We start from the raw sequence: 72,089 nt of genomic DNA, 5'->3' as shown, positions 1-72,089 counted from the left end.
TGTCCTACCCCCCCATTTGTGTGTACCCCGAGTCCAAGGGTACCAGACTTGAGTCTCTAGCACATAGGGTTCCGGAGTTATGAGCATTTGAAGTTCCCCCATATAAGTGAGTTGGGAGAGTCAAAATTTTCCTAAGTGTGAAATGCCAAAAGTGTTCCCCCAGAAAGTGTCTAGGAGCACGTTTCAGAGCCTTAGGAGTGGTTTGGACCCCCCTTTTTGTGGTACTTTTTGTCAAGGTGAAGTTGGTGTTTAGGGTTGTCAAGAGTGTACAGGGCTTGGACTTTTAATCAGGGTCAGTTTTGACCGATCCTCAGGGGGGTAAGATAGAGACATGGGACCTTGTCCTACCCCCTCATTTGTGTGTACCCCGAGTCCAACGGTACCAGCCTTGAGTCTCTAGCACATAGGGTTCCGGAGTTATGAGCATTTGAAGTTCCCCCATATAAGTGAGTTGGGAGAGTCAAAATCTGGGGTTTTAACCAGGGTCCGTTTTGACCGATCCTCAGGGGAGTAAGATAGAGACATGGGACCTTGTCCTACCCCCCATTTGTGTGTACCCCGAGTCCAACGGTACCAGCCTTGAGTCTCTAGCACATAGGGTTCCGGAGTTATGAGCATTTGAAGTTCCCCCATATAAGTGAGTTGGGAGAGTCAAAATCTGGGGTTTTAACCAGGGTCCGTTTTGACCGATCCTCGGGGGTAAGATAGAGACATGGGACCTTGTCCTACCCCCCCATTTGTGTGTACCCCGAGTCCAACGGTACCACCCTTGAGTCTCTAGCACATAGGGTTCCGGAGTTATGAGCATTTGAAGTTCCCCCATATAAGTGAGTTGGGAGAGTCAATATTTGGGGTTTTAACAAGGGTCAGTTTTGACCCATCCTCAGGGAGCAAGGTAGAGACATGAGACCTTGTCCTACCCCCCCATTTGTGGGTACCCCGAGTCCAACGGTCCCACCCTTAAGTCTCTAGGACTTAGGGTTCCAGAGTTATGAGCATTTGAAGTTCCCCCATATAAGTGAGTTGGGAGAGTCAAAATTTTCCTAAGTGTGAAATGCCAAAAGTGTTCCCCCAGAAAGTGTCTAGGAGCACGTTTCAGAGCCTTAGGAGTGGTTTGGACCCCCCTTTTTGTGGTACTTTTTGTCAAGGTGAAGTTGGTGTTTAGGGTTGTCAAGAGTGTACAGGGCTTGGACTTTTAATCAGGGTCAGTTTTGACCGATCCTCAGGGGGGTAAGATAGAGACATGGGACCTTGTCCTAGCCCCCCATTTGTGTGTACCCCGAGTCCAACGGTACCAGCCTTGAGTCTCTAGCACATAGGGTTCCGGAGTTATGAGCATTTGAAGTTCCCCCATATAAGTGAGTTGGGAGAGTCAAAATCTGGGGTTTTAACCAGGGTCCGTTTTGACCGATCCTCAGGGGGGTAAGATAGAGACATGGGACCTTGTCCTACCCCCCCATTTGTGTGTACCCCGAGTCCAAGGGTACCAGACTTGAGTCTCTAGCACATAGGGTTCCGGAGTTATGAGCATTTGAAGTTCCCCCATATAAGTGAGTTGGGAGAGTCAAAATCTGGGGTTTTAACCAGGGTCTGTTTTGACCGATCCTCAGGGGGGTAAGATAGAGACATGGGACCTTGTCCTACCCCCCATTTGTGTGTACCCCGAGTCCAACGGTACCAGCCTTGAGTCTCTAGCACATAGGGTTCCGGAGTTATGAGCATTTGAAGTTCCCCCATATAAGTGAGTTGGGAGAGTCAAAATCTGGGGTTTTAACCAGGGTCCGTTTTGACCGATCCTCGGGGGTAAGATAGAGACATGGGACCTTGTCCTACCCCCCCATTTGTGTGTACCCCGAGTCCAACGGTACCACCCTTGAGTCTCTAGCACATAGGGTTCCGGAGTTATGAGCATTTGAAGTTCCCCCATATAAGTGAGTTGGGAGAGTCAATATTTGGGGTTTTAACAAGGGTCAGTTTTGACCCATCCTCAGGGAGCAAGGTAGAGACACGAGACCTTGTCCTACCCCCCCATTTGTGGGTACCCCGAGTCCAACGGTCCCACCCTTAAGTCTCTAGGACTTAGGGTTCCAGAGTTATGAGCATTTGAAGTTCCCCCATATAAGTGAGTTGGGAGAGTCAAAATATTCCTAAGTGTGAAATGCCAAAAGTGTTCCCCCAGAAAGTGTCTAGGAGCACGTTTCAGAGCCTTAGGAGTGGTTTGGACCCCCCTTTTTGTGGTACTTTTTCTCAAGGTGAAGTTGGTGTTTAGGGTTGTCAAGAGTGTACAGGGCTTGGACTTTTAATCAGGGTCAGTTTTGACCGATCCTCAGGGGGGTAAGATAGAGACATGGGAACTTGTCCTAGCCCCCCGTTTGTGTGTACCCCGAGTCCAACGGTACCAGCCTTGAGTCTCTAGCACATAGGGTTCCGGAGTTATGAGCATTTGAAGTTCCCCCATATAAGTGAGTTGGGAGAGTCAAAATCTGGGGTTTTAATGAGGGTCCGTTTTGACCGATCCTCAGGGGGGTAAGATAGAGACATGGGACCTTGTCCTACCCCCCCATTTGTGTGTACTCCGAGTCCAAGGGTACCAGACTTGAGTCTCTAGCACATAGGGTTCTGGAGTTATGAGCATTTGAAGTTCCCCCATATAAGTGAGTTGGGAGAGTCAAAATCTGGGGTTTTAACCAGGGTCCGTTTTGACCGATCCTCAGGGGGGTAAGATAGAGACATGGGACCTTGTCCTACCCCCCATTTGTGTGTACCCCGAGTCCAACGGTACCAGCCTTGAGTCTCTAGCACATAGGGTTCCGGAGTTATGAGCATTTGAAGTTCCCCCATATAAGTGAGTTGGGAGAGTCAAAATCTGGGGTTTTAACCAGGGTCCGTTTTGACCGATCCTCGGGGGTAAGATAGAGACATGGGACCTTGTCCTACCCCCCCATTTGTGTGTACCCCGAGTCCAACGGTACCACCCTTGAGTCTCTAGCACATAGGGTTCCGGAGTTATGAGCATTTGAAGTTCCCCCATATAAGTGAGTTGGGAGAGTCAATATTTGGGGTTTTAACAAGGGTCAGTTTTGACCCATCCTCAGGGAGCAAGGTAGAGACATGAGACCTTGTCCTACCCCCCCATTTGTGGGTACCCCGAGTCCAACGGTCCCACCCTTAAGTCTCTAGGACTTAGGGTTCCAGAGTTATGAGCATTTGAAGTTCCCCCATATAAGTGAGTTGGGAGAGTCAAAATTTTCCTAAGTGTGAAATGCCAAAAGTGTTCCCCCAGAAAGTGTCTAGGAGCACGTTTCAGAGCCTTAGGAGTGGTTTGGACCCCCCTTTTTGTGGTACTTTTTGTCAAGGTGAAGTTGGTGTTTAGGGTTGTCAAGAGTGTACAGGGCTTGGAGTTTTAATCAGGGTCAGTTTTGACCGATCCTCAGGGGGGTAAGATAGAGACATGGGACCTTGTCCTACCCCCCCATTTGTGTGTACCCCGAGTCCAACGGTACCAGCCTTGAGTCTCTAGCACATAGGGTTCCGGAGTTATGAGCATTTGAAGTTCCCCCATATAAGTGAGTTTGGAGAGTCAAAATCTGGGGTTTTAACCAGGGTCCGTTTTGACCGATCCTCAGGGGGGTAAGATAGAGACATGGGACCTTGTCCTACCCCCCCCATTTGTGTGTACCCCGAGTCCAAGGGTACCAGACTTGAGTCTCTAGCACATAGGGTTCCGGAGTTATGAGCATTTGAAGTTCCCCCATATAAGTGAGTTGGGAGAGTCAAAATCTGGGGTTTTAACCAGGGTCCGTTTTGACCGATCCTCGGGGGTAAGATAGAGACATGGGACCTTGTCCTACCCCCCCATTTGTGTGTACCCCGAGTCCAACGGTACCACCCTTGAGTCTCTAGCACATAGGGTTCCGGAGTTATGAGCATTTGAAGTTCCCCCATATAAGTGAGTTGGGAGAGTCAATATTTGGGGTTTTAACAAGGGTCAGTTTTGACCCATCCTCAGGGAGCAAGGTAGAGACATGAGACCTTGTCCTACCCCCCCATTTGTGGGTACCCCGAGTCCAACGGTCCCACCCTTAAGTCTCTAGGACTTAGGGTTCCAGAGTTATGAGCATTTGAAGTTCCCCCATATAAGTGAGTTGGGAGAGTCAAAATTTTCCTAAGTGTGAAATGCCAAAAGTGTTCCCCCAGAAAGTGTCTAGGAGCAAGTTTCAGAGCCTTAGGAGTGGTTTGGACCCCCCTTTTTGTGGTACTTTTTGTCAAGGTGAAGTTGGTGTTTAGGGTTGTCAAGAGTGTACAGGGCTTGGACTTTTAATCAGGGTCAGTTTTGACCGATCCTCAGGGGGGTAAGATAGAGACATGGGACCTTGTCCTAGCCCCCCATTTGTGTGTACCCCGAGTCCAACGGTACCAGCCTTGAGTCTCTAGCACATAGGGTTCCGGAGTTATGAGCATTTGAAGTTCCCCCATATAAGTGAGTTGGGAGAGTCAAAATCTGGGGTTTTAACGAGGGTCCGTTTTGACCGATCCTCAGGGGGGTAAGATAGAGACATGGGACCTTGTCCTACCCCCCCATTTGTGTGTACCCCGAGTCCAACGGTACCAGTCTTGAGTCTCTAGCACATAGGGTTCCGGAGTTATGAGCATTTGAAGTTCCCCCATATAAGTGAGTTTGGAGAGTCAAAATCTGGGGTTTTAACCAGGGTCCGTTTTGACCGATCCTCAGGGGGGTAAGATAGAGACATGGGACCTTGTCCTACCCCCCATTTGTGTGAACCCCGAGTCCAACGGTGCCAGCCTTGAGTCTCTAGCACATAGGGTTCTGGAGTTATGAGCATTTGAAGTTCCCCCATATAAGTGAGTTGGGAGAGTCAAAATCTGGGGTTTTAACCAGGGTCCGTTTTGACCGATCCTCAGGGGGGTAAGATAGAGACATGGGACCTTGTCCTACCCCCCATTTGTGTGAACCCCGAGTCCAACGGTGCCAGCCTTGAGTCTCTAGCACATAGGGTTCTGGAGTTATGAGCATTTGAAGTTCCCCCATATAAGTGAGTTGGGAGAGTCAAAATCTGGGGTTTTAACCAGGGTCCGTTTTGACCGATCCTCAGGGGGGTAAGATAGAGACATGGGACCTTGTCCTACCCCCCCCCATTTGTGTGTGCCCCGAGTCCAACGGTACCAGCCTTGAGTCTCTAGTACATAGGGTTCCGGAGTTATGAGCATTTGAAGTTCCCCCATATAAGTGAGTTGGGAGAGTCAAAATCTGGGGTTTTAACCAGGGTCCGTTTTGACCGATCCTCAGGGGGGTAAGATAGAGACATGGGACCTTGTCCTACCCCCCCATTTGTGTGTACCCCGAGTCCATGGGTACCAGACTTGAGTCTCTAGCACATAGGGTTCCGGAGTTATGAGCATTTGAAGTTCCCCCATATAAGTGAGTTGGGAGAGTCAAAATCTGGGGTTTTAACCAGGGTCCGTTTTGACCGATCCTCGGGGGTAAGATAGAGACATGGGACCTTGTCCTACCCCCCCATTTGTGTGTACCCCGAGTCCAACGGTACCACCCTTGAGTCTCTAGCACATAGGGTTCCGGAGTTATGAGCATTTGAAGTTCCCCCATATAAGTGAGTTGGGAGAGTCAAAATTTTCCTAAGTGTGAAATGCCAAAAGTGTTCCCCCAGAAAGTGTCTAGGAGCACGTTTCAGAGCCTTAGGAGTGGTTTGGACCCCCCTTTTTGTGGTACTTTTTGTCAAGGTGAAGTTGGTGTTTAGGGTTGTCAAGAGTGTACAGGGCTTGGAGTTTTAATCAGGGTCAGTTTTGACCGATCCTCAGGGGGGTAAGATAGAGACATGGGACCTTGTCCTACCCCCCCCATTTGTGTGTACCCCGAGTCCAACGGTACCACCCTTGAGTCTCTAGCACATAGGGTTCCGGAGTTATGAGCATTTGAAGTTCCCCCATATAAGTGAGTTGGGAGAGTCAATATTTGGGGTTTTAGCAAGGGTCAGTTTTGACCCATCCTCAGGGAGCAAGGTAGAGACATGAGACCTTGTCCTACCCCCCCATTTGTGGGTACCCCGAGTCCAACGGTCCCACCCTTAAGTCTCTAGGACTTAGGGTTCCAGAGTTATGAGCATTTGAAGTTCCCCCATATAAGTGAGTTGGGAGAGTCAAAATTTGAGGTTTTAACAAGGGTCAGTTTTGACCCATCCTCAGGGAGCAAGATAGAGACATGAGACCTTGTCCTACCCCCCCCCATTTGTGGGTACCCCGAGTCCAACGGTACCACCCTTGAGTCTCTAGCACATAGGGTTCCGGAGTTATGAGCATTTGAAGTTCCCCCATATAAGTGAGTTGGGAGAGTCAAAATTTGGGGTTTTAACAAGGGTCAGTTTTGACCGATCCTCAGGGAGCAAGATAGAGACATGAGACCTTGTCCTATCCCCCCATTTGTGGGTACCCCGAGTCCAACGGTCCCACCCTTAAGTCTCTAGGACTTAGGGTTCCAGAGTTATGAGCATTTGAAGTTCCCCCATATAAGTGAGTTGGGAGAGTCAAAATTTTCCTAAGTGTGAGATGCCAAAAGTGTTCCCCCAGAAAGTGTCTAGGAGCACGTTTCAGAACCTTAGGAGTGGTTTGGACCCCCCTTTTTGTGGTACTTTTTGTCAAGGTGAAGTTGGTGTTTAGGGTTGTCAAGAGTGTACAGGGCTTGGACTTTTAATCAGGGTCAGTTTTGACCGATCCTCAGGGGGGTAAGATAGAGACATAGGACCTTGTCCTACCCCCCCATTTGTGTGTACCCCGAGTCCAACGGTACCAGCCTTGAGTCTCTAGCACATAGGGTTCCGGAGTTATGAGCATTTGAAGTTCCCCCATATAAGTGAGTTGGGAGAGTCAAAATCTGGGGTTTTAACGAGGGTCCGTTTTGACCGATCCTCAGGGGGGTAAGATAGAGACATGGGACCTTGTCCTACCCCCCCATTTGTGTGTACCCCGAGACCAAGGGTACCAGACTTGAGTCTCTAGCACATAGGGTTCCGGAGTTATGAGCATTTGAAGTTCCCCCATATAAGTGAGTTGGGAGAGTCAAAATCTGGGGTTTTAACCAGGGTCCGTTTTGACCGATCCTCGGGGGTAAGATAGAGACATGGGACCTTGTCCTACCCCCCCATTTGTGGGTACCCCGAGTCCAACGGTCCCACCCTTAAGTCTCTAGGACTTAGGGTTCCAGAGTTATGAGCATTTGAAGTTCCCCCATATAAGTGAGTTGGGAGAGTCAAAATTTTCCTGAGTGTGAAATGCCAAAAGTGTTCCCCCAGAAAGTGTCTAGGAGCACGTTTCAGAGCCTTAGGAGTGGTTTGGACCCCCCTTTTTGTGGTACTTTTTGTCAAGGTGAAGTTGGTGTTTAGGGTTGTCAAGAGTGTACAGGGCTTGGAGTTTTAATCAGGGTCAGTTTTGACCGATCCTCAGGGGGGTAAGATAGAGACATGGGACCTTGTCCTACCCCCCCATTTGTGTGTACCCCGAGTCCAACGGTACCACCCTTGAGTCTCTAGCACATAGGGTTCCGGAGTTATGAGCATTTGAAGTTCCCCCATATAAGTGAGTTGGGAGAGTCAAAATCTGGGGTTTTAACGAGGGTCCGTTTTGACCGATCCTCAGGGGGGTAAGATAGAGACATGGGACCTTGTCCTACCCCCCCATTTGTGTGTACCCCGAGACCAAGGGTACCAGACTTGAGTCTCTAGCACATAGGGTTCCGGAGTTATGAGCATTTGAAGTTCCCCCATATAAGTGAGTTGGGAGAGTCAAAATCTGGGGTTTTAACCAGGGTCCGTTTTGACCGATCCTCGGGGGTAAGATAGAGACATGGGACCTTGTCCTACCCCCCCATTTGTGGGTACCCCGAGTCCAACGGTCCCACCCTTAAGTCTCTAGGACTTAGGGTTCCAGAGTTATGAGCATTTGAAGTTCCCCCATATAAGTGAGTTGGGAGAGTCAAAATTTTCCTGAGTGTGAAATGCCAAAAGTGTTCCCCCAGAAAGTGTCTAGGAGCACGTTTCAGAGCCTTAGGAGTGGTTTGGACCCCCCTTTTTGTGGTACTTTTTGTCAAGGTGAAGTTGGTGTTTAGGGTTGTCAAGAGTGTACAGGGCTTGGAGTTTTAATCAGGGTCAGTTTTGACCGATCCTCAGGGGGGTAAGATAGAGACATGGGACCTTGTCCTACCCCCCCATTTGTGTGTACCCCGAGTCCAACGGTACCACCCTTGAGTCTCTAGCACATAGGGTTCCGGAGTTATGAGCATTTGAAGTTCCCCCATATAAGTGAGTTGGGAGAGTCAATATTTGGGGTTTTAGCAAGGGTCAGTTTTGACCCATCCTCAGGGAGCAAGGTAGAGACATGAGACCTTGTCCTACCCCCCCATTTGTGGGTACCCCGAGTCCAACGGTCCCACCCTTAAGTCTCTAGGACTTAGGGTTCCAGAGTTATGAGCATTTGAAGTTCCCCCATATAAGTGAGTTGGGAGAGTCAAAATTTGAGGTTTTAACAAGGGTCAGTTTTGACCCATCCTCAGGGAGCAAGATAGAGACATGAGACCTTGTCCTACCCCCCCCATTTGTGGGTACCCCGAGTCCAACGGTACCACCCTTAAGTCTCTAGCACATAGGGTTCCGGAGTTATGAGCATTTGAAGTTCCCCCATATAAGTGAGTTGGGAGAGTCAAAATTTGGGGTTTTAACAAGGGTCAGTTTTGACCGATCCTCAGGGAGCAAGATAGAGACATGAGACCTTGTCCTATCCCCCCATTTGTGGGTACCCCGAGTCCAACGGTCCCACCCTTAAGTCTCTAGGACTTAGGGTTCCAGAGTTATGAGCATTTGAAGTTCCCCCATATAAGTGAGTTGGGAGAGTCAAAATTTTCCTAAGTGTGAGATGCCAAAAGTGTTCCCCCAGAAAGTGTCTAGGAGCACGTTTCAGAACCTTAGGAGTGGTTTGGACCCCCCTTTTTGTGGTACTTTTTTTCAAGGTGAAGTTGGTGTTTAGGGTTGTCAAGAGTGTACAGGGCTTGAAGTTTTAATCAGGGTCAGTTTTGACCGATCCTCAGGGGGGTAAGATAGAGACATGGGACCTTGTACTACCCCCCCCATTTGTGTTTACCCCGAGTCCAACGGTACCACCCTTGAGTCTCTAGCACATAGGGTTCCGGAGTTATGAGCATTTGAAGTTCCCCCATATAAGTGAGTTGGGAGAGTGAAAATTTTCCTAAGTGTGAGATGCCAAAAGTGTTCCCCCAGAAAGTGTCTTGGAGCACGTTTCAGAGCCTTAGGAGTGGTTTGGACCCCCCTTTTTGTGGTACTTTTTGTCAAGGTGAAGTTGGTGTTTAGGGTTGTCAAGAGTGTACAGGGCTTGGAGTTTTAATCAGGGTCAGTTTTCACCTTTCCATAGGGGGGTAAGATAGAGACATGGGACCTTGTCCTACCCCCCCCATTCGTGTGTACCCCGAGTCCAACGGTACCAGCCTTGAGTCTCTAGCACATAGGGTTCCGGAGTTATGAGCATTTGAAGTTCCCCCATATAAGTGAATTGGGAGAGTCAAAATCTGGGGTTTTAACCAGGGTCCGTTTTGACCGATCCTCAGGGGGGTAAGATAGAGACATGGGACCTTGTCCTACCCCCCTATTTGTGTGTACCCCGAGTCCAACGGTACCAGCCTTGAGTCTCTAGCACATAGGGTTCCGGAGTTATGAGCATTTGAAGTTCCCCCATATAAGTGAGTTGGGAGAGTCAAAATTTGAGGTTTTAACAAGGGTCAGTTTTGACCCATCCTCAGGGAGCAAGATAGAGACATGAGACCTTGTCCTACACCCCCATTTGTGGGTACCCCGAGTCCAACGGTCCCACCCTTAAGTCTCTAGGACTTAGGGTTCCAGAGTTATGAGCATTTGAAGTTCCCCCATATAAGTGAGTTGGGAGAGTGAAAATTTTCCTAAGTGTGAAATGCCAAAAGTGTTCCCCCAGAAAGTGTCTAGGAGCACGTTTCAGAGCCTTAGGAGTGGTTTGGACCCCCCTTTTTGTGGTACTTTTTGTCAAGGTGAAGTTGGTGTTTAGGGTTGTCAAGAGTGTACAGGGCTTGGAGTTTTAAACAGGGTCAGTTTTGACCGATCCTCAGGGGGGTAAGATAGAGACATGGGACCTTGTCCTACCCCCCCCCCCCATTTGTGTTTACCCCGAGTCCAACGGTACCACCCTTGAGTCTCTAGCACATAGGGTTCCGGAGTTATGAGCATTTGAAGTTCCCCCATATAAGTGAGTTGGGAGAGTCAAAATTTGGGGTTTTAACAAGGGTCAGTTTTGACCCATCCTCAGGGAGCAATATAGAGACATGAGACCTTGTCCTACACCCCCATTTGTGGGTACCCCGAGTCCAACGGTCCCACCCTTAAGTCTCTAGGACTTAGGGTTCCAGAGTTATCAGCATTTGAAGTTCCCCCATATAAGTGAGTTGGGAGAGTGAAAATTTTCCTGTGAGATGCCAAAAGTGTTCCCCCAGAAAGTGTCTAGGAGCACGTTTCAGAGCCTTAGGAGTGGTTTGGACCCCCCTTTTTCTGGTACTTTTTGTCAAGGTGAAGTTGGTGTTTAGGGTTGTCAAGAGTGTACAGGGCTTGGAGTTTTAATCAGGGTCAGTTTTCACCTATCCATAGGGGGGTAAGATAGAGACATGGGACCTTGTCCTACCCCCCCATTCGTGTGTACCCCGAGTCCAACGGTACCAGCCTTGAGTCTCTAGCACATAGGGTTCCGGAGTTATGAGCATTTGAAGTTCCCCCATATAAGTGAGTTGGGAGAGTCAAAATTTGAGGTTTTAACAAGGGTCAGTTTTGACCCATCCTCAGGGAGCAAGATAGAGACATGAGACCTTGTCCTACACCCCCATTTGTGGGTACCCCGGGTCCAACGGTCCCACCCTTAAGTCTCTAGGACTTAGGGTTCCAGAGTTATGAGCATTTGAAGTTCCCCCATATAAGTGAGTTGGGAGAGTGAAAATTTTCCTGTGAAATGCCAAAAGTGTTCCCCCAGAAAGTGTCTAGGAGCACGTTTCAGAGCCTTACGAGTGGTTTGGACCCCCTTTTTGTGGTACTTTTTTTCAAGGTTAAGTAGGTGTTTAGGGTTGTCAAGAGTGTACAGGGCTTGGAGTTTTAACCAGGGTCAGTTTTGACCAATCCTCAGGGGGGTAAGATAGAGACATGAGACCTTGTCCTACCCCACCATTTGTGTGTACCCCGAGTCCAACGGTACCAGCCTGGAGTCTCTAGCACATAGGGTTCCAGAGTTATGAGCATTTGAAGTTCCCCCACATAAGTGAGTTGGGAGAGTCAAAATTTGAGGTTTTAACAAGGGTCAGTTTTAACTGAGTTATGAGCATTTTAAGTTCCCCCATATAAGTGAGTTGGGAGAGTGAAAATTTTCCTGTGTGAAATGCCAAAAGTGTTCCCCCAGAAAGTGTCTAGGAGCACGTTTCAGAGCCTTAGGAGTGGTTTGGACCCCCTTTTTGTGGTACTTTTTTTCAAGGTTAAGTAGGTGTTTAGGGTTGTCAAGAGTGTACAGGGCTTGGAGTTTTAACCAGGGTCAGTTTTGACCGATCCTCAGGGGGGTAAGATAGAGACATGGGACCTTGTCCTACCCCCCCATTTGTGTGTACCCCGAGTCCAACGGTACCAGCCTTGAGTCTCTAGCACATAGGGTTCCAGAGTTATGAGCATTTGAAGTTCCCCCATATAAGTGAGTTGGGAGAGTCAAAATTTGAGGTTTTAACAAGGGTCAGTTTTGACCCATCCTCAGGGAGCAAGATAGAGACATGAGACCTTGTCCTACACCCCCATTTGTGGGTACCCCGAGTCCAACGGTCCCACCCTTGAGTCTCTAGGACTTAGGGTTCCAGAGTTATGAGCATTTGAAGTTCCCCCATATAAGTGAGTTGGGAGAGTGAAAATTTTCCTAAGTGTGAAATGCCAAAAGTGTTCCCCCAGAAAGTGTCTAGGAGCACGTTTCAGAGCCTTAGGAGTGGTTTGGATCCCCCTTTTTGTGGTACTTTTTGTCAAGGTGAAGTTGGTGTTTAGGGTTGTCAAGAGTGTACAGGGCTTGGAGTTTTAATCAGGGTCAGTTTTCACCGATCCATAGGGGGGTAAGATAGAGACATGGGACCTTGTCCTACCCCCCCATTCGTGTGTACCCCGAGTCCAACGGTACCAGCCTTGAGTCTCTAGCACATAGGGTTCCGGAGTTATGAGCATTTGAAGTTCCCCCATATAAGTGAATTGGGAGAGTCAAAATCTGGGGTTTTAACCAGGGTCCGTTTTGACCGATCCTCAGGGGGGTAAGATAGAGACATGGGACCTTGTCCTACCCCCCTATTTGTGTGTACCCCGAGTCCAACGGTACCAGCCTTAAGTCTCTAGCACATAGGGTTCCGGAGTTATGAGCATTTGAAGTTCCCCCATATAAGTGAGTTGGGAGAGTCAAAATTTGAGGTTTTAACAAGGGTCAGTTTTGACCCATCCTCAGGGAGCAAGATAGAGACATGAGACCTTGTCCTACACCCCCATTTGTGGGTACCCCGAGTCCAACGGTCCCACCCTTAAGTCTCTAGGACTTAGGGTTCCAGAGTTATGAGCATTTGAAGTTCCCCCATATAAGTGAGTTGGGAGAGTCAAAATTTGAGGTTTTAACAAGGGTCAGTTTTGACCCATCCTCAGGGCGCAAGATAGAGACATGAGACCTTGTCCTACCCCCCCATTTGTGGGTACCCCGAGTCCAACAGTACCACCCTTGAGTCTCTAGCACATAGGGTTCCGGAGTTATGAGCATTTGAAGTTCCCCCATATAAGTGAGTTGGGAGAGTCAAAATTTGGGGTTTTAACAAGGGTCAGTTTTGACCCATCCTCAGGGAGCAAGATAGAGACATGAGACCTTGTCCTATCCCCCCATTTGTGGGTACCCCGAGTCCAACGGTCCCACCCTTAAGTCTCTAGGACTTAGGGTTCCAGAGTTATGAGCATTTGAAGTTCCCCCATATAAGTGAGTTGGGAGAGTCAAAATTTTCCTAAGTGTGAGATGCCAAAAGTGTTCCCCCAGAAAGTGTCTAGGAGCACGTTTCAGAACCTTAGGAGTGGTTTGGACCCCCCTTTTTGTGGTACTTTTTTTCAAGGTGAAGTTGGTGTTTAGGGTTGTCAAGAGTGTACAGGGCTTGAAGTTTTAATCAGGGTCAGTTTTGACCGATCCTCAGGGGGGTAAGATAGAGACATGGGACCTTGTCCTACCCCCCCATTTGTGTTTACCCCGAGTCCAACGGTACCACCCTTGAGTCTCTAGCACATAGGGTTCCGGAGTTATGAGCATTTGAAGTTCCCCCATATAAGTGAGTTGGGAGAGTCAAAATTTGGGGTTTTAACAAGGGTCAGTTTTGACCCATCCTCAGGGAGCAAGATAGAGACATGAGACCTTGTCCTACCCCCCCCCCCCCCCCCATTTGTGTGTACCCCGAGTCCAATGGTACCACCCTTAAGTCTCTAGGACTTACGGTTCCAGAGTTATGAGCATTTGAAGTTCCCCCATATAAGTGAGTTGGGAGAGTGGTACTTTTGTTTAGGGTTGTCAAGGATCTGTATGAGAGACTTATATGCAAATCATCTGACAACTATAGTTACATATATGTGTGGTAGCATGAGAGTGCTGGGATGTTTCCTGACAAATCCGGAAGTCGGAAAGTGCTGCATGAACGGCTGTCAGTCCCCAAAATGTGTTTTCCCTATATGGGTCCAAAATGCTGATGAGCAACAACATCACCCTCAGCAAAAAAAAAAAAAACTTCTTCAGTTTATTCAGCTAATTAAAAAATTAGCTATACACTATTTGGGCTCACTTGTTGATGAATTGTTATAGTATACAGTACAGTAAAGACTTACAATATACAACATACAATATATACATACACAGCACAGCAGCTATACAATATGTATGATATTAAAGGATGCAATAAATACTTATCAATTTAAAAGGAGCATAATGTTAGACCTACCACCACCAGAGCAAGTTCCTAACTCAGTAATCAGCATGTGGCTGATTCAGGTCATTCCCACTGGCATCCCCCCTTTGAGGTGTGTGTGTTTCCTCATTGACGTTGTGGGACTCATCTGAGCGTCTTATTCGCTGTGGGCACAGCTGAACAGGCAGCAGGAGCTCAGCTCTATTGAATAGTGAAGATCAGCAGCAGAGCTCTTTTTAACCTGCTCATTGATCTGTATGTTTTCTTCTTCTCCCTGGACAGACTTGGCTGAGTTTGTATTCCTGGGCCTGTTTCTGGCAGAGATGTCCATGAAAATGTACGGCCTCGGACCCCAGAACTACTTCCACTCCTCGTTCAACTGTTTTGACTTTGGGGTGAGTCTTCCTGTTCGGCTGGGAGTTCAATCAATGCATGAGCATGTGTAGTGTAATTCATGTAATTCAGGGCTGCTGCTGCTTCAGAAGAAAAATGTGTTTGATTATTGGCAGAGTAAAGTGTTTGGGATAAAGTGCTTGCCAGCTGTATTTATCAGAATGTGTTCACAGGTGATTATTGGCAGTATTTTTGAGGTGATCTGGGCTGCCATCAAACCTGGGGCCTCATTTGGGATTAGTGTCCTGCGAGCTCTGAGACTGCTCAGGATCTTCAAAGTCACCAAGTGAGTCAGCGCATATATCTGTTTATGTGCTGGGGATCACTGATTACGTCATATATGTTCATACAGTGTATCTCCGTGTGTGTAGGTACTGGAACTCTTTGAGGAACCTGGTGGTATCTCTGCTCAACTCCATGAAGTCTATCATCAGCCTGTTGTTCCTCCTCTTCCTCTTCATCGTGGTCTTCGCTCTGCTGGGCATGCAGCTGTTTGGTGGCCAGTGAGTAATTTATTTCTAATGTTGCTGCTGCTCGTAGTGAAGAAATAAAACACAGCCATCTTGAGGGACTTTACACTGACTCCATACAGAATGACTCTGGTAAAACAAGGCTTAATGGATTTGATTTGAATGGATCGTGAGTTTCTCGTCCTTCCATCCTTTGACAGTGTAACAGCATCTGGCTACTTATCTGTTAGCATCATCTGTGACAGCTGTACTTCTTGGCTGTTTGACAGATTCTCTCACTCGTTAGCCCACTTTAACTCCTGCAGGTTAAAGTGGGCTAACAAAACAAAAAAAAAAGCAACGTTATAACTACAAACTCAAAAAAAAAAACTCAGCAAAAACAGCCCAGAGGTCAAAGGGTTAAAGAAGAATATAATATTTTGTCACTTATTCTAGAAACATGGACAGAGCATCATGATTCAGCCCTCAGCTGCTGTCAGCATCTCTCTGCACTTTGAAATAATGGGACATATACACAAGTTAGAAATTAAGTCTTAAAATATAACAGTGAATACTTGAATCTTAAAAAGAATCTTGGAATAATTAAAGGAGTAAAAACTCCCAGCAGAATATGATGAAAATAAAAACACATTTCAGAGCAGGCCTCTGGAACAAATGCAGTTTTCCCTCTCTCCTCTCTGTGGCTGTCTTTTAATGAGACTCAGACAGAAAGAAGCTTTCTCAGATTTTCAGAAGGCACAAGACAGATTCTGCTGCCATCCCAGCCTTCTCTGTTTGCATCCCTCGGTTTTGGGGGGAGATGTAATTAGGTCCCAGTAGACAGACAGAGATACAAAATGTCAGCATTAGCACAAACTCATCCATTTGAGAAGAATAAACACTCAGACATCATCCATAAGGTCACACAGACCAGGCACTCAGATGACACAAATGTAATGGGCATATATTGCACTGGAATAATGTGCAACAGGCTAATGGAGAGGATAATAAAGTGCCCGATCCAGCTGTAGGTGGAGGAGTGAATGTGACTGTGTCATGGCTTTGGAGTTTGATTACATTCAGAGACTGTTCATTTTCTCCCTGCAGGTTTAATTTTGAAGACGAAACGCCGACAACTAACTTTGACACGTTCCCAGCAGCCATTCTCACCGTCTTCCAGGTAAAGGTCAACTCCATCATGCATGTTTTTTTTTTTTTTCATCCTGCTCTGCTTGTTCCTCTGAGCTAGACTCAGAAACCAGCCCTGTGTCTCTCCTGCAGATCCTAACTGGGGAAGACTGGAACGCAGTCATGTACCACGGCATCGAGTCGCAGGGGGGCGTTCATGGGGGAATGTTCTCCTCCATTTATTTCATCGTTCTCACTCTCTTTGGAAACTGTATCCTGCCCCATTGATCGATCCAGATCGACTGGGCCTTGTGGCTGTCAGGCAGCCTTATAGCACAGTGAACGAATTTATCATTGATTTGAAGAACAGCTGCAATTATAAACGCTGCTTCTGTGTTTATCAGACATTTATAATCTTTTCCTGAACCCACAAATAACCAGACACACTCCTCAACGTGTTCTTGGCCATCGCTGTTGATAACCTTGCAAATGCCCAGGAGCTCACTAAGGTACAGTGATTCTTTATGGCTTTATAGGGGTTTGGGATGAGGCAGTAGCACTGTCTTACCCAACAGCAGCCGTCAGCAGAAGTCATATAGCTTAAATCATATCCCACAGTTACTTGCTTTTTTTATCCCCTTTCTTTACAACATAGTAAATATTCATAGGATATGAGGGTAACTTGGGTAACTGGTTTCGCAAGACTGTTCCCTTTGGAGGTGTGTGTGTGTGTGTGTGTGTGTGTGTGTGGTGGGGGGGGGGGGGCTACTGTAGTATGACTGATGTAATGCTGCCTCTGTAACTCAACATAATCGGCAGCTGTTAACACCTCACACTGAGGAAGAAGCTGTTATCCACTGTGTCACTGACTTCTTAAGAGGCTGTAGTCTTATTGATTAATCCTGCAGCATCTCTGTGTACACGTCGTGTCCAGTTACAAATCATACTGAGTAAGAACAAATCAGATCTTATTCATAAAAACGGAAGAAAATCAATGAAATGACTCCATAAAAGTGGCTCCTAAAATAATGACAGTCTGGAATTGTAGGCCAGTAGTGATAAAGACCGGTGGTTGTTCAGGGCTGGGTGAAAAACTGGGGGGAGGGTTGTAGAATCACCTGTTCTATAATAATTCACAATAATTTTAGTATAATTAACATTTATTTCAGCACTAATTGCATCATATAACATCAGAGTCATGCCATTCTCAGCCCTCTGCTGCTCTCACTTTCTGTGCTCTAATAAAAATATTGTTTTTAATCACTCACTCATTTCACTTCTTTCTTTCTTTTTAAATTGATTGCTGTTCAGCTGCTCTCCGTGAAACTTTCCACAGGTTTTTAACATTAAAAAGCACCAGGAAAGGGTAAAACTAGGTCCACTGACCAGCTGTCAGACTCTAAGACTCTTGTTCTGATGTGAAACTGCATGAATCTGTGCAGTGTTGAGTTTCACTGACAGTAGTTTAACAGCCTTCCAAACAGGAAAGTGGAAGCGAGTAGGTGAAATGAGTGAATCGAAAACGTATATACTATTATACTGAATTGATCAAAATAGCAGGTAAACTTGTGCTATTTGTACTGTATGTATGGTATGTATGTATTTTGCCAATACTGTCCAGGATGAGGAAGAGCAGGAGGAGGCCATCAATAAGAAACTCACCCTCCAGAAGGCCAAGGAGGTAAAGGAGGTCAGCCCCATGTCAGCCGCTAACATTTCCATCACAGCGTAAGTCAACCTCTGTTATCTAATGTTCGTTCCAGCCTTTCTGAAATCTCTGTTCTTCTCTTTTATTGCTCAGCTCTCACCCACAAAAAAAAAAAAAAAAAAAAAAAGACACATGGGAATTCTGGGAATTTTAGTTCTACAGCTACCCATGCTAAAGAGCAGTTCACCAATATGTCAGCACTCATGACTCTGCAGGGCACACGTCCATCCTGCTCGGTGATTCAATTCTCAGGTTAGCGTTTAGCTTAGGGCACAAACCCTTAACCCTAGCCTAAAAAATGGGAGCAAAAAATAAAGATGAAAGGCAAAAATATAAAACAGCTATGTATACAGAATCCTCCAATAATTCAGTATAAATATAGCAGAATGTTAACATCTCTGGGTCGTTATTTTTCCTGTTTATTTCAGGGAAGCAGAATATTTAGACAAACAGACAGCATAGTCAGAATTTTCTTTTGATATCTTCGTACTTGGTCCCTGTTTGATTTAGCTCTCGGGGCTGCTTTTCCCAGATGACAGCCACATGTTGAAGCATGATGTTGATTAACATTCTCAGAGTCAATGTCCCAGTGAAAGTCAGTGCTACTCTGCTCACCCACACAGTCTTTTCTTCACAAAGCAGATCCCCCGCTCTCTGCCTCCCAAATGGCCTCTGCTGTAGAGTTCTGCAGGGTCCCGGAGAAGAATCATAACATCAGCAGACAAAATACTACTCACAAGTGAAATGAGAAATGTTTTACACTCTTAAACAACCAGTACGCCCATGAGATCCCATTATATTTCTGACAACCAACCATGGGCACAGACATACAGCATATATGATACTGGGATGGACAGATATTTAACAAAAAGCTTTTCAGAGGAAGCAAAGATACTGAAGCTGTTGTGCAATTTTAATTATAACCATTCACAAGGCTAATTATGGACTAACTGTAGATTCTCCAGGCAGTACATGATGCGTATTATAATGTTAAGTGATATTTCATACATTTATTGGTGTAGTCATTGTATTGTTTTAGTTCTTGTCAGTTTAATTTATCCTTGTTTCATTATTTTGGTTTACAGCAGTCAACATAAGATGTACAGAAGCATTTACATTGCATTGTTGTGAACTGTCCATTCTTCTTAAGATACTGTTGTGTTTCTGTAGAAGAATGACAACATAGTCTGTGCACTGCTCTGTATTCTGTAACAAACTGTTATTATTGCATTAGCTGTTAAGGCTCATTTGTGAACATAAAGGTTGTGTAACACAAACATAAGATTGCTGCTCCTCAGGCATAAATAATTTCACTGGTGGAGCTGAACCTCAAACAGAATTCTTGAGCTTTTTTTTTTTTTTGGAGAACATGGCAGCTGTCCTGAGTTCTCCACGGCAACGAAGAAGGTTTGGGAAAAGGAACAGTACACCTTTAATCTGGAAGCACTGTCTGCTGGATGTGTAAATAAGCCACTGCTCCATGTTCACCATAACAATTTTACAAGGGGATAATATATCAGATAGTATATCAACAACAAAAAGCAGCTTTGAGACTGTAGGTCCTGACTCCAAACCTAATGCAAGGGCTACTTGAGAACTGGTTTGGAAAACAGACTGTGTCAGTGTGAGTGGAGGTTCTGGCCCACAACTGAAACCAGATGCATTTTCAGTGTGCCCAGTTAAATGAAATCTTATTTACAGAAACACAGTGAGACATTGGCATCAGTTATGAATTTAATACTAATGTCAGAATTTTTGTTAAATAAAGAATTTTTTTTTTTCAGCTCCACCCATGAAATTATTCCTGTATCCACACCACTCTGTGTCTACACATCTATAATTCAATTCAGTTTGCCTTTGCACCACTCAGTGAAATTGTGCGTGTTTATAGATTTCAGTGTAACTCCACTCTGTCATGACTGGGCTGTACAAGTATTTCCCTTCCTCATTGTAGCATATAAGTCAAAATGTCCCTGATGGCCCATTTGTGTGACATTTCCTTTCTGGTTCAGTCTCAGTTTTGTGTTTCTGAGCTTTGACTGTTCATTACATTGAAATGTGATGGGAGGGGCTAACGGACAAGCAGAGAAATGTCGAATGGTGTCTGGCTGTTTCCCTGACTTCATCCTAAATGATGTCCCCTCCCCCCTCCCCCATTTTTGTTTTGTGCATGTGCAGTTTTCTAACACGCAGTCGAGGTAACGCGCATTCTAGCAGCTCATCCATCTGCAGCGTTAACTCACTGTGAGTTATTACCTCTCTGATACACTTTTTAAAGTCCTCTCATGATCCTTCTCTCATTCCTTCTCTTCTGCTGCTAAACCCTTTCTTCTTCTGGTGTCATCATGTCTTTCTTCTGTGTGAGTTGTCCAAAAGAACGTGGCAGCTCTTCTGTGCTCACAGAGCTGTGTGTGTGTGTGTGTTTCAGTATTTCCATGCACGTGTTGTGTTTTCATTATTTCCCTGTGGACAACAAGGGTCACAAGTGTCTTTGTCAGTGATGGTAGTATCTGACTGTCTGTGATCCACATCCTTCTGTCTCAGAGCGATTTCTCACTGACTGCACTTCTTCTTCTGTAAATCTCAAGATGCTACATATCACTGTTCATTCTGTATGTGATATGATTCATTTCCCAAGCTGGTTGTAAATATGTGTTGTACGTTATAACTGCAGTGTCAGCTGTATGCTTGTGTTTTACAGATAAAGAATGGGACTGCTCAGTAGAAACACAGCAGCTTTTGATAGCAGTTACTATCATTCTTATTTGTACAGTGATTTGTGGTGAGTCAGAACGATGTGGGACTTTGACGGCTGACAGTGACACTAGTGGACTCACGCTGCTGGGGAAATTTTATAGAATTTTCATATTGTCAACAATTCCCATGAAAATGAATGGAGAGTATTTATGTAGCACTTCTCTTGTCTTGTTTGATCTTATCGACCACTCAGAGCACTTTACTCTACAGGCCACATTCACCCGGTCACACACACATTCATACGAATGTTTTTATTTTGTCTCAATCCCACATGCACCATCCTGCTGCCTCGGATACAGATTAGTGCACCAAAACAGTCTCCAACAAATGAACTATTGAGTAACGTTTGCTAAAAACCACAGTGACCAGCTATTTGAGGAAATTACTGAAACTTTTTAAAAAATGAAATTATATATTTGTGAGGTGTGAGGTTTAAAGGTTTACGTCTTCAGTAAGCAATGAGCTAGAGGCTTAAAGCCACCGAGACAAGCTAGCATACTGTTGGTTTTAATCTTTTCATTGGATTTGTTGACAATAAGAAAACAATTTTTAAAAAATTGAGTTGTTTCCCATATTCTGTATTGTTAAATGCAACAATCTTCAAAGCAACAAAAGCACTAAATGAAACCTCATTAACCTTATAACCATGAAGATTTGGTAGAAAGCTCTCAAGTGACCTTTCACTTGGCCATCAACTAAGGTGTCTTTACGCCTACTGTGGTCATGTGTAAATACATAGATTACACTGTAACAATAATTCGTTACTAGATTGCATACACTTTACCAGACTATCTCCAAAATTGTTGTAGCACTTTCAGTAAGTGATACTGAGATAAGCAACTAAGAGTTTCCTTCTTTAGGCTGCAGATTCTGTGATATCCAATATTTGTTGCCAGCAAGCAAGAAAGGGTTTGCCCCCCTAATCTCAGATCAGATCACACATCTTCACTCTGTAATTATAAAGCAGCTTTAGGTCTGGCAGATACTGAGGGTCTAACAGCTGAAAGACAGAATTAGTGTTGTAATTGGCCATAAAACTGTCATTTTTGTACTATTTTCAGTATTTGTTTGTTCTGTAATTTCATTTGTATAAATAATGACAGCTAGTAGCACATATATACACATTCTTCAGTTACTTGTGCAACCCTGGTTCTATGAGTAGTTTGAGTGCGATGTCTCAGTGTGGGATATGCTCTCATGCACCTCTTGCATTGCGACAAAGACTATGCAAAACTATAGTTTACTTCAGTGCAATGGAGGCAGATCCCATAGTGAAATAATGCTATGAACGGTCAATCAGATCAGTCAAGCCAAACATTACACAGCTCTTTTCCACTGTAACGGCACAAGTTTGCATTCAGAGTTCAGTATTTTTTATCTCCTGCCCCCCATTATTACCCTGCTCCCTCTCAGCACAAACAATTTCTGTTGGAGTTTTTGTATAATTTTGCATCTCTACTGTACACGTTTCTCCCCTCGTCAGATTCCTGAAGCTTATTTGCTCCCTCTGTGCTTTTGTCTGTAACTTGTTTCTGTCCCTTTGAAATTCCTTCTCTCCCTCTGTTTGTTTCAATGTTGCTCCCTTTATGTGTTTGTAGGAGTTATGTCTGCACCCCAGTCCATCACTTCCTGAGGTAAACCCAGCCGCCTGCTAGCAAGGTGGTGGATGATGGTGATGATGATGATGATGATTACATACGTAAAAACATACATAATCATTTTCTCATTATTTACATCCTTTGAAAGCAAGACCACATAAATAAAACAGACCTGCCCTGCATTGCTGTCATACACACCATGTTACGGGCTTTCCCGTTCATTCAGTGAGTCCAGTCCCATGTTGTCCATCTACGCTCTTAGCAGGATCACAGTGCAGTGTGTTACATAGTTTTACATATGTAGAAGGTGAGTATGAAGAATGTAAGGGCAGGATGATGGAGCATTGAAAGCATGGACTAAAGTTACATTCTGTCCTTATAATCTGACTTATTTGACCCAATGCCACGTTCGGAGATGGCATGGTTACATGTCATTTTCCAACTGTAAAATAATGTGAAGAGATAGCACTGTTAAAAGTTCACACAGAGTCAACAGTGCATGCATTCAGCCATTTCACAGTGCTGTATTACACAGACATTGACAGAAAAAAAAAGGTGCTGCATGTCACAGCATGGTTATGTGGCCATGCTTGGCCTTTGTTCAGACATATCCATGGATGAGCCCTCTCCACAGTACAACTGTGATAAGTGAACGCAGTGGTTTGCTGTGTTGAAAGCTCCATTGCACCTTGTTCATACTGTAAATCATTCAAGCATGTAGGGACTATGTGTGCCATCGTGGGATGTAAAATGAAATATACTGCAGGTTTTATGTGCCATGAAGTATAAAGTACATACATACTGAATGTGTCACAACTCAATAGAAAACCGTGCCTGCCAGTGTATCCATTGGAAATGCTTAAATCCTTTGTAGAAAAGACAAGTGTTGTGAAAAAACTCTGTCACCGATATCAAAGTAGAGGGATTGGTAAATAATTTGCATGGGATTTTGTATTGTGGTGTCAATGTTTTCAGTGGTTGTGATTTGTCTGTTTCTTCTGCCCCTCCCTTAGTAAGGAGCAGCAGAAGTCAATGAAGACAATGTCGGTGTGGGAGCAGAGGGCCAACCAGCTGAGGAGGCAGAACCGGGCGAGCTGTGAGGCCCTGTACAGTGAACTGGAGCCTGAGGAGCGCCTCCGTCTGTCCTCGGCCCCCCACAAGACCCACCACGACCGGCCACTGCTTGTCGAGCCCTGCGACGGGCCTATGCTGGGCGGCCACCAGCACCACCATCATAAGCCCTGCATGCCAGAGGAGGGTGAAACTGCCGCCGACCCTCCTGTGCCTCACCAGCCTCGCCGCCACCACCGCCACAGAGACAGGGACCGCACCAGAAATAAAGAGGAGACAAATGATAACGGTGACACTGGTGGGAGACACCACGTCCATCACAGTCGCTCCAAAGATTATGATGGCAGTCGGGGCAAAGAGGGGAAGAGCGAGAGGTCCCGCAGCCGAGAGGGAGGCAGGAGGCATCACCATCAGAGCTCGGTGGATGACAGCGGAGGTGGAGGAGTCACGAGCGAGAGAGAGCATCGCCATCATCATTCACACCGGCAGTCCCGAGGGGGCAACGGGACAGTGAACAGTGGAGGGAGGGGAGAGCGAAGATCCCGGCACAAAGATGGACGTTCTTCTCACAGGGATGGGGACAGGAGTTCCAGGGGAGACAGCGGCGCCAATGGAGAGAGGAGGAGACATCGGACTCATGGATCCAGGGGCCAATCCACAGTTGAGGGAGAGGAGTCCAACGAAAGAGAGAAGACTCATGGTCACAGGTAAAAAGGATTGAAAAATCAAAGCTGCCGCACAGTCAGCACTCTTTCCTCTGAACAGACTTTGGGACTTTGAGGGCTCTAAGCTCATTTAAGCCAGTTGTAGTTTCTGTCATGCTGTAGCTGATTAGTGGTGAAGAATTCATTCAATATTCATTTAATATCTGTTTTTGTTTTGTTTTTTTTCTTTGGTAACAGTCACGGACCACGCCCACATGCACCACACAACATGTTACTCCTGATTTTTGTTACTACCTGTCCTCCAGGTTTTGAGATACATGTTTTTGGTATCTGTGGCGTCCACTATCAGTGAGGCTCAGGATGCTTTGGTAGGCCTACTCCCAAATCCAGTCTGAAAATATCTACCAAGATTTATGATGATTGGACAGATCGTGAATGAGTTATGGACAATTTCCAGCCAAGTGCACAACACAGGGAGGAGAGGAGACTGGAGCGGAATAGAAGAGTATTTATTGCAGGGTTAAAGGGATGGGATTTGAGCCAGAGGGGATGGCTGGGAGCGTGTGGGACTGGGCTGGTGGCTTAGGGGAAAAGCCAGGGCTGAACCCACCAGAGTGTCCAGACAATGGGAAGCTGGGCCGCTGGAGACAGGGGCAGACAGGACTGCAGGAAGAGGAGAACAGATTAAGCAACAAGGCAACAAGGCAACAAGCAAAATATATATTAGAGTGGTACCATGGTGGTAGTGGCAGAGCTGGGTCTTTGTGGAAGTCTTGATTGCAGGATGGGATGCAGCTGGTGGTGGGTTCTGCTCTGAGTCCAGCAGACCTGTCTCCACTCAGACTCTCACACAGACATACAGGGAAAGGGAGACTGCAGGCTTGGCGGGGGGGGGGTGACAAAATGGTGTTGCTCCTGCTCTGTAAATGTTTATCCAGATCCAACAGCTTTTATTCAGCCAAACTAAATGTCACTGACAGTGGTGACAAGTAGCACAGTCATTTCTTCCCTGAAGGGACTTAAGAATGGGATGTTATTTGAGAATATTCTGTATATTAATATCTAAACTCCTGTCTCTGTTCTAGGGACAGGTTTGGTGACTCAGAGGGGGAGTCCCTAGCCATCTCCCCTCAGCAGGACTCTAAGGGGGCCAACTGGCCTCCTGACGGACCAGAGGACTCAGACAACCAGCGGAATGTCCAACGAACTGGCCGAAGCTCCATCCAAATTCCTCCTGTGACTATCACCTCCCCACCTGGAGAGACCACCCTCATACAAAGTCAGTATCAAGCCGCACATATAATGTGACTCAGAATACTCGAAGGTTTATTCATAGCCACAGTTAAAACAAGAACAGTTCACAGAGAATTCAAATACAGATTAGACAGATGTAGATATTCATCAGGTCTTTTCCCTTTCATAGAGATTGAATAGGGATTGAATATTTGGCCTTAGGAAATTATTTTTTCTGATTTCTATCGAATCAATTCAAGTTTTAAAGACATGAGAAATAAAATGGGAAAAGAAAATTGCAAAAAAAGAAAAACAAAAAGAAATACTCCTCTGAGCCAAAGGAACACCATGTCGGGGATACCAGCATGCTGAGACCAAACAGAGGGCTTAATTACTCATGTGTTTGTAGACCTGGGAAGGTTGAGACGCCCTCATGCAGCTCACACACTGACAGGATCTGCTCCAGCCTCGGACTGTAACAGACCTGGAGTTGGTGTCTGCGCCAAAACTATCCTCAATAAATCATATTGCATTGCCATTCAGGTGTTAAACTGTGTGGTGTACAGCTCTCTGTACACTGAAATCCTAAAAGGCAAAAATAAAAATGTATATGGCGAGTTGACAAAAAAGATTAAATGAATAAAACTAGTATAGTAATAATAGTAAAATTAAATTGGACTGGAAATAAACCACAAAAAGTTGAGTTTATCCATTTCAGATGACCAGTTTCTTGCTTATATGAAAAATGGTCCCCATAGAAAAGAATAGGATCTTTATATTAAATACATTTTTATAAGTCAGTATAGAGATAGCAGGAAATGAGGGAAAGAAAAATGGGGAGCAACATGCAACACAGGACTGGATGTGAACTGGGAACATTATTGTCTGTGGTTGGCACCTTGATCCTGATACATGACCAAAACATGTGACAGCAGGTCACTGGAGACTGACAACTCCCATCGCAAAGAATTTTGATTTGCTCATGTATCTGTGACAGCCTGTGTTTGGTTAAATGTTAATGGTAAAGAGTCTACGGGCTGTGTACGGGCTCTTGAAGAGGACAAAGAAGAGATCTAATTTCTGTTCCACTCTGTTCAAAACCACCATGTTCTCAGATTGTTGCTGCAATTGAACTGTCTGTCTTCCCAGTGAACAGTATTGACTGTGAGACAATGCCCATGAATGAGAAGACCCTGGAGGACCTCGGTCAAAGTGGACCCAAACCCATCCTGCCTTACAGTTCTATGTTCATCTTTGGACAGACCAATCCGTGAGTCCCCTCAGCCTTGTTTGTCCACTCACTTTTTGTTGTAGAACCTCCAGTATGTGATGGAAGTCGGATCCTTCAGAGACTGGGCAGCTCTTTTATTTCATATCTATAAACTTGCTCTCTGCTGATTTAGATGACCTTTATTTATGAAGTCAGATGAGAGGTTATATTCATGGCTGTGGCCTCTTGTAAGCCAGTGTTTCAATAAATTTCATTCATACAGTATTGTTGAAACATTTAAATGATTAATCTGCATCATGATTTCCATCGTATATTCCTCCAGTGCTTGTGTATAGTAAATATCCTGGTATTTCTTCACTTGTTTGACAAGTGAATGAAAAAGCAAGGATGTGCTCAGTTTGGTGTCATTATGAGAACTTGGTTTTGTCTTTGTTAAACATTTTCCTTGATGAAGTGACTGAGATCCTGGCTTTATTTAAAGCCTAAGATTTAGACTTAATAACTTTAGACTTTAATAATAAATGGTGAGGAAACAGAAGCTGCTGCCACAGTTCAACCTTTGTTAAATCTGTGTCTCCTGTTGACTGGTCGTCTCCCTGTCTCCCGTCTGTCTTTCCCTGCCTTCTTCTCCGCAGGGTGAGGCGGTTGTGTCACTACATTGTGACCCTGCGTTATTTTGAGATGTCCATCCTGGTTGTCATAGCTATGAGCAGCATCGCTTTAGCAGCAGAGGACCCTGTCTGGACAAATGCCCCTCGCAACAATGTGAGACACAGTGCACATAAACATACACTCAAATACACACTACATGCATATTATACACTTGATTATTCCACACCTATACATATGTACATATACATTATGCAGTGCTAATGCAGTCTCTGTTTGTGCAGGTGCTCAAATATCTGGACTACGCCTTCACTGGTGTTTTCACTTTTGAAATGGTGATAAAGGTAAGCATGTACATGCACCATTAAAAGAGAAATAACCTCAGTGTCTCTTTGTCTTTCACTGCACTTTTCTTCGTCTTGAGTTAAACTGTCTACAGACTGAAGTGATGAATGAGGAGAGGACGGGGAGGCAGTCAGTGCCAGGACCTTACCTCACTGTGACAATTATAGTGCACTCAGGGGATCAGGATGCATTACCTTTTTTTATTGATAATCCACTGTATTTTCATCTAAAATCATCATCATTTACTGTGTGTCACTGATTACTCTAACACAGTGGTGTTTAAACCCATTGGTAGTTCAAAATGAACACTTTATAAATGTTAAATGTTTCTCTCCTTTAACCCCAGTACATCTCCCTGCCACCCCCCTGCTGATACCCACGGTGTTTCCTGGGCCCCTACTCCTATGCTTCTGCCTGAGCTACACCCAAAAGCTGCCCTTCACGGCCTCTTCCGCCAGATCTTGAATAGCTTGTCAGTGCTTTTTCCCTGTCACTCCCATTTCACTGAGAACTCTAGATGTTGAGAAGTTGACAAATCCCAGCATCCCGCCTCCTCAGGGTGAAGGAAGGCCCAACATCCAGTCTCTCTACACTCGGTTGCCAGGCCAGAGTACTTTGAGTGCTTTCGCTCATCGGCAGCCTCTAACCCCTCCTCCCATGGTATCATGACTTCTGTGTTGGGCCAGTTGTCTCCCTCAGGAACTGGAGCTGCTTTCCCAGGTGTGAGGAGTCTTGCTGATTCTCTTAGGCAGAGGCCTTTGGCACTCTCAGCAGACCTGATGAACTGAATGAGATGCTTGGCTGAAGAGGAAGGTCTGCTGTTTGGTTCTGCCTGCATGTCTCAATCACTTCAGCCATTTTCCTCAACATACTGCCGTCATACAACCTGACAGGATGTGCTGGAGACAGCTGGGCTGTCCATCATTCCTCACAGCATCCTCCAACCTCCTTGACCTCTTTCATTTTAAAATGAAATGCACATTGAATTGGTAACACCATACTTTATACTTGCCAGGGTGCTGGCTCTGGTTGATACTTGAAAGGCCATCTGAAATCTGTCTCTGAGCTACTCTCCCCGTCTCCCTGTCCGAGAATCTCTTCCCCACCTGCAAAATATGTCATCTCTTCTGATCCCTTTTCGGATAAACAGACTTTGCGTCTTGAAGGGCTTGATCTTCTTTCCAGCGCATCACAAGCTTATCTAGCCTCTTCAGCAGTCATGATGTGCATCCTGATTTCTGGAGTACGCTTGTGATGTTGTCCATATAGCGTCTCAGTGGCAGAAGCCTTTGTCCTGATGGTAGTTTCGCTCCTCCAACAATCTGTCTGTGATGCCTACTTCTGGCTGTGGCCAGCTTGTGGTGGAATCTTGGAGGGAACAGCACATTCAAACATCCTTGAAGCATTTCACTACCAGGCCTCTGATTCAAACAGGCATGTCGAAAAATTCCAGAGCAACGTTGCTGGGGAACAGAGCCATATGCATTTAAAATTAAAAATTAAAAAAATTAAAATTAAAATCCAGCCACACAACATGCAGCTCGCCTTTCTCTCTCTTGGCCCTCTGGATCTGTTCATCCCCTTGGCCATAATAGAAAAGAAAATTTTCCCCTCTACGTTCATCCATTCTGATGACCTCTGTCACCTCACAGGAACCAGCTGGGTGATCCTAATGGGACTGCCTTTGCTGTACGGCACTTTGAGTTGTTCAAGCTCGGCTTCGGGTAATTTCCAGCTTCCCACACCTCTTGTCCTCCAGTGTGCTTGAAAGGATTCTCACAAGGAAAGTTGCTCCTTTCGTTCTCCCTCTGCACCTGTTCTCTGCCCTCTGCAGGCTGACAGCCTCTGCTTCACCCCGTCCCACAGCACCTTTAGGCCTAGCTTCTTCCACTCCCTTTACTTTAATTACAGCAGACTTTAAAAGTCTGATGTGATTAATTTTAAAATGCTTTATAATAACATAATAACATATCAGAATGTAACATATCATATAGTTCCATATCAGAATTAAGGTGATTTAAATCATTTGAACTTTAATCCTATTAAACATCCTAAAATAAAATGAATTAAACAATGAATAAAACGACATAACAGTGGTGTTTTTGGTTTAGATGGTGGACTTGGGCCTGCTGCTTCATCCTGGATCCTACTTCAGAGACCTGTGGAACATTCTGGACTTCATAGTGGTCAGTGGGGCGCTGGTGGCTTTTGCATTTTCGTAAGTTCAAAAACTCCTACCTTTTTGTCATAAAATGAGTCGTCTCCAGTTTGTAAGTTGTTAATCCTGATTATCAGATGTGCTGGATCTGGTTTGTCAGGTATGATATACAATTTAAACCAAACCTCAGTGAGAAATATTGGAGTATGTTTGGACGGTGGGGGGCGGGGGGGGGGGGGCAGAAACCTGTGGTGCAGCTTTTAGTCTGCCACATGTTCAATAGAGGAAAAAGGACCAGTGTGTTTAAACTGTAAACCAGAAGGTAATTAAACAGTAGAGGAAGGTGAGCTCATCTTTTGGCAAAGCCCTGCTACAGAGCAAAAGCTTGTTCAAAGTGATTATGTCTTACAAGTCAAGTTCTGTAAACATGTGGGACCCTGTCCGTCTGCTACCCTGCCAGTTCAGCCAGATGCTGAACGTAAGTGGATCCAGTAATTAGTGAACATCCCTTTTTTATGAGAGTCATATTGATGGACTCATCCCAGGTTGGATGGCTGAGCTTGCATTATGTAAACGTCATCGTATGGATCCACAAGGCTGACACTGTCAACCCACAGAGCCCAGTCAGAAGACTAAAATATAATCATCAGTATGGTGTTTTTAGGTGACAGTCTTTTATGTGACAGTTCTATTGTTGCGTTATATTTGTGAGTCAGTAGTGTCTATGTGTGTGTGTTGTGGTGTTGTGCTGTGCTGTGTGTTTATTGACATGATCCTCTCCCTGTTTCTGTGCTGGGATCGTTGTGAAGGAGCTTCATGGGGTAATGCCTCCTCTATCTCTCTCACCTTGCTCGTCTGTGTCATTCTCTGTGTGTATGTATGTGCGAGAGAAAACATACATGACTCCCACTGCAAAAACAAGTCATTTCCTCACATATTCAGTCTTACATCTTTCACAGAAAAGAGTAAAAAACATTTAAAAAAAAACAGAGTTTGTTTCAGAAAAGTAAATATGAATTGGTTTAGTTCAACCTGAACCGAAAGCATTACAAGATGCATCACTATCAGCTGTGGTGTCCAGCAGGTGTATTTTCCCTTGAAACGACTGTAAGACAATGCAGTATGTGGAGTGAAATTGCTTGTGTGGACGGGTGTGTATTTTGCAGTGTTCACGGGTTGCGCCTGGGACACATTCCCATCTCGTCGTCCACCTAAGACCTTCCTGTACTTGACCCTCATGTGCTTGGCTAAAGGTCCTTCCTCCATGCTCTCCTCTGTTATAGAGGGGCATGTGACCTGCGCGTTCATCATCCTTATCTTCCTCGAGCCTCTGATGGGAAGTATTTTCATCAGCACTTTGCCTCGACACGGCTCTGCTTAGGCTGGAATGATACCATCAATTTCACATTCCCTGTTATTAATTCACCCGAGGCTGCTGTCGCAGGGCATGAGTACGACTCAGGGAGTATCAGCCTTCTCTGTGATCTTAGCATGCACATCAGATGGACTTATGACATGTATGCTGTTAGCTGTAGGTTTTTAATGACCGCCCTATGACCATATTGCCCCGTCATTTCCATTTCCATTCAGTTTATTCTATACTTTCCTACTTAGCCTGTATCCGAGTGACTCAACATCCTGCTGCAGATGGAGATATATTCATATGGTTTGGATCCAAACCTGTGCTGAATAGCATTTGTGAATACTTTTTTTTTTCATATACAGAACTTTTCAGGGACTGACAGTCTGTCTAAGTGTTCAGTATTAAATAAATAAGACCTTATGAAATGATGCTAACTTCTTAACTATCTACATGGTAACCTAGCATTAGTTACAGGGAAAAGAGTTAGCATATCATTAACTAACTACATTGGTTTGTGGGGTTAATGGTTATTCAGGACTGACACATCCATGGTATGTGGAAGCTGGTCCTGGATGTTACCACATATCAGCAGCTCCTTTTACCTTTTACATTCCAGCAACCACAGACAGCTGTTTCCTAGATACTTTATTTAATCCTAATCCTAAAAGCCCTTTGATGTGATGTTAAAAGTCAAAACATACTGTTTAAATATATGAGCAAGTACATGAGCTAGGCTGCCAGACGATGTTATGTTAGAACAGTACGTTTTTTCCTGCCATGCTTAGTACTGATGAGCTCTACATTTAATTTTTACCCAGACATGCAGCTTTATCCTGGGTGTTTTATGACAATATAATGGATTTGGCATATTTAAGATAATTTCTTTTAAAATTTGTGATCAAAAAATCAGGAGACATTATCCCAGGATGTTAAAAGTTTAAAATAAATGCCTTGGGTGATATTAATCTGCAGTAATCTCTGTGGTTGGAAAAAGAAACAGGATGAAATTCAGTTTCATAATATATGGCTCATTGATTTATTTACTATAGAACACTTAGGATCACCTTGGTTGTGATTCTGCCTTGTTCTTCGTCCCACTCAGATTCTTCAGCAGGTTAAATCAAACTCAGACAAATTATTTGCAAAGGCTGTTTGGTACCAGGTCACTTCCACATTGGCAGTTACAAATAGAAAGCCTTGTTTGATTGACAGCTGCCATTCACTCACCATGCATGTCTCCGGAGCTCGGGCTGCCTGATTTCCATTTGATCGACTGCCTGTGGCAAGGACAACAAACCATAGCATCTCCATCAGAGCTGTATCTGTGAATGTGTCATCTCACCTACTGGAACCTCGAAAGTGTTGAGCTTAGTCTGCAGCTTTTTGGTGCATTTCACGTTTGATGCTGCAAAGTGCAATACTGCTATTTAATGTCAGCTTCAGGTGCTAGAGATAACCTGTTTTTCAGGGCTGGGATGATATTTCTATTTGTTTTCTTAGAATTATTAGTATTATTATTTAGATTATCTCATGTTTAGCCCTTTGTTGGCATTTGCTTTTTATTATGTGATGTTTTGGTTGAGACTGAGAAGTTGTAGCAGCGTACAATTACAGAACAAGGGCTGAACAAATGCCTGTTTCAACAACCAACAGTCCTGATTTGTGTTTGACTTCAGTGATAGGCTACCTCCAAAACTAACAGGCACATTCAGCATCCAAGCACAGCTGCTGTTTTCTCCTCACGTGGCCTCACGTGGCCTGTAGCTGGATCCACTGTGGGGCCTATTCTTTACTGGGATTTCCTCACACAGTTGTCTGCTACCAACCAAAATATGAACAGTTTTACATCTGTTTTCATGAATGGAAACTATGGTGTTGTCATCTGATGCAAACATATGCTTTATTTTGTTTGTATGTGTGAAGCATCCATAAATGTGCTGTACCTTGTTTTACCACTGTTTTCCCCCAAGTAGATCGCAACAAGGTGTGACCAGGTGGGGAACCCTCCTATGCCACCTCGACCTCCTCCTTGACTCCTCACCCTGTACCCATACCTTACCCCAACCCTCCTCCCTCAAATCCAACCCTCTCTAAGTACCATTCTTCCTATGCTTAGATCAGCTCCATGTATAATATATTAAACCCATACATACAGTGAATCAAATGCCGTTTTAACACATCAGTAACCTCTGTCTGACAGCTTTCAACTGAAACCTGCCTCTGCCTCCCAACACCATCCATGGTTTTGGCCATTTCATTCCAAAATGCTATTTTGCCCTTTTTTGGGGTGGAAATATTTTCCTGTATTTATTTTCTATTAAGTAGAAATCATGACTTCAATAAACAATAAAGAAGAGTTCTTTAAATGAACTTGATAATTATTTTAATAGTATCCAGTTTCAGTAATAGCCAGTGATAATCAGTGTGGTAGTAAATAGTTTAAAGAAATTCTTTATAATGCATCTTGGAATGAAACCTGTCATTTTGAGGTCAGTGTCTTTAAAAAGCAATATTTTTGTGTCTTTGTTCACAACATCCACTGTCAGCAAACTCAGGTCTGTTCACACAGAATTTCCCTTCTTCCAACCTGAGTAACATCAGGTACCACAGTAACAGCATTATAACACCTCCCACCTCCCACAGTACACATACAGCCAGTGTTTGCCAGCACGGAGAACAGGTAGCCAGTGGAAGGTTGTTAGGAGGTGAATGAATGATGAATCACACAAAACAGAAAAAAAATATAGGTTTGTGTTTATAATTGTTGGTTGAGAAAAGCAAAGTGAATACATTGCGGGGAATCCTATGAAGAGTAGCAGCAGCCGTCAGTATTCACTGTGGTGAGGTCACACTCAAACAAAAACCACAGTACATGTAGTGAATAGAAGGAAATCCTTCACTTGTTTGGGGAATGTATGATAACTGGGCTACTTCCTGCTGTTTAAGACACCAAGAGTGTAAATATGGACATTTTTACTGTTGAAAATGTGAGTGGCTAAAGATTATTTACCTCACATCCCATTATTAATACAATAATACAAGAGCGAGATCAGTTTAGTATTTCTAACACTACGGTCTCCCCCCTATAGGATACAATAATGTAACCAAAATAATGTGTTTACAATAGATAATAAATCTGTTCTTTTATTATTTTATCTTTTTACTCAACCTGAAAAAATTAAGAACAAACATTTTAAAGGACTGGTTCAGATTTTCTCATACTCACATGTCATATGTAGTTTTAGAGGGTTACTGGTTACTGTAATTGTTCTTTCTCTCTACACTGACCATGAAGTGAGTCCAGTTCTTGTTCTGTGCAGAAATGCCTTTCTGAAGTTCAGCTGAAGCCTTTTCATCTCACAAAGTGCTTTTAGTACAAATTTCACTGTGTGAGACACAGCTGAGGAAAATCACTGGTAGTTTCATGTAGTTTGATTTTGTTGCTGCGACACAGTGCCAGCAATGAAAGCTACATATGACCACCACAGTGAAGATAGCCAGTGAAGATAGCTAGTAACAACTTCTGAACCCCACTATTAGCTCTGGCTAATGTCAAATAATGGGACACTAAGGAACATGGCCAGTGGGTGTTGAACACACAATCAATGTGAAACCTTTTCAGCTCACATGCGTGTGTCTTTGCCTCAGTTGTCTCGCCCACTGGCTTCTGTACATTAACACATATTTACTTTACCGCTTCTATGAGTGTAATGCTTCATATCTAGTGTGCAATGAATGAAATCTGAACCTGTCCTTTAAATTATTTTTGAATGCAGCTGGCCTGCTGAATATTACAGGCCATACTCTGCAGGATGGAGTGAGAGTGAAAGGGAGAAATTGAGACAAACAGACTCTGGACTGTAATGGAAGTGAAAACAGAGCAGTGTTGAGAGAGTTGCAAGAGGGATTTTGTTTTCAGGGTCCAGCTCTCTGTTCCCAGTCCAGGAATATGATGATGAACAGTTGTGGCCTCAGCCTCATCTGAGCCAGATGTCCTCATTATCATTTGAACCTTCACATCCCCATAAGCGTCACATTTTAGCCACTGAAACTAGTCCAATCTCACTTTCTCTCCTGTTTCCTGGCTGTATCTGGGTGTTGAGGGGTATTCTTTGAAAGCTATCAGAATATCTTATGTGGTTGTTCCCTTAGTCCTCTTTGTAAATGTGTGAGTGTCTGGTCTAAAACCACTCTGGCCCCCTGGTCACTGTAAAGGCATGCTAGACTAATGTGCATCAGAGCATGGAAGTTGTTGCATGTGGTTGTGATTGGAGTAAAGGGACCTCATAAGGCCACAGAGGAAGACAGAAGCCATGTCATCGTATCACATGGATGCCACGCTGTTTGTTACACCAGAGCTAATTGCTGTGGAGTCCAGGGTCATTTTAGGGCTTCTACAGAGCCTGTGGCACCATAACTGATAAGCTTTCCCATGGAGGCTGAGCAGTCTAATATGCTACAGCAATAATTGGAACATACCATCAGCTCCCTTTTTTAAAACCACCCTGGTCTGCCAGTTCAAGTACCTCTCTGTCTTGTTCACAAATGAGGGTAAAATGGGCCGTGAGGTCAACAGATGAATTGGTGTGGCCTCTGCAGTAATGTGGGTGTGGTAGTGGACCCCTGGGCTGAGGAGGAGCTGGGCAGTCTGTCTGTGTTCCCGCCCTCATCTGCAGTCAAGATATTTAGGCAGTGACCTAAAGAATGAGAATGGAAATTGAATCTGTCAGTTAGCATCTGATTGGTCAGGTGTGATGGGATGAGGAAGTAGACAGGGTTTGAACCTTGATCTCAAGCTTTTTTTTTATTTTTTATTATTCTTCACACAGCTTCCACCATCACTTTACATGTTTACAAATGACTGCGGCATCATGTGAACCTTTAAGCTAAACGTGCATCCATTAACTTATTCCCATTTCTATGGTTTATCATGTCTTTCTATGACAGCAGGAACTTTACCCTGCCACTGAGTGTGGCCATTCAGAAAAGCTATAGAAACACGATGTACTACTGAGCAAACTAACCAAGAGCAGGAACCAAAAGGATGTCACGTCTTTTTGTCAAGACATGGTGTGAGGTGTCACAGATGCTGTGTCACTGTCCTCCATGATGACTCACCACACGGGAGGAAACTAGCCCGATGTTTATTTTTGTACCTGATGCCCCACAACTGACGGGTTAGGACTATTATCTTGGAATTACACTGCAGTAGTGTTGGGAGCCAATGCCTTCTGCCGTGTTGTGAGTACAGAGAAGGACACGAAGGATGTTGTATTGATAAAGACTTAGCTGTTTACAAATTCCTCTGTTGATGACCTTGCAGCTTCCACTGGAGGAAACTACAGTGGATCTAGTGTCACACCAAATATAATAGTTATTTAATAATACTTTAACACAAAAAAAAAAAAACGTAACAACCCTACAACTGTAATGGGATGTTGATTCAAATAGTGCAAATCCTCATTTGGATCCTTTTTGGTGTCCAACTGAGCTCCGCCCACTTCAGATCAGTAAAAATAGCACCAGCAAAAACACAATGACATCAATATGTCAACTCTTCAAACCTTGGCCGAGAATGTTGTGGTCATGTATGATCCCATCGTTCATGGTAAGAGGCTGAAACTGGTTAAAAAAAAAAAAAAGAAAGGCTTTAAAGGCTTTAGTGTCATAAGAATGTGGCAGGGAGAGTTGTTGAGAGTCAGTCTGATATACTGTTTTATACTATTCTCTAATGAGCTCTGGGTATTGTTGTCACTTTGACATACGTGTATTCATTTTCCATCAGTCTCCAGTATAGACAAATTCTGGTGTTAGCTTGTCCTAGTCCTAGAAAATCCACCTCAGACACATGAGAGAAGCATCTGTTGTTACTTGCTGTGCAGTGGTAAGTTGATCAGTTTCTATCAGACTCTGTGCTCATCGTGTGTTTCTGACAAAGTCATAAAATCGCTGAATAAACAGAAGAAAAGAAATAGAAACTGCAAAGATGAAACTCACAGAGGTTTATTCAAACATCTCACCCCAGACAGTGACATGATAAATTTAAAAAAAATGTTTAGTTTTTTGTTTTTTTTTCCTTTTCAGTAGCAGATTAGTTTAAGATCTTAATCACTGAGGTGTCCACTGGACATGTTGTTGATTAAGATCCCTGATGCACAGTCTCAAGTATGATCAGATTTGCATGGAGAACAATGGAGTCCTCCTTTAACTAAAGGACAAAGGAAGCCTTCCTGTGAATTACCTGACTGACTGCATGTTCACACACAGATTTCACACTGACTTGTTCATGTAAACCAGGATTACATGATACACACAGCTGAATGGTTGTGGGGGGGGGGGGTGCATGTCCCTGTGTGAGGCTGCCTGTATAGTGGAGTGTTTAGTGCTCAGGAATAACATCACAACTAGTCTCACATACCCCAGTTAGTGTGCTTTAAACGTATTCCCTCCAACCCCATACAGTCATGTATTATAAATATAGTAAAATACATATTTTACCATTTATTGTTTCTTTGGATGTTTTGTTTTTGATAGAATCAGCTGTTTCGGCCTTTCTACAACATATTGCTTTATAGTAGATTATAATAGAGGGTAAAGTCAGTGATTCTCTGGGCTGCTGTGTGAATATTCTACTCACAGTGGAAAACAGTGGAAAAACAAAAAAGAAAAAAGTGAAAAGAAAAAAAGTGATTATGTTTTTGCAGGCCACTCTGTGGTATAAGATATGGCTAAAATGTGCATAATGATTCTAAAGTGGCTGTGAAAGGAACAGTTTCTTGGAAACAGGCTTATTCTCCTTTCTTTCTGAGAGTTAGATGTAAAGACCAATACCAGTCCTTTACTTATACTGAAGCTTCTGCTATTTTCTCTACTCTCTCTCTCCCTCTCTCCCTCTCTCCCTGTGCACTTTGTTGCTTCATGCACCTGCAGCCTTGTGGCATATTTGTAAAGTAAAATAGACACAGAAGACAACCTAAAGTTCGGAGGTTGAAGAACCTGAACATAATAAAAATACATAAACCATAAATAATTACAAAGACAACTCAAATCAAAATGTACCTTTAAATGCCACAGGTTTACCACTGACCCTCTTCCCAGAGGGTATTTCCTCACTGTGGCATCATCAGCAAACTGAAATATTTTAACTGAGTCATCACAGGTTGTCCAGTCATTTGTGTAAAGCAGTGGAGAAAGGCACCAGTTCTGTGGAGGCTCAGAGTTAATTGTATGTGGGTTCAGCAGAAAGTTGGAAGTTTTCCTTCCTGCAACAAGTCAAGAATCCAGAAGCTTCAAAAGAGTTTCTCTGGGATTAACTGTATTCATAACTGTAATCAGTTAACAATATACATACAGATGAGGAAACCTGTTTTTTAGGCCCAGGCACCACAGCTGGATCCTTGAGATGACCGACAGACCTGAACCCATTAAAAATAGAGGTTAAAATATGTTAAAACTCATTTCATTTACTGGCTAATTTTAAATTATCCTAGAACTCATCCCTTCCCTTCTTCAAATCTGTTATCTCCTGCAAACATTTCCTCATCCCTCCACCGTCCCCACTATGAATTCTATCCTCCAGTTTCTCTTTGTGTTACCTTCTTGCTTGTTGCTCTGCTCTTTCTGTTTCATACAGTATTTGGCAGCTTTATACAGAATTTTATCTCCACTTTGAAAAGCAGCATTTTGTTCTCATACACTGCTTTAAGACCCGTGTTAAACCAGGGTTTGCTGTTACTATAGAAAGTCACTGGCTTAGATGAGAGGCCGCAACATCTTCACTGTAACTGAAATAAGACGTCACTGTGTTCACCAGTAAAAGAACAAGAGTCTGTACAAACGTCCCAGATGATGCAGTCCAGGCTGTCCATTAACCTGCTGTTTGTCACATCTGACCATGATCTCATTACTTTGCTTACGCTGGAGTCTGTACTTGTACTATTTTAGCTGATGAGAACTCCTGGACATGGCACTAAGGTCTGGATCTGAAACATGGGGGTCTCATGGTCCAGAGAGCAGGATTGTGATAGCTGGTGACCATCCAGGCACCAGCAGTTGTTAACATGGAGTCAGACAATGGCAGAATGGTCAGCTCCATACAGGGAGAAACCAGACTGCTCTATGGCTGCATGCAGGACTCTGGAAGTGAGCACACATAGGTGGACCAGTCCTGCACTTTGTATATCTACCACCCACCCTGACCACCTCCCTCTAGCATGGTACTTAAATGCAGCACTTCATTCTCTTGAAAAAAAATGTTGCTGAACATAAGACAGGCAGTGAGACAGGTGTTGAGGTGATGATTCCAGCTCTGCACTTAACACGCAGACATAACACTGGTATCAATCTTCTCATCTCAGTCTCTGAAAGAAAGCGAACAAGTGTATTTCCTAAAAGGTTGAACTGTTCCTTTAAGTATAAAATCTCTCTCCGCCATGGTATCCTAGAAATACTAGACATTTTCATCCATGTATGAAGAAGAAAATGTGTCTTGGTAAATTAAATTAGAGTAGTGCCAGCTACATTTCTTAATATCAAATGGTTAACATCAGTGGTGTAGTTACCAAGGTAATGCGACAGGATAACGTATAGGAAGCCAGTCACAGGGTTACACTGGCTGCAAAGATTGGCCTCCTCTCTGCCCAGCCTAACACTCGTACTGATGCTCTGAGCACTGTGCATTAGGAGCATTATGCATGAACCAGGATACCTTACATAACAGTGTTTCCCCCAGACTTTCCATTTTTCTCATTGATGTTTTTGTTGATACCCAGAAAAACCTGTTGTTGTTGTGTGTCTCATTAACCCAGCTGATCTAAACACACCTGATTCATATCCTGCCACATTTCAAAAGTAGTTACAAATGAATTCTGACTACGATGTTAAAGTCTGAAAACCAATTTCTGCTACATGTGCTGTTTATCAGTATTAGTAATACTGACAGATCTGATTACTGCAGGCTGTGTGTGGATAATTATGTGTGTGGTGTAACAGTGGCTGCTTTCCACAGGGGGACCAAAGGCAAAGACATCAGCACTATCAAGTCACTGAGGGTTCTCCGAGTACTCAGGCCTCTCAAGACCATCAAACGTCTGCCGAAGCTCAAGGTTCTGCTCCTTTACTGTTCTCTGGTTTGTTTTTGGTTCATTTAACCAGGTTAGCAGGTCTCAGCTGTGATCAAGGCAGGCAATCTTACTGCCACAATACTGTTTTCAGTTTGAATTATCTGTGACATACATGGAAAATGCTGATTACACCATACACCATAACCACCTCATCTGTAAAATTCAACAGACGAACAGTGTTACTCCATCTTCCCTGTGGTTCTCAGTTCCAAGCCCATTGGTTCCCACTTCAGTTCAAATATACAGCTTCATTTTCAAAACAACAGAAAATAGTTCCTTTGTGAGGGACTATTTATTTGTTTATTACCTTTGGATTATAAATATAATAATGTAGAAGTGGTCATTGGCATCAGTGCTGCTCTGTTTCATGAGGCAACAAAAAAACTTAGAAACTAAGTCCATCACTTTGGATGAGCTCAGCAGAAACCACAGCAGCTGTTTTCATTCATGCTTGTTTGAACTGCAAAATGCAGAAATCTGTTACATGTATATTAACAAAAAAAAAAACAAGGTTTTAAATCAGATGAGAGTTTATCTGTCTCATTGTGAAAACCGGACCCCAGCTGTACCTGTACCCTACACACAATACATGTGGGGCCTCATGTACTAACGGTGCGTACGCATCAAAATGTTGCCAATGTTCCACGCACACGTCGGGATGTACAAAAATCAACTCTGCGGGGATTTTTTTCAAATTTTCGAGCTGCCGTGAGAGTGTGCGTACCACCACGCAAACTCTGTCATTTGATAGTGCCAAAATACAAAGTCGAGAAACTCTGTTTATACACAGAATATGTTCCCCCAAATATTCCCTATAATTTGCCCTATAAATGGCTGCGTGAAGTCACGCGTAATTGCGCAAGAATGGCAGCTTTGGCACAACTAGAAGATAGTGCTATGATGAAATCTGAAAGCTGTGCAATCCTTCTTACATGAGGCCCCTGGTATCTTGTTGAGCATAGGGTATGAGTAACTTACACTGTTAAGCTGCTTCTCTCAGAAAGCTGAGCCTTTCTGCTCTTTGTTTGTTCCTCTCAGCTCCATTTTGTTTTTTTCCATCCTCCCTGTGTTTGAGTTGTTGCAAAGTGATCTTACACACGTGAATTGATTATTAGCTGCACGCCTTATAAATGACATGCTAATGCAGGAATTGTCCCATTATTGGGACAAGGTGCATGTTTGTATCACTGAGATTAATATAGAATCAAATTCAGATGAAAAATGCCATTAACAGATAAAACAGGTAATAGTTTTCATGTTTTGTCATGTTCCGAAATAATTTTCCACTTATTCCCCAAATGAAACGTGTGTGTGTGTGTGTTTGTGTGTGTCCTCAGGCAGTGTTCGACTGTGTGGTCAACTCTTTGAAGAACGTGCTGAACATCCTCATCGTTTACATCCTCTTCATGTTCATCTTTGCCGTCATTGCAGTTCAGCTCTTCAAAGGAAAATTCTTCTTCTGCACAGACGAGTCCAAGGGCCTGGAGAAGGACTGCAAGTTGGTCTAAGATCCCCCAACTTCCTCATTTTTTATTTTAGCAACTTTTTAACTGTGAACCATCGAACGTCGGTGTGGTCAAAACCCGACCTCATGCCTGTCTATACCCACTCAGCTGTATTTATGTCTTCATATCTTCCAGAGGACAGTTCTTGGACTACGACAAAGATGAGGTAGCTGCCATGACCCGAGAGTGGAAAAAATATGATTTCCATTATGACAATGTGCTGTGGGCCTTCCTGACGCTCTTCACTGTCTCCACTGGGGAGGGCTGGCCAACGTAAGTGCAGTGGATGTGACTCCCTCTTTGAGTTAAAGACGTGTGTGATGCTGTCAGAGTGGAAATGACACTCACCTGAGGTGAATGTGACGCCTTAAAAAATAGGATTCACCCAGGATTCATAAATGTTACTTTAACGGTTCCTGTGGGAAAATTGGATCATTGAAAATGCAAGTAGGAACAGAAGACTACAAAAACTTAATCTAAATACAATAAAGGGAAGATATTCAACTTAAAATACTGATAACGTACTGTACAGAGTGGATCCATCTGTATGTAACTGACATGGATTTGCCTTCATTTTCCTTTGGGCTCAGACTGAAGGATCATTTCACACAGATCTAACCTGTTCGGTCCCACTCATCCAGCAGTAGGCCAGTCTTTACAAAGTCCCTCTGCGCAGCCAAACATGGTTCAGTCCCACAGAGCTTTATTTTGAATTCTAGTGGAGATCCCCAAATTTCCAAAGATTCACAAAATCTGAGGCTGAATTTTGGATCGTGTGTTTAGAATTAAGGTCACGTCATCTCGAATATCTCCATCTGCTTAAATGATGCAGCCATTAAGAAAAAGCACATGGAGTCTTTGGTTTAAATATTTCAACAGCATGTAGCTTCAGTTAAGAGCCTGATCTTGGCAGACAGTGTGGAATTGGATGATTTTTCCCAACACTGAAATACTGAAGCTGCATTCATTTTTTTTTTTGGCCACTTTTTTTGGGGAAACAAACTGTGCCCACTGCTTCTGAAAAGTGCTGTCTAAATAAACTTGTAAGTCTAACTAGATCCGGTTTGGTCTCCAGCTCCAGCTCCAGAGAAACATGGCAGAGCTTTCTCTCTGAAAACAGCTGCCTCCTCCTCCTCCTACAGGAAGCGATCAGAGAAAAATCACTCTGATAATGTCAAAGTGACATCAAACTGGGTTTGAGTCTTTAAAAATCTCATAAACACTGTGCCGAAATGAAAGAGCAGTGGTATTACACCTCCTTTCCCATTCTGTTTTTCATCAGGTAACCATATTTCCACACATTTCCCATAGATGCAGATACACATTCTTTCACTGGCAGTATCCTACAGTGAAAGGAGGGAATTGTTTTGTTCTTTCTCTGATGTTGCTTTTCAGATGTTGCAGAAAGTGCTGGAGGGTTTTGTTTGCAGGTGCAGCTGAAATATTACGGAGTTATTTTTGGGAAAAGATTGAGCTGGAGGAGAGAATGGTGTTGGCAACAGGAACACACTGACCTATTACCTTTCAGTCATAAGACAGTGTTGGGGTGGTCACTTGTCCATTGGGACCTTATTATTGAAGACCTCCTGGTCTGTTTGCAGTTGTCAATGATATACACCTCACTGCTAATAACCTGAAAGTTGAATTTTAACACTGTTAGGCAAAATACTCCTTCATATAACAAATGCTGAAAATTAATTCATGTCTATGACACATTCACAAAAGACTTTTAGATTCTTCTTTTTGGTAAAGTTTTTTAGAACATATGAATTTTAGCTCAGTCTGTGGAGCTGTATTGCCACATTGGAGCATAACGTTACAGAGTGGACGTGTTACTGTATCTCACCTCCTGACTTCATGTTGTGCTCCTCTCTCCCTGCAGTGTACTGAAGCACTCTGTGGATGCCACCTTTGAAGACCAGGGTCCCAGTCCAGGCTACCGGATAGAAATGTCCATCTTCTATGTGGTCTACTTTGTGGTCTTCCCTTTCTTCTTTGTCAACATCTTCGTCGCTCTGATCATCATTACCTTCCAGGAGCAGGGAGACAAGGCCCTGTCTGAGTGCAGCTTGGAGAAGAACGAGGTAAAGCACAGACATGACAGACAGCTCAGAGCTTTATGTTGTTTTGGCTGCCAGTGTCTGAGACGTTTGAGCACAGCCAGCCACAGACCGTGGGTCACAGACGATTCCCTCTGCTCACATCAGTGCAGAATCTGAATGATCAGTAACACATGTGTTCTTTGAATGGAGACAGTGAAGCAGAGGTGTGGTGTCTGTCTTTGTTACAGAGGGCATGCATAGACTTTGCCATAAACGCCAAACCTCTGACACGCTACATGCCAGAGAACACGCAGTCCTTCCAGTACAGGATGTGGAAGTTTGTGGTCTCAGCTCCGTTTGAGTACTCCATCATGATCATGATCGCTCTCAACACAGTGGTACTCATGATGAAGGTAAGAACTATTGAAGAAGATGTTAATAATTAAATGCAGATTTGATATAGTGGGTTAAGCTTGTTCAGATGTGTTCAGATCTTTTATGAAGTCAGTCCTGGATTCATTAGCTTGAGGAAAGAAAAGACATTTTGAGACACAGCCTCTTTCTCCCTGAGGGTTAGATGTTCAGACGGATACTGCTCTCAGGTCAGTGCAGTGAACATGAAGCTACAGCTAGCAGCTGTTTAGCTTAGAAGACTAAAGAATAGACACAGAGGGGACACAGCCGGCCTGTGTCTGTCCAAAGGAAAGACAGTCTGCAAACTAGCACCTCATAAACACACTAAATAACAGGTTGTGTGTCATGTATTTCATCGCTGGTGCTGATCTTCTCAGCAAGAAAGTGAGTTGGCCTATTTCTTAAAATGTTGAATTGTTCCTTTAATAGTCTTACAGCTACAAGTCAGCAAGGAAAACCTGATGAGCAGAAGTGTGCCCTGTATCATCCCTCACCTCTGTCTTTCAGTTCCACGGAGCTCCAGAGTTCTATGAAGCGATGCTGAAGAACCTCAATATAGTCTTCACCACTCTCTTCTCTCTGGAGTGTATCCTCAAGATCATTGCTTTTGGTCCTCTGGTGAGTAACGTTTACCGAGCACAGCTTCATGTCCTGAATTAAAAAAAAAACAAAAACTAATGATTTTCAACTGCTGTCTCTCAGAACTACCTGAAGGACGCCTGGAACGTGTTTGACTTTGTGACAGTGCTGGGCAGCATCACTGACATCCTGGTGACTGAAATCAATGTAAGAGCACCCTTCCCCACCCACTGCACCCTCACCTCAACAAGGCTGAATGCACTGTCTCCATACAGCACTGCTCTCATGGTAATGAGCTTGGGCAGGGACAGTCTGTACAGCAAGCTTTCAGCAAACAAGTTAACCAGCCATATCAGCAAAGACAATCACATGGCAGTGGTCCAGGGAGCCTGATCGCTTTAGATGCAGGGAGAGGGGAGGATTGTGAGGGAGTCTGTTGTTAATAGGCAGGATTTATCATACAGGGCTGATACAGGAGCTGAGGGCTTCTCTGAATCCAGCTCAGAGACTAATCTTTAATGCGTGCTTTACACTGGACAAATACCCTGCTGTGTTTTCTGTGTTTGACAGTTTCTTTGACAGATTTACATGTGTGTATTTGTTGACCTGTATCAGTTTATGTTGTGCAATATGACTGTTCCTGTTCTCTTGCTTCTCCCTCTTCCTTTCTGTTGTCCTTACTCTGCCTCTCTCTCTCTCTCTCTTTATATCTCTGTATTTTTCTGTCCTTCTCTCTCTCCCTTTACATTTTCATCTTGTTGATTGTCGTCACTGGTGTTGCCATGCCCTGGTCCCAAACATCACTAGACTACGGTGAGTGACATTCTGTTGCCATCTTCTGCTCTTAGCTTGCATAGTGTTTTCTTTAATATATAAAATGTTACTCCAGCTATTTAGTATTGTACTGCCATGAATGTGGGGAGGTCATGAGAGAGGCACTAAGAAGAATGGTCAGAGCTGATGTCACACAGGCTCAGATATCCCGACTTTAGCCCTTTTCAAACATGGTTCTTCTTGCACACGGTGAATGAGCTGACAGATGTTTTCAAAACTCTTCACACGATCAGTACAACAGCAGACAGACTGTAGATCAGAACTGTTTTCTGACTCAAACTCATCCACCACCTTAACTCTGTGTTCACAGTCCATTTGCACATGAGTACATGCTGTTCTTAAAGTTGTTAAATTCAAATTCTAAACCAGACATAACACAAAATTAATGTGAATGAGTCTGTAATTTCCTGCGTTCTGCTTCATTTACACCTGGAAAGAAATTTTTAAAAAATGCATTTACTCCAAATTGGGCCTTAAAATACCGAGCACCTCGTTTCATTCCTTGATGGCCTCTATCAAAGACCTGTGCCAGGTGAGGAAAGAGGCCAGGTGAGACAGAACCCAGAACATTTTGTAATCATATGGGACACTGTGCTGTTTCACCATTCTCTTCCAGTCTGAGTGGTTTGCAGCCAGTCTCAGGACAGTGCCACTTTCCCCTCCACCTTACTCTCCATTCCTGAACCTCATAGAGGAAGTGGGAAAGTTTAGGATCACCAGCCACAAGAGTGTCAGGATGGATCAGGCTGCTTGTTGGTAAAGAGGAGTGTGGGAAGATTTTTGAGAAACTGACGTCAGTGCAGAGAAACGTATTTTACCTACTGTAAAAAACAAACAGAAAAGCTGCAGCAGCACAAGGTTTATTACACTCAGAGAGAAATTAAATGTACATATCAATAATATAATCAATCACTTAACTGTCATTTCATTTGCACAAAGAAAATCAAATCAAATCAGTCTGACACAGTTACAATGATCAAACCTGCACTGCTCTCTAAGCTTTTCTTCGTTCCATCAATGGGAGCAGCATGAATGATTTTATGAGCAAACCCTTTACATACAAATGGGTATTTGTATGGGTATTAAACGAGTCTCCACTTAATGTCTTGTCATTTTATGTTCTGTAAAACTGGAAGCAGAATTCTGATAAACCATGAAGATGATTAGCACATTTATTAGTGGGTTCATTTGAAAAGTGTCCTGATGGCCATTAGTCCAATAGAACAAGGTTTAAAATGCTTCACAGATGAAGCCTGTGAGAGAAGAGAGAGCAGGCGTCTTCCTTCACATCTTCACATGGCTGCTTCTTATGCAGACGTCAAATATTGCATAAACACAGTTTATCTGTTTATCTGTTCTATATTTGTAGCCTTCTTCCTTACTCTGAGATGACTCTGCCATCATCAGGGTTGCTTCCTCAAACACAACCGTTTCCTCAAACTCAGTCGCACTAACCGCGATGGTTAAAATTGTATAATATGTTGAAATATTGAATCATTGGAGTGCTCCTCTGTGGCAGGAGATGGGTTTGTCTCTAGTGGGCCATCACAGCGTGTTTCAGTGAGCTCAGCTCGTCGCATGAGAACGTTCTTCTTCTGGGGGTGTGTGGAATGATTCACAGCAGGGACAGGCTGTCATGTTTAGTGATGGGCCAACAGTCTACACAGTTTCTTTGCTGAATGATGCCTTCAACACAGAGTGCCCGTCACCAGCTGATAATCTGTAACCAGCTGAAGTGACTTTTAAAATAATGAAACCCTGATAAGGGTGTGTTTTAATCAGAGAGGTGAGAGGGGTATTTGGTTGGTAAGTGCTTGATGTCCCACGTATGTCTCACAGGACAGACTGCTGAACCTGAGCTTCCTGAGGCTGTTCAGAGCCGCTCGGCTCATCAAGCTGCTGAGGCAGGGATACACCATCCGCATCCTGCTGTGGACCTTCGTCCAGTCCTTCAAGGTGCTCACACACTGTGTCACACGCTCACTTTGCACACGCACACACACATGCCGTGTGTGTATGTTAGCATCCACATTGGCGTGCACACAGACTAGTTTACTTTCACAAACTCGCTTCACAGCCATGTACAGTATCTCCCTGCACACGCAAACTCAAACATCCTGGAATAATTCAGAGTGGATATTAATAATTAAGTGTGTTTTGGTTTCCCATTGTTCCCTTTAGGCCCTGCCTTATGTTTGCCTGCTGATTGCTATGCTGTTCTTCATCTATGCCATCATTGGGATGCAGGTGCGTGATGCCGCTCCGCTGTGGTCACAGAGGTCATGATACTCATACAGTTTAAGACACATCATTAAATTGTTGTGGCTTAAACATGAGAAATATTAATTGCACCTTGCTAAGACAGGACAAATCCATTTCCCTCTCTGTGTCTCTGTGTCTGCAGGTGTTTGGAAACATTGACCTGAATGAGGACACAGCCATCAATCACCACAACAACTTCCGCACATTCCTCCAGGCTCTCATGCTGCTGTTCAGGTATAAGAAGCCTTATTATATAAACATAAATACATCACATGAGCACGTTAGAGCACTTTGACCAAACACAGACTGTTTTCCATGAAAGAGTCATCCCTTCCAGTTGGGCAAACAGCCCAGTAGGTAATGAGCAGCTGAACCAAAACCATAGTGTTATTTAAACATGAAATTGTACCTCATCTATATTTGATGATATCACAGCTACAATGGCAGTTATAGGGAAAGGTATAAACAAGGCACAGTAGTGTGTGTTCAGCAAACATGGACAGAAACCTAGAATTAGTCCACTGGATATAATGACTCATTATACAAGTACAAGAACTTGGAGGGGAAACACTCTGGACCTGAAGACACAGTCAGACAATCCATCCTATCTGTGAGACTCTTATAAAGTGAGGCAGGAGAGGAGGGAGATCCATTGTCATTCTTTAGGAAACTACAAACTAGTCTATGGTCCTAACCTGCAGCAGCACAATCAGATCTTTGACTTACATATCCATTAAAGGTAATGACCTGCTTAATTAACAAAGTTTATCACCCAAAACAACTACAGGGTTAAATAATTACAGTATTAGTATTCTTGGAATATTAGTACTTATGTATTCATGTATAAGAAACATACCATTTTTGCGGCTAGTCGAGGTGAAATGCAAATGCAATATTTTTTACTGCTACCACTAAAATCATAGGAGTAGTAATACTCGGATAAACATCCTCAAACTCTGAGTACATCTCTGTTACACAGATGCTGCATTTTAAAGCTGATGGGGAATTTAAAATGACCGTCCATGATTGGAACAGTCAGTGTTCGGGTTTGTGATTTGGCCGTGGCTTCTTGTTTACTTGCAGCCTTTTTTCTTCTGAAACAAATTATCCATTTCATTTGAATTTCTGCAAATACTTGGATATCAGCCATGAGGTGAATACACTGAGAAACAGCAAATCATCAAACTCAGTGGGCTGGATGGTCCCTTGCCAGGAGGGATCTCAGGTGGCAGCAGATTCTGAAGTTTTAAGAAGTTGTATACTAAGAACGAGTCAATACATCCCCACTGAAACTGTAATTTGTGAGAACAGTGGAAGACACAGAGCACTGAGTTCATTCTTAACCCTAGAAACAGTAATGTGACAAAAAAGGTTCATTTCCAACGTTTACACTGCACCGCTCTTCCTCAGTGGATGGAGTTTGCTGAGTTGGGCCTCTGTTGCTCTGTTGGAAGAAGGAACACTTTGAGATCTAATCAGAATTCTGTCCCGTCAGTCAAATGTGATCAAACCACAGACGCACAGTGCTGCTGAAGCACAGAAGCCGGGTCTTTAAGGATGTTTTTTGTTGCTTGTTGTGTTAAGATTTGAAACCAGGTTTATAGGATCTTTAAGTAAAACATTGTTACAGCAACACACAGTAAAACGCAATCTGCCAGCCAGGTTCACTTTAGCTTCAAGCCAACTGCACATTTTTAATTCAGCTCCTGCAGCATCTGCATTATCTGACTTTTTCTGTAAGAGGCGTTAATTTAACATCACTCAGCTCTAATTAAATTCTCATTTGTTGAAGCTGAACAGTAACAGACCTGTCACATGCTGCCAGTCTTTTTATGTGTCTTCTGTGTGTGTGTGTGTGTGTGTCTGTGATATTCTGTGTATCAGGAGTGCAACTGGTGAGGCCTGGCACGAGATCATGTTATCATGTCTGAGTCGCCGACCCTGTGACGAGCGATCAGGGACCCATGGGAAAGAGTGCGGCAGTGATTTTGCCTACTTCTACTTTGTCTCCTTTATCTTCCTGTGCTCCTTCCTGGTCAGTACTGAAATACACCAGCACTGTAGCCACTGTAACAGCTGTGGCCTCTGATTCATTCTGTCTCAGGTCACAGTGACAAAAGCTTGTGGTTTGTTTGTAGTGAGTGTAAACAAATGTAATTTGACTTATTGTATATGTCCAATCATATTTTTTACAGCAAAGTATAAAAAAATAATAATAATACACAAATAATATTGTGTATTTTACAACAAAATACACAATATTAATGTTACATTGTTATAATCATACATATTATCATACAGCCATCTAACCACTAACAAGCTAGCCGCCCTATGATACTATAGCTATGGACACTCAGGACCTGAGTTCCCTCAGTGGTCAGCACTGTCAAGATGTTGGTATTGTTCAGCCGTACAGATTGACACGTCAAAGTTCGTAAGATAAGACATAAGATATGTGTGGATTTTCTTTGCCTCCACAAGCGTCTCGGCTCATCATGCCGGTGCCACTGAGATGAACTGATCTGGCTCCAAACGTACTGTTTTAAACACTAAACCAGAACAGAGGTGTAAACCCAACCTAATGTCTGTGTTCCAGATGCTGAACCTGTTTGTGGCTGTCATCATGGATAACTTTGAGTACCTAACCAGAGATTCCTCCATCCTGGGACCTCATCACCTCGATGAGTTCATCCGGGTTTGGGCCGAGTACGACCCAGCTGCGTGGTATGTTCAAAGCTCCCTCTGAGCCCCAGAGGATAAAATACAAAGTAAAGTGGAGGGAATAGACAGCCTAACCTTGCTCCTCTCTTCCCCGTTTGTGATTAAGGTGACTTAATGAGGCCTCATACACAGGCCTCAGTCCTGTACCTTGTTGTATGCAGTCAGCCCACTGATGATCATTGTTTTATTTTAAGCTGTCCTGAACGTTTGTTTATTTATGTGCTTGTTCTTTTCCACAGCGGACGGATTTCCTATAAGGATATGTACAATTTGTTACGCGTTATCTCACCCCCCCTTGGCTTAGGGAAGAACTGCCCTAATAGGGTAGCATACAAGGTTTGCAAATACCAGACATTTCCGTCACAAGGGTGCTTTGTGTACCTCTATACCAAGAAACTTTGAACTGAATGGCTGTGCACCAATGAAATCGCCTTTAGTCTAGCACCTGCCCCTCCAAACTGACTGGCTTTGGTTGATGATGCCGGAGTGGAAACAAAGCTTTCAAAGCCACGGCATTGTCCCAACATGCCGCCTGCCATGCCTACTTTCTCCTGTCTGTAATGTTTAGATGGCAGAAATGTTTTACCTCACATTTCTATCAGATTCAAATGTAAAAAAAAAAAAAGTATTGAAAGAAAAAGTCTTGAAAAGTCTTCAAGACTTTGAAAGAAAATCACCCTTGAAAGTCTTGAAGGACCCGATTGCTACACAGCTGAATCAGATCAAAAGCCTTATGAAGAGTATGATTTGATCTTTACATGAAGACGTATTCTAGAGGAAAGTCAGGCTATGAGTGAAAGCCCCAAACCAGAGCTTGGGCTGGCATTGAAACCTTTGTCTCTGTGTTCCCTGGTTGAAGTACCAGTGGGATGTTTGCAAGCATGCTGAGGCAGACATCCCTGTTACAATGCTGTCATTTCTCTTCCCTCCCATCAGCATCCTGTGTGTTGGGTCAACCCATCGTCCTTTCTTCTCTCCCCTCCTCCCCTCTCCCACCAAACTCACTCTTCACCATCCCATGTCTCCTCTCAGGGATCCTGAGGTCCACAGCGATGCATCCCCGTGCCCCCACGCAGTGGCCGAGGATGGCATCCACCTAACATCACACTTTAGGAAATCTATTAACAACAGATTTCTGTTTTTCCTTTCCATTATTCTCTTGTTTTGTTGATTTCCTCCCTTTGTTCCTCTCCTCCTTCTCTAACTCCCCATCCTTCTCTGTTTTGGGTTTTGTTTGTTTTTGATTTCCTTCCCTGTGAAGTGGCCGTATCAAGTACCTCGATATGTATCAGATGCTGCTCCACATGTCCCCACCATTAGGTTTGGGAAAGAAATGTCCGCCAAGAGTCGCCTACAAGGTAGACCCACTTCTTCCTCTACCTTCTTCCCTGTGCTCGACAACCTTTCTTCCACTGGCGTGAACTCAAAGCCAGTGTCTGTGCTCTGCAGTGTTCCCTCGTTTATTCACTTTGTTTTTGCTAGCGCTCTGATATTTTTGGTGTAAGCCCCCACCTCATCTTTACTGTCTTTACTGTTTCTTTGAGCATAGCTGCTTGTGTGGGGCTAAGACCCATCACTAATGATAACAGCATAGAGCTCAATGAAAAAAACTTTAAGACGTGTTAACTAAGATATATTATGTTTATGGAGGAAACTTGCTCCTATGTCAGTATTTCCTTTGAGTGGTACGCCCTAGTTGGGGTTTTATTTTGTGGAGCAGTGTGTGTGTGCCTGTGTGTGTGTGTGTGTATGTGTGTGTAGTTGGGTGTGTGCGTAGCTTCTGTTGCTTTTCTGTGGAAGATCTTCTTTCTATATACGATTTTCACTGTGTGGTTCTGTCTTTGCTACCCGACCCTCTCATTCTTTCTCGCATTTCATCTCAGCCTATCCACTGTTGGAAAAGTTGTGTGTGTGTTTGCGTGTTAGAATGTTACTGCTGCACAACATCCACAAAATACATCACTGTGATTTAGATTTTATTTATTTATTGCTGAACATTGACTGATATAAATGAGAAAAGCCTCCATTTCCACCTGATATTAATGTGTGATCGGTATCTGGATGTCTTATCTGAGTCAGGAAAGCCACATGTTGCAGGGGATCAGGCGTGATCATCATTAGCACTGGTCATATTGGGATCAGATCAGATCTAGCAGTAGGGTTAGCAAGGATCCCAACTGGCTATGATCAGTAACATCAGCCTAGTTAGCAGGGCTGCCTTCCATACACGTATTATGTATATACCCATTTCATTCCAGTTTAAGCTCACTGGACTGTTCATCATCTTACAGCTGTTTCTTTTGTAACAGGTGTAGATGAAAATGAGTCTCTTGAACAGATCCATTGTGTTTATTAAAAAACCTACCAGCTCTGAGTACCTTATAATGTGTGTTGAGATCTACTCACAAGCTGAATCCAGATGATGATACCAGGTGTAAAGGCAAAGGCCCATGATGAGATAACAAATCCAGATACAGGTTGCATGTTGTTACCAGGTGGAGGTTGTATTAAGTCCACACGGACCCAATGATCCATATCCACAATTTTTCACGTATGCTGTAAAAAAGGTTTGCAGATAAGACCTGGTTAAGATTGTCTTTAAGTACAATCTATGATCTCAGTTATTTAGTCTTTAGTTTCTAGTTGCTAGTATTGCTTTCTCTCTAACTGGTTGTGCAGCCTGTGGTTGTGTGTACGTATGTGTGGGTGTGTGTGTGATCATATGCAAATTAACATGGTTGTATAGTGTATATGTGAAGGTGTGTGTATGCGTGTGTGTGTGTTTGCCCCTCAGCTCTCCATCTCCGTCTCATTCTGACTCTGGTCTTTCTTACTCTCTGCACTGCCACTGAGAGCACATGTATATGAATGCTTTTTGTGTTCAGGGGAGCTCAACTCTTTCAGCAACAATCCCACATCATTCTGATGCATCTTAGTGCTTGCTATCAGTCCTATATGAACCAAGTCTTCCTGCTACGGCTGCCCAAGCTTGGTGGAATGGACACTTTTTTTTATTGTTAGCTCACACACTCAACCTCCTCAACTCCAAGTTGACGATTGTTAGGATGGCAACCACAGAGTCGAGCTCCTGCGACTGCCGAGGCACCTTCATGGTTATGCGTTACATGCCTTCTCTCACCTTTTCTTTCGGTCAATGTCAGTCTTGCACCAGTGCACTTTGACTTGCAGCGTATTGCATACTGTAGCCAGTAGCAGTGAATGTGAATGTCCAGTTTGTCTCCTCTGTACGTACTTGTAGAGAAGGCTTTTTGTGTGCTGAACTGAGTCACAGTAACATTCTGTCAATACGGCCATAGTTCAAACATGAAACAAAACTTAGCAAAGCGCCTTTATGCTCAGAGAATGAATCCATGGAGGGTATTTGATCACAGCAGCACACAGATTGATTTCTCTGGGTGGACTGTATGTTCTGACTGGGCTGTTTGTTAGAACTTGGTTGTGGTGGTCTAATGTCAGTCTGTCACCACTTGTCTCCTCTTCTCAGCGTCTCGTCAAAATGAACATGCCCATCGCTGATGACAACACCGTCCACTTCACCTCCACCCTGATGGCCCTGATCCGCACCGCCCTGGAGATCAAACTGGCCTCAGGTCAGAGAAACGCAACACAGAAGATAATAAAAATGAGTAGAATAGACATATGTAAAGGCATTCTCTGTGGCGTGTAAACCCCTGTACTTAAGGGTGTAGCAGGTGAGAAACGTAGCTTGGAGCCAATCTATTGTACTTTAGGAGTGATTACTGATTAACTGTATTCTTGAAGCCATGGGAGCCTGACAGCTTCATTTCAGACCAATGGACTGTGGACTGAACAGTCAGTCTTCTTCTAATGTCTGATGAACTAAACTAAGTAAATATGATGTTCATATTATTTAGGTTGAATATATAGTTAGTCACCAGTTAAACTACTTTATTAAATATGCCGTTTTTTTGCAGTTCACCTAAAATGTTCCCAAATAACTGATAAAGTCATAGCAAAAAACAAATGACTTCAAATGTCTCAAACTCCAAAATGCGCCTCACTGCGATGTTATGTGAAATGCCACCTTTAGCAGCCAGCCAGTCCCAACCACAGTGACAGATGTGTGCAAGAACCAGCTGCTATTTATTGTTCTCAGAGCTGCAAATCTCCCATTTGGGCTCATTACACGTCTTTGTGCTGTGCTGGGTGTGTCTGCTGGATTCTCTCTCCTGGCTTCACTGCCTCTGAAGCCTCAGCTTTTTTCTTTACTGACTTCTCTTCATCCCTCGTCTCAGGAACAACTCCTTCACAACTATGTGTTTTGATAAAGGGGGTTAAAGGTCTGTCTCTTTCTCTTTCTCTCTCTCTTTGGATTTTTAGGTATGGTAGCCCAGCGATTATCTGACGCTGAGTTAAAGAAGGAGTTGTCCACAGTGTGGCCCAACCTCTCACAAAAGACCATGGACCTGTTGGTGACGCCACATAAACGTAAGCATTCCACCATCAGCACCATCACAGTCACCTAAATATCTGGATCTCCTAAAAAGACGTTCTCCGTAATGTAGAGTAACATAAATTATAATTTCTCTACAAATGATGTCTTTTCTTCACTGAGCACTAACTTACTAATTAAACAAAACTGTCTTTATGTGAAAGTTCAAGCGTAACTTTTCACACCTTATCTAATCTTTTTTCTCACATTCATAAAGGACAGTTCATCATTAAGTAATTAGCCTGGATGTCTCAGGGTTATTACCATGGTGACAGTACGTAATGAGGCGTTGTGGATGTTTTTATTCTGCACGACGTGCTTTGGATTTGTCCTCTTCACCATCAGTCAGAGCCCCTGATGGATAATCAGGAAAAAAATACTCACGCCTATACATTTTTTTCATGTTTTTTTTATTTTTTATATATATATTTCATATCAATTGACTGTGACAGCCTCCACTCTTCAGGGCTGAAGCCAACCCAGAGATGCCAAGATACAATAGAGAGTTGAAGTCATGATGTATTGTTCCAGCAGGTGGTCTCTGCTCTGCTGTAACTCACTGCAAACTCTCACTCAGCTTTTCTTTAATTGGTCGCTCTGAAAGCTTAAGCATGTTCCTGAGATTTACTTTCCATATGTTCAGACAAATCAGATCCAGTACAGCACTAATCAGAATTAGAAAAACTTTATTAAGTTTTCATCAGAACAAACTCCAGAGCTGAGTCTAAAATCACTCCCTGCTTACTGTAGAGGAGAGCTGCAGTCAACCAAAAAAAATCTTGGCCGCCTGAAAATGTATCTACTCTTCAACCACTCAGTTGTTCTCAGGGAAAGTAAAAAAAAAAATCTACATGTGAGCTCAAGATTAAATCAGCCACAGTGTTCTGAGTGCACTCTAGCTGGCAGCCTTATTAACCTGAATGAGCTAGTAAAAATAGTAAAAATGATAAGCTAAGGATTAGTTAACGTGTCAGTTACTTTGGGTAAATGTTCAGTAAATGTACAGTGAACGTTGAATAAAATAAGTCTCCATTAGGTAGTGAATGCCTTCACTGGTAGTCTGTCCCTTCCACTGCCCAAAATAAGGGATTAATCCAGGAAGACCACTGATGATTGACTGATTTCTCCTTATGAGATCAACATCAGCGATTGTCCAACCAAAACGTGCAAAACGACAAAACGCTGTGTGGGAACTGTCAGTGATGACAGAATGATGATGATTATCAAGTGTCCAAAATCTCAGGTTGCCTCTCACGACTGAGAAAGCAACTACGAGTGTCTTTTATTTACAGAGGAGTGAGTGAGGGAAGGTTTAAAGTTTCTTACTCCAAGTGATGCCACAGATTCTTTTTGTCAATTGTTTGCCATTTGTTTACTGACTAAGAAGTTACAAATTCTTAAACACAAGCCTGTTTTCTGTCTTGTACCATGTCACTTCCAAATCAGCTCTCCTGGGTTGCACTCAGAGCCAAAGACCCACGTCCTTTCAGAAACCTACACACCACAGACACCAGGCCCAGGTTTACTAGAGTCCGTCTCAATGCAAAAACTCGTTGTTAAAACCTGATATTTTCATTACCCACAAGACAATTTGACTGCTGACTGCTGGGTTGGAGGGTTTGGGTGTGTTATGCTAACTTGTAGACTCACGTGACATCACTTGAGGACATTAATCAGACTTCACACAGCTGGAGACACAAAAAGCTTGATACAACCTCTTTTACATTATGTGGTAGTACACCACAACACCTGTAAACTGACTGTATGAAGTGGAAAGAAAAAGAAAACAAAAGTGGAGCAGGAAAGAAATTCTGCTGCTTACAGATGATGAGCATTAGATAAATAATATGTTTAGTACCATGTTGATAATTCTGGTAAATTAAATTAAAATTAAGAGTACAGGTGAAAGTAAAGGGTTTGATAAAGTACAGTTTGGTCAGTGCAGTGAGTGAGTACCTGTGCATGTGTCCATCCACATGAGTGCATTAAAAGACGAACCCTCCTGTGCAGCTGTGAGCTTTGCTTTTGCTGCCACCTGTTGGTAAGAAGTGTTCACCACCTATCTACACAGAGGCATTTTCAGTCAGCTCTTTCATGATGCTCTTTTTGTTTACATTAAAAATCTATTTTAATTACCTGCTGTGAATTCATTAAATCACACTCATTAAGAAGTTTCTTTTCTTAAAACTAAACCATTAGGGAGACGAGCAGGCAAATAGAGATGAACTGAGGAGGGAGGGATGAATGAGTCAGCAGAATTTCCTCCTCCGCTCCCTCCTTTCTTTCCTGTACTGTCCTCCTTCCTCACATCATTTCTTCTCTCCTCTCTCTCCTCACCAGCCAATGAACTGACGGTAGGGAAGGTTTACGCAGCCCTGATGATCTTCGACTACTACAAGCAGAATCGAGCGAGGAGGCTGCAGCTGCAGCAGCAGCAGCAGCAGAACGCGTCAGGCTCCCAGGTACAACATGCACACCACACGTACCCGCAGCTACACACACACACATGCACTGAAGCACACCCACATTGGATGCAGTAGTGCAAACCCGTATGCATGCGCCCACTTACACTGTGTATGCACACACTGACCCACACTTTGACGGTATGCCTGCATGCATACACACATGCAAAGAAGATGCTTTTGTATCCACCAGCCGTTCAGCGGTGGATGACAAAATCAATCAGCTGCTTCCCCAATTTAATATTTCCACTGTAAAAGCACCCAGTGATCGGTTACCTATTACTATTGATCCAGTTTGCATTGAAGGCGCACTCACAAGCCACAGCCAAAGATGAATCTGCGTTTGGCTGCTGGTCGGTAGTTATTTGCAACCTTGCACATCTACTGTACAGGTGTATGTTTGTTTCTGCATACACAAACACTCACACAGATGCACACAGTTGTACAGTGCTACATACAAGCATGACTGCGAGAAATGAATATTCTGGCCCCAGTCTCTACATCTGGGTGGCACTGAGCCCCCCGCTGTCAGATCTGGGTCCGACAATATTCTGCCTGCTGCCTCTGAATGTCTTCAGCATGTTGCCATCCATCTCTCCTCCACAGTGCAAGGTCGGGGCTCTGTTTAAGCCATTGCTGCCTCTGACTCACATGCAGGAGAAAGGCCTGCCTATGATGTTAAACAGTGTGGAGCCTCCCAGCATGCTTCAGTCCCAGCCCAAATCCAATGTCAAGTCCCAGCCACAGACCAGACCTAGCTCCAACTCCCTCAACAATGGAGGCACGCTGTAAGTTCAACGCTTCAGGAACTAAAACTTCATTTTCCACATGAATTTTAAAACCTACAGTTGGGTTCACTGCATCCAGAGTACAAACCAAGTACCAGCATTTAGATTAATACTAGATTTTGGTGTAGAATACTGCATCCAGGCTGAAAATTAACTTCTTATTTACCATATAAATGTAAAGACTGAGGGACATATTTACTTTTGGGTCACAGTCTGAGTGTATTCAGATGACATAATGATAAGCATGTTCATGGGAAAGACACAAAAACTTCAGCCATCGGGGGGGGGGGGGGGTGCAGGTCCAGCAGCTGGGGGCAGGAGGAGGTGGAGATGGTGTTGATGTTAGTAATGAGGTAAAATACAGCAACACACTCACTTTAATATATCAGAAAAAAGAGAAGCTTAGTTGTATGTTTCGTCATTGTAATTCTATATTTAATGCATATATATATATATATATTTCTGCTGCTCCATCCTGACACGTGGCTCTTGTAAATCCTCTCTGCACTGTTTGTGCCTGATCTACAGAGGCTGAGAACTGAAGTAGATTTTTGTCTTGTGTTTAATACACCAAGACAAAAATCTAAGATCAGGTTTATCACATGGAGACCAAACAGTATGATGTAATTTAGCACAGGAATACAACACATTTAAGCTGGATTTACTACATAAAAACTAAAACCTACGTTCACATTTACTGTGTCAAGACTGACAGTTAAGACAAGGTACTATGCACCTACTGTAACCTGCAACTGCTTTAACCTGGTGTACCAGGAGTATATAGCATAAGTACATGGTCAGGTGTAAGGTTCAATTTACCACTGGATCTTTTTGAAAGTATGATGGGTGCTACATGCAGATTTATGCTTCTCTGCTCGGCTGTGCTTAGACTCCTTAGCTACATAGAGGCAGCTAATGTGCACCTCCTTAAACCTGTTACAGTACGTGTCAGGGCCGCTGCACTGAGACCACTGTGATACCTCTCAGTAAAGGCTCAGTAAAATTCTCTTCTCCAGTAACTGTGGCCCCTATGAACAAAGGACATCCATGAGTGAAAACACTGCCTCTATTCATTTTGTTTGTATAAAAACCCCAAAGTCCACAGAGATGTTGTTAAACTGCCCAATAACACATGTATTTATTATGTATTTAGCTTTACCTTCAGATAAACTGACATCAACAAATATTATATTTAAATCTGAGGCCACATTTTATCATCCTAAAGGAATTCAATTGTATTTCAAAAAGCTATGGACAACAGAGCCAGCTGTAAATTACCAGAGGACTTGCAGAGATAAGACAGGACACTGACTGTCTTGCTAGTCTCACCCAGAAGGCCTTTCCTCAAATGTCTGAAAATGTCAGATCACACGGACATTACTTGGATAAACTGACCGCATGTTTGAAATCTAAATGGTTACTTCCTCTCCTGGAAAAAATATCCCACTTTAGTAAAGGGTTAGGTTATTGACATAAGCAAATAAATCTGTCGCTGCTTATCCAAATCAAGCCCATCACTCCAGAGCACTCCTGGTGCAGCAGATCTGTGTTGCATGTGTTGTTGTATTTGTCACATTTCTGGATTTGTAGCGTGTTTCCCTGAGTGTTTGTGTTTTCACTTTTGTCTGTGTTTTCATATCTGGAGCGTTTTTGGGTTTTTTTGTATTTGTATGTGCTTTGTCCTTAGGGGCCACTGTACAAAGTCAATGACTCATGATTACTTTAGGATTATAATCTACACTGTCAGATAATTCATGACTCATCCACACAGTGTTTAGTGTTGAGTTGATGGGTAACTCCTACTCTGAACTTTAAATCAGTCTGAGTGTTAAAGGCCACTGAACCTTGAGAGAGAAGCAGATCTGCTCTTAACCAGCAGCTCAGGCTAATTTCCCATCCTGATCTTACGTCTGCTCAGATGAGAAGGTTTACTGCAGGGGATGTGAATCCAAGTTTGTCTGCTGTACTCTATGTATTTTCCCTCTGGCACTGCTGTGTTTTTCATTCAGAGACATAAATGAGCGTACTGTATAACGGGGGAAGAGAGCTAAGTCAGAAGCAGCTGCTTTAGATTCTCTGAGACGTTTCACCTCTCATCTGAAAAGCTTCAGGTCTGACTGACTGGTGGTGAGTCCCAGGCCTTTAATCTCTGTGGGGATGTTCATGCTTTGGCTGCTCTCCCCCTATGCACTAGATTATCAGATTTTATGTTACTTATCTTATTGTTGTTAAGTAAAGCACTTTGTAACTATGTTTTGAAAAGTGCTTTATAAATAAAATGTATTTTTCCCCACAATGAAACCAAAAAGTAGTATGCAGTAGTAGTATCTGAGTGTCTGCTACATGGAGAACAATGAGTGAGTAAACAAGGAGGGGATGTTGGACACAACCAGTGAGAGTGGTTGAGGTAACGTGGGTCATTAGGCCACTTGGTATTTGTGTCTGAGAATATTCTACATTACGGAGAATATAAAAGATAATGTAATAATGTAATAATGATACAACACAATGTAACATGGTCTCAGAAAAACCTACCATGCTAGAGGAGCTTCTTAAACAAAGAGTGGGTTTGCTTTTACTGTTTCACTCACATTTTCATTCAAAATAATATTCACAGAACCGTGTGTATCAAATATTGGATAATAGCTATATAGATGGTTCAAATCCAATTAAAGGTTTCACTCAAACCACTGAACGGTGCTCACACACTGAATGAATACAGCTCTAAGTGTGAAAATGTTAACCTGTTACTCTGTAACCTGATTTACACTGTATGATGATGATGATGATGATGATGATTATTATTATTATTATTATTATTATGCTGAGCTGTGACTGATATAACACACAGGCCGGGTCATGATCACAACATCAAGCCATCACCTTCCTTGGTGATGGAGAAACCCAAGGCTAAGAGAACCATATCCAGGGGCCCGTCAGAGGACACACCAGACACTGCCGTCATTCAGGTACCGTCCAACACGTGGTGTGTATGTGAACCTGTACACATGTTCTGATCTGCTCCTGTTGAATGTGACAGGACTTAGTTGTTGTACTGATGCAATTAGTACTGTGGAAATGTACACTATAGTAAATTAACTGAGTGAGTCATTATATTAAGTCCAGCCTACCTGTGTGTAAGTGCAGCAGTTTGCAGGATTCAGAGTTTGTGTGAACATTACAGTAACATTGATCAGCACAGGGTTCAGGCTGTTTAACATCTGCTGCTTAAGGAGAAGTAAAGAGGAAAAGTAACTCTCAGTCCACCCTACCCCTACACACACCAGTGATGCTAATGGGCTTGTGTGTGTGTGTGTGTCCAGGAGTCAGTGGAGATGAGGAGGATGGAGACCAGTGCCAGCAGTACGATCCCAGTCCCTGGCACGGGTCTGGAGAACCAGGGCAGAGTTGCTTCTATGCCTCGCCTTACTGCTGAGCTGCAGGTAACATCTCATCTGCTCCACATTTGTGTTCAAAACTTAATTAGACTCAGTTTTAGTCTTAGTCATCTGACAAGGATGCATATTATTTATAGTCACATCTTAGTTGTTTCAGTCAATAACAAAAACTAAAGATCTTTATAGAGTTTTAGTCAGATCTTTGTCCTGCATTTTTAATTCTGATGTTGTGTTTTTCTAGCCTGTTGGGAGATTAGGAGAGAAAACACTGTGCCTCTTCATAGCAGAATGTAATGGCTCACACACACAGTGCTCATGTCATCCTGCTCTGCAGTGATACAACAGATCGACTCTCCTCAGTAAATCCACCTGTCGTTCCCAGACTCTGGCTGCTTGAACAGAGTCGCCCAGTCACTCCTGTCCTCTCGTCTGCAGAGCAGAGGCTGGATTCACTCACATATTCACTAAAGCACTGTTCAGTATCTGGGTTTAGCTTCAGATGAGCAACTTAAGCCAGCCAGATAACATTTTTGCAGTAATATACCTTTAGAGAAAAGCTGCAGTAAGTTTTAAATGTTTAACATCCTGCTTACATCCAGCACTCAATCCTTTTTTTTCTCGTCCTTTTCCTCAGATGTTTTATCTAATTTTAAATGGGACTAAAGATTCATTTAGTCTGTACAATTGTGACATTTCTGTTATATTACACATCTTTATTACACAGGAGCTGTGAGCAGCACATTAGCAGAGTGTCTGCAGCAGCTTCATGTGTTCTTCATTATGTATTTATGTCTTTAAGTGTATTTAGTTTATTTGTTAGGAACAGGTTCAGTTGCAGAAGCAGTGTCCGATGTACTGTTCATGTGTATAAAGCTGAAGCTAATTTCCAAAGGGAAAGATTAGTTCATTTGTCCATTCATCTCCTCCCACAGTTTTATTTGTAGACAGAATCTGTAATAAAATTCCTCATAGTTTTTGTTGAAAAGATCACTTTTTTCAGTTTATTGCTTTGTTTGTCTTTTTAAAAAGTGTTGTCAATCGATTTGCTTTTTTTTGGTCACAGTTTTTGTTGACTGAAGAAACACTGTACCACACCTACAACTTTCTGTTAACTTCTACCACCACCAGAGTGTTTGGAACTTTCTTTCTTTAGCGAGAGGGCTGTTAAACACATCATATCATAGCTCTACATTTTCAGTGAGTGAAGGAAAAGTGTGCTGTGCTTACATTACTGAAAATAACCCAGAACAACAGTCAGTCAGTGCTTTTTTTTGTAACAGTGTAGTGAACCATCACATAGAACGTTTCTTCTGAAACAGCATGGAAGCATGGACTCACTATTCATCCGGTTAAGGCTGAAAAACTCTAAATGAATCTTTCACTAGAACCTAAGAAATATAATAAGCCCCTCATTTCCTGAGTGATGTTGATATTGATCGATTCATGCATTTAAAGTGCATTCCTCTCACAGCCCATTTGGAAAGAGCTGTTGTTGATCCTACTTTCGCTGCAGAGGAGAAGTCTACAGTAATCTGATTAGATCCTGGCCGGTCGCCAGCTGTTTGTCCACTATTGTTTTTCTCCTGCTGCCAACTGAAAAGATGGTAGTGGCTCCAAATGGCTTTGGGCACAAGATGCATGGGAGAGGAAGACGGTAATTGGGTTACTGTAGAAGTGAGAGAATCTAGAGTAATAATGAAAGGATGTAAAGAACAGGGGCGGGAGGTTGCCTTGTTGACTTGCTGTCTTATTTTTCTCACCTTTTGGAACAGAGGGCAGGAAATCCTTTAGCCAATTCAATTAATGCTGGCCTTTTGGAAGTTGCCTGCGGCTGCTGGAGTGTGCTGGGAACTGTACCGTGCAGTCTGAACTCTGGGGCCTCCGCTCCTCAGTTGCAGGAGTTTATCTGTCATTCTTGCTATTGCATTTCTTTTGCTTAATTTGAGCTGAGGATCAGGAGGTGACATGTGTTAAGACGTGTTCTGCTCTTTAAGATCCTTCTTTGTGCTGTGGTGACATGGGAAACCTGAGTGACTCAGTCAGTCTGGCCTGTCTGTTCACAGTGAGGTCGCTGAGAAAGCAAAGCCCCACTCTCTGTTCCTCTAACCCAGGTGATACTGAACATTCAATCCTGATTTTTGCAGTTTCATCACCTTTTAATACAGTATGTGCCGAACCCTCATTTTAATCTGTAGGATATGCTCCGGTCGGCCTCTCTCCAAATAACAAGCCTGGCAGGCGAGAACAGAGGGAATCGATACTGGTATGTTCTCCGAGTTATCTGACAGAGTCACGGAGGCAGAGTCCAGGATGTGCTGAAAGAAGCAGACAGAGTGAGCACTGGACAGAAACCCACAGAAAAATGTCTGTGTTTCATCCTGTGCAGTGTGTTATTTTTTTTTTTTTTCTCTCTGGCAGCTGATGAAACCTGCAACAGACATCACAGAACAGCACATGGTTCAGTAAAGTAGCTGACTGAAATACAGTGTTGAGGTACCTGAGTGTTTCTGGGTAATGCAGCTTGATACCTATTTGTTTTTTCTCCATGATTTTTAGTTCCTTTACATATTTTACATGTCAGATATAAATATGTAAAGTAACCACTTGCTATCACAAAAGACAGACAGTAATACTTGCCACTACCCCCCTCTGTCCTAAATAACTGTAAAGCATCAGCTTTCAACAGGATTGTGTCATTTTTCTACAAACAAAACGACTTTAATGACATAAGAACTGCACAGAAGTTGGCTGTCAGTGAAAGATTTGATCGCTTTCATCAGAACAAAACTGTAGCTGCTGCTGATGTTGCTTAATGTCCCTCCTCTCTTTCTCTGCTGTTCTTTTTTTTTTCTGCTTCCTCTCCTGTGAAACAGCGGGGCCACTCACGACACTCTCCAGGGATCCATCTACCTGTACGTACACGCTGTCACACAGCCTACAGTATATACCCGTTTATGGTTCCTGTATTGAGTGTATTGTATTGAGATGGTGATGTCAGATGATCACATGGACTCACATGGACCAACACCAGCATACAACCAGAATCACTATTATTCTGGATCATGAGCCTGAATCGTGTATGGCCCCGTAGCTTTAAAGCCCCTCTGTGTGGCATGTGAAAACTTCCAACTTTGACGCCCCCCAGTGGCAGGATTTGAGAGGACATTTTTGCCACTGCATCTGTTGTTACCAGCGTATGTTAAGCTATTTGTATAGGTCTTGTCATTGTTGATGCAGTTGATTCTGTGTGTCTAATAACATGACACAAAAATACATAGGATCCAGACAGGGCTGTAGTCTGGATCTTTGAAACCCTGAGGTCATGAGTTAAAACTGCTCCAGCAGAACTCTTATCTAAGTCTTACCTACGACATTTCTGACCAGGTATGTAATTCTGGTTGAGGATCTAATGTCAAATTCCTTAATATTTAGCTTAATTATATATGTGTATGTGCAGTATATATATCTCATCACACATTAACAAGTTCAGATGGTTTCCTAACGAGTCCTTGTAAACAAAGGGAGTCTGTTTTAGCTAATGAAGGAACTTCCACTTTGGATGAAACACCTGCTCCTTTATTCTTCAGCGGTACAGTGGAAATGTGGTTAAGTCAGAGCTGTTGGTGCAGGAGCACCAGGTGTTCCCACTGCTGCAGTCCTTATATAAAGCTATTAAAAGCTTTACTCTTCTATATGGCAGCACAGTCAATTTGTTTTAAAACTTTATGTATACTTTCATATCATTTCACGCCTTAATTGTCTTTAATCACGTGGTATCGTGAATAAAATTCTGGTGTTTTAATGTGGATTCATACCATCTGCAGTGGGAACAGTCAGATCCTGCTCAGTGGAGCGTGTCAGAGGGTTCAGTAAGTGAGTCAACAAATGAGCACTCAGAAGAATCAGGTGTAGTCTTAGTATGAAACTGGAGCTATATGAAAACTACAAGTGCTCAGTGACCCTCTCTGTCCCTCTATCCCCCCTCCCTCCCTCAGTCTGTCCCTGATGCCAGTCCCATGAGGCGCTCAGCCTCCACTGTGGCCCCACAGCGACCCCAGGAAGTCAACCTGAGGGACTACACCCTGGAGAAACCCAGCCAGGAGCGGCCCCACCACCATCACCACCACCACCGCTGCCACCACCGCAGAGACAGGGATAAAGACAGAGAGAAGAGGCAGAGGTCTTTGGATACACCTCTAGGTGGACAACCTCCAGCCTCTGCTGGTTAGTCAGCACACACACACACACACACACACAAACACACTGTGTATTCAAAAGTCGCATTTGTTGGATATTTCTTCCAAAACACCCTCAGGACTGTCTCCTCAGTAACTGGTTTTAATGTTGTGGCTGATCGTTCAGTTGTTACAAAATAGAAGAAACAAAAGAAACAGAAATAATGTCAGTGGACAGTCACACTGGCTGCCCTGTAACCAAAGTCCAGTCTTAAAATACAATAAAAAAAGAAAATGCTAAAATGTCAATAGTAAAGTAACTATACAGGTGAGCAGGGCTGATAAACTGTTATACTGCATTTAGTACTGAATTCAAATATACTTGGACAAATCCTACATTATTGTTTGTTGTTGAGAAACAGTTGTCAGTCCTGAGAGACTTTATCAAAGGTCTTTTTTGGGAAATTCACTCCCTCTCATTTTGGTGGAGAGCCTCTGCTGGTTGCCTGGCAACTGCTAAGCAACAAGTGTCCAGCACATGATCCCCATCAAACAGTAAATTGTCATTTTTAATATTTTTTACAGGTTAAGTAAAGGAGATGTTATTTAGTGGTGGGAGACAGAGTTTGTCCCCTATGGACAGAGCCAGGCTAGCTCTTTCCAGTATTAAGTGCTAAGCTAACGGGCTGCTGGCTGTGGCTCTAAATTTAATGAATAGATATGAGAGTGGTATTAATCTTGTCATCTCTCTGCCAGAAAGTTAATAAGTGTATTTCCCCAAAATGTTTCCCTTGGACAAAATTAATCATTTTATATAAGTGTCCTTGACTTTGACGACACAGTGCAGTTTGCTGCAATGTACATTTTGGTTTAAACCTTTGTTAACAGTCACAGTTTATGGTGCGTTTCAGAAATGAAATTCAATGCTACATGTGATCACATGTAATAAGCCATCTATAAAAATGTGTAAGGGTATTAAAGAAGTGGAGTGGAGACCCTGCAGGGTCTCAGCTGTGATAGAGATCAGCAGTGGTCTCTCTGGGTCTGACTGTGAGACGGCAGCTCCAGACACACACTCAGATAAAAGAGACTGAAAGACATGACGACCCATTGATTAATAGGTAGCTGCTCTGCAGGGTGAAGCTGTGGAGAAAGGAAAACAGTCAGTAGAAGGGATAAAAACCCTTCACTGTCTGTCTTAAGGCTGCTGCAGAGTTCTCTGCTTCAGCTGAGGACAGAGTGTCCAAAGGACCAGCTGCTCACTGAGTGTAGACAGAGTGGTGTTTATAGGCAAACAGTGAGGCCAGTATTGTTGGACTGAAGATCCTCTTATCTGGTATTCTATCATTTTAGGTTCTTTTTATATTAGACTTTAAGCATTTACAAAGAATGTTGTTCTTGTGAGGGTGGACGAACATCTGAAAAAGTAAGAACATGGACTGTTGTTGTTTTTAACCGGTGGCAAGAAAGAATTACAATACAGACTGGATCTGTTCCTTGGCATGTTCCAGACAAATTTTTTTGAAAATTTCGTTGTGGACAAAGTTAGCTTATGAGATTTGAGAACATGAATGATTACATACAGGACACATTCATATAAAAAGAATGTGGCCTCCAAACATGGTCTGACTGATTGGATCTCAATGTGTCTTGGGTGCATTCACACCTGTACTTAGAGCTGTCCACTTGTGATCGGATCACCTGAGACTCTTGCTAATACCAGGTCTGAACAGGGCCTCAGTCTTGTAAGTGATTTCCCAAATATACACCTGCGTCACCTGCAAGAGCACACAGCTGCATTTTCATTTTGACATGTGACCTCAGGAAAAGCACGTGTGTGAATGATCAAATGCACAATGGCTGAATTCCATGTAGCTGCTTCAGTTTCAGGGTCCTGGTATTGTCCATAGTGGTACACTGTCATGATTTAGTGGGACACTGGAACAGAACAGAGCCATCGTTCATGTTAGTAGTGAAACCTGTGCTTTTCCTACTGTGACAAATATCTGCTGAGAATAATAACTTCTTATTTCTTACTGAACAGAAATAAATGCCATGACAAGTAGACAGGCACTCCAGAACCAAAGTAAATCCATCAAAAACTCTAATTTTATCTAGAGTAGAGAAACGTACACTTTCACCCTGTAATATTTTCCTAATCCCCGGTTGCACCAGGAGAGCCAGGGTCTGACCCAGCTGCCTCCAGAGAGCGAGCCCACGACCGCGGACGCTCCCACGAGAGGAAACACCACCACTCCTCAGCGGACAAGCAGCGCTACTACTCCTGCGACCGCTTCTGCAGCCGGGAACACTGCCACACCAAATCTGCCACCGCTAGCTGCGCCGCCTCCCCCAGCGAGGGGCAGGAAACCAGCAACAAGCAGGTGGGAGGGCACAGGCGTGTAGAGTAGGGCCAGATGAGACTTAAGACCAGGTGAAGAGGATTTCTAAAGGGTCTGTGGTTTCAGCCATTGCTCAAAATGATACTTTATACTTTTCACAGCAGTTTTGATGGCTGATTAAAACTAATGCTGTTATATCTGATGTGTGAAGTGTGACTGTTACAGTTCATCCACCTCCAGACCAGCTAAAATCTACCTGCAGGCTGCAGATGTCCATGTAGTGAACTGGCCAGCCGCTACACAGGCACAGCCTATGTTGTATTGCTAACACACGGCATGTGGGTGTGTGTGTTTGTTTGTTGGTGTGTGGTAGGGTCCCCTTCAAAACATGTTGCAGTGTGTACGTTTTGTTGTGAATATTAATGACCCATGTGAGATTTCAGCTTAAGTAAACCAGCTTAAAGAGCAGCTCCATTAAGACACACACCACCTTTCCACTTCATAGTAGTTTTATCTCTGTGAAACTAGAGGCCTCAGAGGCCTCTGTGTGTAAATGGATCAGTTGCATCATAAATGTGTCCTAGAGGTGAACTGCTTTGACCAGATGTGTTTCTTAATACAAGCTCGTTGTCAGTCTGCTATACATCTGCATGTTGATGATGACTGACGCAGCAGCGCGGCCTTAGACCAGCATGGTGCAGGTAGCGTGTTGAGTGTAGGAGAGGCAGTTCAGGAAAAAGTGAGAAGAAGCAGGGAAACTGAAGGCTGATGATCCCTCTGCATGCTCGTATTACTGCTTTCTCCTCGTATTACTGCCTTCAGTGCAGCCTCTCATGGCCTTTCACTTCTTTTCCCACTTTCTCTTTTCATCATTTTCCATCCATTTTGTCTGTCTGTCGTTACCTTTCCGTTAGTGTTTGTTCTTTCATCCTTTGTTCTGTCCCTCATTTGTTCTGTGTCATCACATATCACATTTTGATGTCTTTCCTTTCCTCTCCTCTCCTCTCCTCTCCTCCCTCTGGTGGCCCTGTCCCTGTTTCCTTCCCTTTACCTTTCCTCTCTTATATATTTTGCTCATCGTTCTCTCGTTTCAAATTGCTTGTTCAATTTTCATCTAGGGCAGTGGTTGGGTTAAAGGCAGCCCAGTGGCACTGAGTTCCAGTTCTAGCACGCCAAGCCGCGGACGTCGGCAGCTCCCCCAGACCCCCCTCACCCCACGGCCAGGGGTGGCCTACAAGACTGCCAATTCTTCCCCCGTGCACTTTGTGTCCAGCCAGGCCTCTCTGAGTCCTGGCCGGCTGAGCCGCGGCCTGTCGGAGCACAACGCCCTCCGGCACAGCGGCTCCCGCCACTTCCCCTGCCCTGTCACTCGTATCAGCTCCGAGCCCTTCTTGGGCCGGGGCCATGGCGATGCCCTGGGCAGCCCCTACGGCAGCCTCCGGGACCAGCTAGACGTCTTCCAGGATGTGGCGTCACTGTCGCCCAGCCCCCGTGCCGGACGCTCATCTTGGACCGCACTGCCTCGCATGATGGGAGCCCTGCTTCCGGCTCCACAGCAGAACCTTGGGGTGCCCAATGGGTACCACTTCAGCTTCGGGGGCAACACCAGCCCAGGCTCTGGCGTCAGGGCACCCAGGTATTACCAGGAGGCAGAGGAGGACGAATGGTGCTAGCATGGCTTTAAACCAACCTTTTTAATGCATTTTTGAGGAACTGTGATGAGTTTTATCATCTTCTTTGAAGGCTTTAGTTTACATTGTCACTGTGTGTGTTTAATGCTGTATTTTAATCCAAACTTGGAGAGCTAAGTTTAGGGAGAACATCTAAACAGGGAGAACACTTGAAGTGGGTAATATTTGAATGTGAACAACAAATTGTAAGGGCACATAGCGTTATGAAGTAGACTTTTTGCCAACATCAGATATCTTACCGTAGCTATCCTTGATTTGCTTTGACCAGTGTTTTGTTGACACCACCATATCGACCCTCAAACTGCATTACATCAGAAACACAGACTATACACGAGTATAAAAATATTGATTAGTGCTGCTTTAAAGTTAGATTCTAACTATCTGTTTACCAGGGAAAATTACTTTTGCAAAGATCTACATGATAAAACGAGTTTAACAGCGCTCCACTCTGTGTACCGTCAAATCTCGATGAGGCACATATGCAAAATCAGGTTTTTTCAGACTCAAGATGAGTTGTGCTCTCTTTATCAGCCGCTCTTGCTTCTTCCACATTATTATTACACCCAACAGGGCAACATAAAGTCTAACAGACCGTTTAATTTTTAAGCTGTACGTGAAGTCAGTTATTGAATCAAACAGTAGCTGAAAGTGCGTTTGAGAGTCAGTATGGCAGTTTCAAAAGAAAGTGATGGCACTGCACATCATGGAAGCAGGACAAAAAGCAGCTCAGTAGTTCAGTGAAATGATAGTTTAAAACGTTGGAAAACCTCAAAGACGTTATTACACTGTACAAATAGCTGTGATGTTCTTTAGTTTAGGACTCTACCCTTCTATGATTATGCCTAATCCTTTATGACATTCCCTTTGTGTCAGTCGAACAGATGAAGTGCTGTCACACAGGCAGCGGTGATTGTTTACCTGTTAAATGTTTCTTGCAAACTTGAAGAGAGAAGCAGCCCGTGGTAGTGAGAAGTACCTGACTGACTGATTTGTTTTCTATTAAAATGTCCTTGTATATGTTTTCTTTTCTTTGTCTTTTTTTTTTTTTTTTGTATGACGTTAAAAAAAAAAAAAAAAAAAAGACCACAGTGTGTTTTACGTGAACTGCTTCTGGTTTGCCATCGTTTCAGGTCTAATGTTTCTTACAGACTTCTTTGCCATGTTTTAAGACAAAGTGCCTATCCTTTTAGATATACTGTAGAAAAAGATGCAATGTCAACTGTTTTCTAATGCATCCACATTTGGAGTAGGTGTTTGGTTCATTCTGTATGTAGCTCTGCTGGAAAACATGTTGTACAGAAAGCCTTATCTGCAAGGAGAGAAACGATACCTACAGTACGCTTAAACGACAGGAATCAAAAAATGACCTTATGAAAGTTGATTATTTTTCTTGTTTTTGATAAACCATGAAAAACGTTGTGGAAACGCTATGAAAACTGCATAAATATATGTGTTCCAGCTACGTTAATGCCAGTAACACATTGTGCATGTTTAGATGGTAGACCTGGCCAGCTACCTGCTATGACCACCGTGTAGAGTTTCTTTTCGATTTATTTATTTATTTGTTTTTTGAAAGGGTGTCCCAGTGTGAGCTCCCGTCTTATTTGAGCTGCTGAGTGCGTTGGTCAGCTGAGGTCTGATGGGACTGAGTGGTGGGGAGGTGTGACAGAGTCTGCATTGTCTGATTTGGGACCCAAAGTAGCAAAGGGTAACGTAGTCTGACTCTTGATGGGTATTTGGGTCAAACCAGGCGCTGTGTATGTGTGTGTGCATGCATGTGTGTTTGCACGTGCGTGTATGTGGATTCAAATTAACATTGGTAAGCATCAGCTTTGGTGGATACATTTTACATATCTGGATCCAGTTTGTTGTTTCGTGCTGTTTCTTCCTTTAATTATTTATTTTTTTCATACTCTCATGTATAACTGGCAAAAAAAAAAGAAAAAAAAAACTGATCCTGTATCCTGTCATGCCAAGATATTTCCAGCACTTACTGTACCATGGAGTCTGACAGCAGGAAATGTTACAGCAATCTAACTCATTCATATTAAAGATCAGGCTTTGGTGTCAGAATGAAAAAGTTTTCTTTCTCTAGAGCCGGTGAAGGAGCTGGAGTGACTAACATCTCCACCCACATCAACAGCAAACAAACCACAACACAACTGCATCATTCACTGTCCCAGTTCCATACCACATACTAACTCTAAGCAGGTTTGTTGAATGCACAGTGGAGTGTTCACACTGAAGAAAAAAAAAAAAAAAGTATACTCAAAGATGTCATTCTGTGAATCTGCTTGGCTTTTTGGTGGACAATGAAATGCAAAGAGAAACTTTTAGAGAAAGGGATTGCACACAATAACAAAAGTTATTGTACTAGGACTGCAAATAATATCAGTAAACGTTTTAAAAACAAAATGTACCTTTTATATACATATACATTTTTTGCTCAGGCATACTTTACTTTCCTTTTGTTAAGTTTAATTATCAGTTTCATTCCAAATTTGCATTTTGATTGACATCTG

The 72,089-nt window shown here is 43.4% G+C and overlaps 1 protein-coding gene across 1 annotated transcript; it reads left to right on the top strand.

The window, feature by feature from the left end:
* Window positions 1–13,728: 13,728 nt before the first annotated feature.
* LOC121184958 (voltage-dependent N-type calcium channel subunit alpha-1B-like) lies at window positions 13,729–70,240 on the top strand. The gene is made up of 39 exons (XM_041042890.1): window positions 13,729–13,789; window positions 14,333–14,445; window positions 14,617–14,729; window positions 14,815–14,946; window positions 16,000–16,072; window positions 16,174–16,291; window positions 16,462–16,529; window positions 17,642–17,748; window positions 19,907–19,972; window positions 23,097–23,861; window positions 24,905–25,098; window positions 26,202–26,322; window positions 26,919–27,048; window positions 27,177–27,236; window positions 29,349–29,455; window positions 39,766–39,862; window positions 41,218–41,378; window positions 41,521–41,658; window positions 43,268–43,469; window positions 43,676–43,840; window positions 44,349–44,459; window positions 44,544–44,627; window positions 45,503–45,505; window positions 47,094–47,210; window positions 47,436–47,501; window positions 47,659–47,750; window positions 49,401–49,551; window positions 50,113–50,240; window positions 51,499–51,595; window positions 53,743–53,848; window positions 54,600–54,707; window positions 57,052–57,173; window positions 57,780–57,961; window positions 60,813–60,930; window positions 61,285–61,404; window positions 64,233–64,271; window positions 65,355–65,583; window positions 67,710–67,918; window positions 68,995–70,240. The coding sequence occupies exons 1-39, from the start codon at window positions 13,729–13,731 to the stop codon at window positions 69,547–69,549; spliced, it is 5,628 nt and encodes a 1,875-aa protein (XP_040898824.1). The 3' UTR covers window positions 69,550–70,240.
* Window positions 70,241–72,089: the final 1,849 nt, after the last annotated feature.

Source organism: Toxotes jaculatrix, chromosome 7 (assembly GCF_017976425.1).
Source record: "Toxotes jaculatrix isolate fToxJac2 chromosome 7, fToxJac2.pri, whole genome shotgun sequence".
Taxonomy (NCBI): Eukaryota; Metazoa; Chordata; class Actinopteri; family Toxotidae; genus Toxotes; species Toxotes jaculatrix.
Note: the sequence above shows the minus strand (reverse complement) of the source record. Positions and strands in the feature narration are given on the sequence as shown.

Excerpts from the sequence above, each read along its gene's own strand:
- LOC121184958 (XM_041042890.1), top strand. The coding sequence starts at position 13,729 with ATGAGAGTGCTGGGATGTTTCCTGACAAATCCGGAAGTCGGAAAGTGC. Across the intron at positions 16,292-16,461 it reads TCTCACTCTCTTTGGAAACT|ACACACTCCTCAACGTGTTC; the intron begins GTATCCTGCCCC and ends ACAAATAACCAG. Across the intron at positions 17,749-19,906 it reads GCTAACATTTCCATCACAGC|TTTTCTAACACGCAGTCGAG; the intron begins GTAAGTCAACCT and ends GTGCATGTGCAG.